The following is a 72,089-nucleotide window of genomic DNA, read 5'->3' as shown; positions in this document are numbered from 1 at the left end:
AATACAAGTTACTGGTATGTATGCTTAGAATTACTTCTCAGGGCCAGTGCTGGTCTAAAAGATGCAGCACTGGGTTCTCTCCTGATAACTGGTGAGTAAATCGGAATTTGTAGTTCGGCTGATTTTAGAGGAATATTTGTATGTTTCAAAAATCGACACTTGGAAACTTTTCTGGTGAAAACCACACAATGGATTTTTATGGAAGGAAATACATGTTACTGGTAAGTACGCTTAGAATTGCTTTTCAGGGTCAGTGCTGGGCTAAAAGATGCATCACTTGGTTCTCTCCTGATAACAGCTGAGTAAATCGGAATTCGTAGTTCGGCTGATTTTAGAGGAAAATTTGTACGTTTCAAAAATCGACACTTAGAAACTTTTCTGCTGAAAACCACACAATGGATTCCTATGGAAGGAAATACAAGTTACTGGTAAGTACGCTTAGAATTACTTTTCAGGGTCAGTGCTGGTTTAAAAGATGCAGCACTGGTTTCTCTCCTGATAACAGGTGAGTAAATCGGAATTCGTAGTTCGGCTGATTTTAGAGCAATATTTTAAAGTTCCAAAACTCCACACTTAGAAGAATTTCCAAGTGAAACCAGTCAATGTTAGCCTATCGAAGGGAATTCAAGGTACTGGTAGGTACGTTTAGAATTACTTTTCAGGATCAGTACTGGGCTCAAAGATGCAGCCCTGAGGTCTCTCGTGATAACAGGTGAGTAAATCGGAATTCGTAGTTCGGCTGATTTTAGAGGAATATTTGTATGTTTCAAAAATCGACACTTGGAAACTTTTCTGGTGAAAACCACACAATGGATTTTTATGGAAGGAAATACATGTTACTGGTAAGTACGCTTAGAATTGCTTTTCAGGGTCAGTGCTGGGCTAAAAGATGCATCACTTGGTTCTCTCCTGATAACAGCTGAGTAAATCGGAATTCGTAGTTCGGCTGATTTTAGAGGAAAATTTGTACGTTTCAAAAATCGACACTTAGAAACTTTTCTGCTGAAAACCACACAATGGATTCCTATGGAAGGAAATACAAGTTACTGGTAAGTACGCTTAGAATTACTTTTCAGGGTCAGTGCTGGTTTAAAAGATGCAGCACTGGTTTCTCTCCTGATAACAGGTGAGTAAATCGGAATTCGTAGTTCGGCTGATTTTAGAGCAATATTTTAAAGTTCCAAAACTCCACACTTAGAAGAATTTCCAAGTGAAACCAGTCAATGTTAGCCTATCGAAGGGAATTCAAGGTACTGGTAGGTACGTTTAGAATTACTTTTCAGGATCAGTACTGGGCTCAAAGATGCAGCCCTGAGGTCTCTCGTGATAACAGGTGAGTAAATCGGAATTCGTAGTTCGGCTGATTTTAGAGGAATATTTGCACAATGGTGAAGGAAGGGGGCGGGGCCTGAGGTGACACGTGTGCAAAAACGCCCTGTGGCGCGTTTTAAGTTGGGGAATTATTTCCTCTTCAATCCTGAGGTCCCCTGGGTGCCAACTAGTCCACCAGGTACCTCCAGTATGCACCAGGGAGCTGGGTTGCAGAGAGGTGTTCAGAGGCCACGCCCCTTTTTACAACACTCTGCAACGCAGCTCGGTGGTACTTACTGGAGGTACCTGGTGGGCTAGTTGGCCCCCAGGGGACCTCAGGATTGAAGAGGAATTAATTCCCCAACTTAAAACGCGCCACAGGGCGTGTTTGCACACATATCACCTCAGGCCCCGCCCCCTACCTTCACCACTGTGCATACGTGCCCCGTGGCACGTTTTAAGTTGGGGGATTAAGTCCCTTTGAATCCTGAGGGTCCCTGGGGTCCAACTAGCCCACCAAGTACCTCCAATAAATGCCACAAGGCTGCGTTGCAGAGAAGTGTAAAAAGGGGCGTGGCCTGGAGCACCTCTCTACAACACAGCCCTGTGGCGCTTACTGGAGGTGCCTGGTGGGATGTTTGGCCCCCAGGGACCCCCAGTATTGTAGGGGAATTAATTCCCCAATTTAAAGCGCGCCATAGGGCGCGTTTGCAGAGTGTGTGAGGGGGCGGGGCCTAGAGACGATCGCGTGCCTTTTATTTTTTGAAAGGGGGGCTGTGAGGCCCCCCCTTTTTTAACTTTTTTTGGGCCCTGGGGTCCCCATCCTCCTGGGCCTGACCCCCAAATGTTACTGAAATCCTTTTTTTTAACGGGAAGGGAGTCACGTGGCTCCCTTCCCGTGGCCAATTCTGGGCCCCGGAGACCCCATGCCCCGGGGCATGGCCAATTTTTTTACCTACTTTTATGGAGGTGGCTGCGTAGCCCCCTCCTCAGGCCACTTCAAGGCCCCGGGGACCCCATCCCCCGGGGCCGGCCATTTAAAAAAAAAAAATGTTATGTTAATGGGGGAGGAGGGCCGCGTGGCCCTCCTCCCGGGCCACTGGTAACCACAGGGACCCCATCCCCCGGGGCTGGCCCTCACCGTTGGGGACCGTGGGGGGGTCCGAAATTCCCCCATGGTCCCACCGGCTCCCCGCCTCCTGCGGGACCCAGCATTGCTTTTCCACATGGGGAGCAGCTAATGTAGTGGAGGCAGCGTTTTAGATGCACACATTGCTATGTTAGCATAAGCGTCTTAGATGTTAGAAACACCATCTTGCCACTTTTGCTGCTTTTCCACACAACACTGCAGATAGATGTTATTATTTGAAAAATTGCTTGTTTGCCTTTTCTTCACATGAGAACTGTCTGTTGTTCACATCCCTAGACGTGCACTGCGACCTTGGTCTGAACATTGTGTGCAGAAACAGTCTGAGCCAACAAACAATGTATGCTTTTGAGTTCAGGTTGATCGGCCCACACTCTAGCCATAACACGCACACAGCTGCAAATATCTGAAAGTCAAGCGCCTTTAATATTGCAGTTTGCATGCATTAGACACACATTCTGGAGAAGAACTTTTACAGGCGCAGAGCAAAGCTGATCCTGTGATGTGATTCACCTAGGCTGATCTTTACGGTATGGGGTTCCCCATTCAAACTTAGACCTTCTATTAGTCTAATAATACTAGCTTACTAGTGAAGGGAGGGTGGTTGTATTCCACTATTATTTGTGATATGATTTCTCCCTTCATTTTCTATGGTATTGTAACAATGCTGATGGTTTTAATTTTAATCATTTGTCTGCTTATGTTAGACAAAGTACTGCATCTTAGGACACCTAGTCTATAAAATAAACATTTTAAACTTTACTGTGTCTCTGATTACTCTTCTTGTGGACTGATATGAGAATAATAACGAACAGGTATTTCTGATTCCCACCATTCCTGAGAGTACTCTAAAGTTGCATGTTCTGGGTTGTCTAATCATTGGTAGCTTCTATATGGTATGAAGAGCGAATGAGACACTTATGCTGGTCGGATAGGGATTCTGGGTACTGTGGTGAGTTTTTGGTACACCGCAATTCACTGAGGTCCTGGTTTCCTGCGCATAGTTCTGTGCATGAGCAGAATCCATGCAACATGGCGCACCTAACGTTTGGTCTTCTGATTTGAGACGCCTTAGTAGTGCTTATATTAGTCCACGACGCCCTCACTCTTGTTTCCGGATAGCGGGAGTGATGGTTTTAACCTACCTATTGGTACAATAGGTTGTCAATTAGAAAGGTTTTTATGTTTTTGAACCCTTGTGCTACTATAAATACACATTGTTGTTCTTCTCTGCGTCCTTATGGCGGTCGATATTGCAGCGCATAGCCGAACACCTCAGCGGCATCATTTGACGCAGTTTGGGGTGCCTGACGATGGGATGGCCATTATTTTTGTGGTGAGTGCCGATGCCTCATACCCCTACGAGTTGTTTTACTCTTGGGTGACTATGCTGGCAGTGAATGCGGATGATAATACGTTTCACTCCTATACTCCCACGTGGATCTCAGCAAATTATACGCAATAGAGGACGCAGGAGATTCCTATTTCAGCCTGGCAGCATCGCATTTAGTTTAATGGCGCCCTTCCCCATACGGTTACACCGGTTCGAATGGGCCCTTTGTCAATTCCAGGTACTGGCCGGATTTACACCTCATCCTCGTTATTTAACGGCTACGGTGGATGAGTTACGTGTCCTCCATACAGCCCTGATTACGATATATAGGGCTTTAGTGCAATACGTTTCACGCAATGTACAGGTGGGGGCACCTGTTGTTACGGGACAGCCAGCTGGCCCGGCCGGGATTGTCATTAGTCCTGTCATGGTTAATTCGGTAATGGGCAAGCGCCCCCAGAATAAGGACAATTTACCTTATTGGCTTGCTGAGAAATTTGACCAGCTGGAAGCAGTATTTCTGCACTCTACTCCTGTGGAGAAACAACAGGATACTCACCATTAGTTTGCAGAAAGACTTAGTCCCAGAGATGGCCGAATGCGTGTATGGGTATATCAGTGACTATGTCAGTGGCTGTATTATTGACTGAGTGGGTGTATGAGTGAGTGTGTGGATGTATGTGGGTGGATGTGTGTGTATATCTATGAATTAGTGAGTGTGTAAGTACTGGTATGGGTCTGTGAATGACTGTGTAGGGGTGGGTGTATGAAATGTTCTATGAGGGTGTGAGTGGGTAGCTCATTGATTCTGTGGATTATGTCATCAGTGATGTCATTTGAGATGTCATAATTGATGTCACTGACCATGTCATGAGTGATGTAATATGGGAGGTCATAAGCAGCGCATTGCTGAATTTCACTGGTTTTATACGAGTAAAATCTGAACCTTACTATAACCTCCATGTAACCTTTGTTTTTTCAGTGAATTTCTACGTTTTTTGGAAAGCGTATTCCTAACTATAACACCCCTGTAACCTTTGTTTTTTTTTGTGAATTTCAATGTTTTTTTAAGTAGGTTTTTTAAGGACGTCCTTAGGGACCAACAATCCCTCCGGTTACCTCCAGTAAGTCCCACAGCAGGATTGCTGAGAGGTTTCTCCACCACTCTGTAAACATGCCTCCTGGCACACAACTAGTAGGGGAATGAAGTCCCCTTGGCTACTAAGGGTCCTTGTTGGCCAACTACCCCTCCAGTTGCCTCCAGTAAGTCCCACACAGTGGGTTTGCTGACAGGTTTTCTGTGGCCACGCCCCCTTAGTCCACCATTCTGCAAACTCAGCTGCTTGGCCCCCCTTCCCTGGGCCATTTCTGGCCCCAGGGACCTCATCCCCCGAGATCAGCCCTTTTTTCAATGGGGGATGGGTGGCCATGCAACCCCTCTCTCAGGCCATTTTCGGCCCCGGGGACCCCATCCCCTGGGGCCTGCTGCCTTTTTAATTATTTTTTTAAGGGAGGGGGCACGAGGCCCCCCTCCTAGACCTATTTCAGCCTCGGGATCCCTTCACCCATTGTCGGGCCTGTAGTGTGGGTGCCCTGGTCACACCCAGGGCACCCACTTTGTATAGGTTAGGAACCGTAGGGGAAGCTTCAAGGCCCCCCAGCTCTCTGCCTCCTGTGGGAGCGGGCATTGCTTTAACACATAGCGAGCTCCTAACATGTAGCTCCCTGTGTGTAAAAGCAATTCTACTCCGCTTTTTGAGAGCAAGAGTATTTTCTCCTTTGCATTCTCAAAGTGGAGCAGTGTTTGCTATAGCTTAAGCCATAGAAAACTGCAATATCCCAGGGTGGGCACTCCTGGACATGCCAGGAGCCAGCCCTGGGGGGTGGCTGTCCAAAGGACCATCTATGGCTCCATGAGGGGAGCTGCACTGCCACCCTCCAAAGTTAATTTAGCCCCAGAGAGGTGGTTGAGGGGAGCTGCATGGCCCCCCCTTTTAAATTTACAAAAGCCCCATGGAGGTGACAGTGCCCAGGGCTTCAGGGGGCGTCCTTGTGGCCCCCCGCATTATTTAAAGTTAATGTCACGAGAGGTGGTGGCCCTTGGGGCTGCGGGGGGTCTGCACTGCCCCCTGCATTTGCTAACCAAAGATCACCGGGGAGGTGGCAGTCCCCAGGGGAGAGGGAGAGGCCACAGGGGCTTACCCCGCATTTTGGTTTTTTTTAAAGAAGCCCCAGGAAGGTGGTGGTCCTGGGGCATTAGTAAGCCCCTGGAAAAGGGGTCGGTGCGCCCACCTTCCTATAACTACAAATGCCACCGGGACCTGGCCCATCAGGGGGCCTATAATTAAAGAAACAGGGGAGCCAGTGCGTAACTTTTAAAAATCTCTCGGCGGGATTTGCGGGCCCAGCACGACTCCTACAAATTCTTTTTTTTCTAATGCTTTTTTGGACGGGACACCCCACCCTCAGAGGCCTAGGTGGTCAGGTTGTTTCTACCCTGCCCCCTTTTTTCTGTGACTCCGTTCATCTGAGTCACAGGATGGCTACCAACACTTCCTAGTTTGAAGTGTTGGCAGCCAATCAGATCTCAGCACGAGATCGGAAGGGGTCGCTGATCCACCGCGTCCCAATATATACAACTGGAAATGTCTTTAAATAACTCCAAAACTACTGAACAGATTACACCATTTCACAAAAATGTCGCTTTCTCGACCAACAGCTACCTTTCTGTCAAATTTGGTGTAATTCCATTCAGCAGTTCGGGCTGTAGCCCTGTCTAAAGTTCCAAAGGAAATTAACATGGGAAAAAGGCATCTTGACACCCTCCCTTTTTCTTGGCCCCTGTTTGATAAATCAGCCCAAAATGTTCGAGACAGCAGCTGCCGTCAGTGTTGAACTAGTTTTGAAAATTCTGCGAGGATTCGCCAAAGTTATTCCCATATAAAAAACACTCTTCCTATGGAAGCTATCTCCTAAATATAACTACCTACTGGCGCCTGCCGGTCTGTTTTATATATATATATATATATATATATATATATATATTGTTTTATTATTACATTGTTTGAAACATTCTGAAATTATTATTTAATTTAAATTATTAGTTTAATAATAGCTTTTTAACTAGATATATATCTACATATATGTGTGTTTAAGTTTAAAAAAAATAAGTTTAGTTGTTATATTTGTTGAAATAAATGTATAATCTACTTTCTGTTTATTAAATTAATGTTACTATTTAATATTTTTAATATGTATTAGTAAAATGTATATATATTTTTAAAAGCAACATTTAATACAACGAAATTACTGACAACGATATTGACAACGATATTATTTTTTCAATATTTTTGTACTTGCTAATATTTTTGACAATGATATTTTGGTCACAATATTTTGGTAGACGATATTTTGTCAGTGAACCACTCAGTACCTGACCAATAACTGTCTCACGAGGTATGAGCAGACAACTTTAGCCACACTAAGGTGCCGATCACAATCCGGTAAAAAATTCCCCCGTGCGACTCGTATCGGGTCTTTTTACCGTACGAATCGTACAAGTGCCGTACGAACTGGCAATCACGATTCGCATGGTAAAAAGTCCATACGAACCGCACTGGGAATCATTCCCCACACGTCCTCGGGTCGGAAAATGTGTCCGACACGTCCTCGGACGATTTACCTTACAAACGTGAAAAGCCAAGTCCGACCGAGGAATCACGATCCATCCCGTGCGTCCGAGCGTACAACCGTATGGAAAAAACACCGTCCGCACCGAACACCCATAGCAACCATGGAGACATGTGCCCGCATACGCGCCCAACACTCCCCCCAGCCCCCGTACGTCCGACACGTACCCCCCGTGTATGTATACCCCCACCCGTCTAGGTACACCCCAGTACGTTCCAGTCGAACCCCCACCCCAGTATGTGTCATACCCCCGTCAATGTACACCCCCCCACCCCTGTACGTGTCGTACCCCCGTGTACCCCCACCCCAGTACGTTCCAGTCGTACCCCCACCCCTGGACGTGTCGTACCCCCCGTGTACCTACACCCAAGTACGTTCCAGTCGTACCCCCACCCCAGGACGTGTCGTACCACCGTCAATGTACACCCCCCCACCCCTGTACGTGTCGTACCACCGTCTATGTACACCCCAGTACATTCCAGTCGTACCCCCACCCCAGTACGTGTCATACCCCCCGTGTACCTACACCCCAGTACGTTCCAGTCGTACCCCCACCCCAGTACGTGTCGTACCACCGTCAATGTACACCCCCCACCCCTGTACGTGTCGTACCCCCCGTGTACCTACACCCCAGTACGTTCCAGTCGTACCCCCACCCCAGTACGTGTCGTACCACCGTCAATGTACACCCCCCCACCCCTGTACGTGTCGTACCCCCGTGTACCCCCACCCCAGTACGTTCCAGTCGTACCCCCACCCCTGGACGTGTCGTACCCCCCGTGTACCTACACCCAAGTACGTTCCAGTCGTACCCCCACCCCAGGACGTGTCGTACCACCGTCAATGTACACCCCCCACCCCAGTACGTGTCGTACCCCCCGTGTACCTACACCCAAGTACGTTCGAGTCGTACCCCCACCCCAGGACGTGTCGTACCCCCCCGTGTACCTACACCCAAGTACGTTCCAGTCGTACCCCCACCCCTGGACGTGTCGTACCCCCCATGTACCTACACCCAAGTACGTTCGAGTCGTACCCCCACCCCAGGACGTGTCGTACCCCCCGTGTACCTACACCCCAGTACGTTCCAGTCGTACCCCCACCCCAGTACGTGTCGTACCCCCCGTGTACCTACACCCCAGTACGTTCCAGTCGTACCCCCACCCCAGTACGTGTCGTACCACCGTCAATGTACACCCCCCCACCCCTGTACGTGTCGTACCCCCGTGTACCCCCACCCCAGTACGTTCCAGTCGTACCCCCACCCCTGGACGTGTCGTACCCCCCGTGTACCTACACCCAAGTACGTTCCAGTCGTACCCCCACCCCAGGACGTGTCGTACCACCGTCAATGTACACCCCCCACCCCAGTACGTGTCGTACCCCCGTGTACCCCCACCCCAGTACGTTCCAGTCGTACCCCCACCCCTGGACGTGTCGTACCCCCCGTGTACCTACACCCAAGTACGTTCCAGTCGTACCCCCACCCCAGGACGTGTCGTACCACCGTCAATGTACACCCCCCACCCCAGTACGTGTCGTACCCCCCGTGTACCTACACCCAAGTACGTTCGAGTCGTACCCCCACCCCAGGACGTGTCGTACCCCCCCGTGTACCTACACCCAAGTACGTTCCAGTCGTACCCCCACCCCTGGACGTGTCGTACCCCCCGTGTACCTACACCCAAGTACGTTCGAGTCGTACCCCCACCCCAGGACGTGTCGTACCCCCCGTGTACCTACACCCCAGTACGTTCCAGTCGTACCCCCACCCCAGTACGTGTCGTACCCCCCGTGTACCTACACCCCAGTACGTTCCAGTCGTACCCCCACCCCAGTACGTGTCATACCCCCCGTGTACCTACACCCCAGTACGTTCCAGTCGTACCCCCACCCCAGTACGTGTCGTACCCCCCGTGTACCTACACCCCAGTACGTTCCAGTCGTACCCCCACCCCAGTACGTGTCGTACCACCGTCAATGTACACCCCCCCACCCCAGTACGTGTCGTACCCCCCGTGTACCTACACCCAAGTACGTTCGAGTCGTACCCCCACCCCAGGACGTGTCGTACCCCCCCGTGTACCTACACCCAAGTACGTTCCAGTCGTACCCCCACCCCTGGACGTGTCGTACCCCCCGTGTACCTACACCCAAGTACGTTCGAGTCGTACCCCCACCCCAGGACGTGTCGTACCCCCCGTGTACCTACACCCCAGTACGTTCCAGTCGTACCCCCACCCCAGTACGTGTCGTACCACCGTCAATGTACACCCCCCACCCCTGCACGTGTCGTACCCCCCGTGTACCTATACCCCAGTACGTTCCAGTCGTACCCCCACCCCAGTACGTGTCGTACCACCGTCAATGTACACCCCCCACCCCTGTACGTGTCGTACCCCCCGTGTACCTACACCCAAGTACGTTCCAGTCGTACCCCCACCCCAGTACGTTCCTGGCGCACCCCCAACACAACCTCCTAAGTACGGAGCGCACCCCATGCCCCAACATCACAACCGCATGTACGAGTCTTACAAAGCCACACACAAGGACAAAATCGTACAACCAAATGGCCCATGTACACACCGTACACACGCTCAAAACGCACGTACACAACCAGGACAAAATAAAACAACACAAGAATACACCAGTCGAAAGGCACACAGCCACTAAACATGGCCAACAACCACTTAAATAACACAATCACTGACCTGCAACTGCCAAAAACAAACAGAGGCCCAATACACCACCACTCCTTATAACACACCCACCCAAAATTCAAAAACTGCCACACCCACCCATGGACCAATAAAAAGGGCCCACACACACAAACCATGAGCCTTTCCAACAGACTCACTGCTGCCAGACACCACAGAACCAGACTACAAGCTACACCACACCTTACACTTGCACACCTTCAAACGACCACCCTCACAAACACCCTCTCATCACATTCACACACACACACAACCATCCACACCCCCCCCCCAACATCCACACCCCCCCCACACCCACACCATCCCCACCCACACCCCTCACCATGCCCACTACCAAGAATCCAAAGTTCAGTCACCGAGAGTTGGAGGTCCTTGTTGATCAAATCCTCAGAGTCGAGCCACAGATCTTTGGAACATTGGTCAGAAGCACCAGCCAGGCAGCCAAAACAGCCATGTGGCAGACCATCGTCGATGCTGTGAATGCTGTTGCGGACACCAGGAGGACCAAGCAGGATTGCCAGAACAGGTGGTACGATCTGCGGAGGAGGGTCAGAGCCAAGAGGCAGGAGGAACACGACCAGGCCAACGCCACCGGAGGAGGGCCCTCCCGCAGAGCCGTACACTACCATCCCTGGGAGGAGAGGGTGATGGCCATACTGCCGGTGGAGGCAGTTGAAGGAGTAGAAGGACTCCGAGACCCGGGTGAGTACACAAACAACGCACCTCACATGGGGGGAACTGCAACCACAACCAAAATCAATAACAGGCACGCAACCACCACAAGCCATCGCATTACTCAACCACACTCCATGAGCAGGCACATGCCACTGCTGCCACAATGCCCCATGCACCCAGCTGGACAATGTCAAGTCACAGGCCACAGAAGACAACAACACATGACACGGTAACCCGGATGGCGGGAGGCTGGGCACCAAGAATCACATAGTGCGACTCCAAAGCAGACAACAATGCCCTCTGCCCATATGGCCTAGGTCACAGCCAGACAAACACTGTGTCCCAACACAGGAATGACTTGCCAGCAAATGGCGGACGCCTTGCATCAACACATGGGGGTGAAGGCACTGTTCTGCACATGCCAGCAGCTAATGAACAGCCAACAGTGTGAAAGAGTGGCAGCACACACCACCACAGCAGCAGCGCACAGACACACAGCAGACAAAATGGGTGCCTGGAGATCAGAAACAAACTCACATCAACAGGCCAAGGGCCACTCAAAGATCTGCTAACAGTGTGTGCCCAGGAAGCTGGGCCAAGGTGACAGAGGGTGACACACGGAGGGAGGGAGAGGGGGACACAGAGGGAGGGAGAGGGGGACAGAGAGGGAGGGAGAGGGGGACTGAGAGGGAGGGAGACGGACAGAGGGAGGAGGCTGACACACGGAGGGAGGGAGAGGGGGACACAGAGGGTGGGAGAGGGGGACAGAGAGGGAGGGAGAGGGGGACTGAGAGGGAGGGAGAGGGGGACAGAGGGAGGAGGCTGACACACGGAGGGAGGGAGAGGGGGACACAGAGGGAGGGAGAGGGGGACAGAGAGGGAGGGAGAGGGGGACTGAGAGGGAGGGAGACGGACAGAGGGAGGAGGCTGACACACGGAGGGAGGGAGAGGGGGACACAGAGGGAGGGAGAGGGGGACAGAGAGGGAGGGAGAGGGGGACAGAGAGGGAGGGATAGAGGGACAGAGAGGGAGGGAGACGGACAGAGGGAGGAGGCTGACACACGGAGGGAGGGAGAGGGGGACAGAGAGGGAGGGAGAGGGGGACAGAGAAGGAGGGAGACACAGGGAGAGCAAATCAGTCCTTTGGTGTGTGGGAATGTCTGCTCGTCAGCAGGTGGACTGCGTGCATGTAGACAAGGGTGCCCAGTGCCAGAACCCCCCCTCTTCATCATGGCAAAACGCAGGGCCATGTTACAACCTGTACACGAGCACAAGGACAGCCACCTGCATCATATGAGTGTGTGGATCCACTCCATGTGCACATGTACAGTGCTACAAGGAAGGCGCAAACGCATAGCTCGGCACACATGCACACTCCACTGCTGACTGCAGTCACACTTGACGCAGCAAGTAAGACTGTGCCACACATAGTTAAAGGGGCCAAATTGGTGCCCAAGGGACACACACATGCACAAGTGCACTGTGAGTGGAATGCAAGACAGATCCTAATTCCAAGAGGAAATGTGCCAACTTTGTAACGGATGAAACATGGATGTTGCATGGATCAAAATTAACATTGTCTCTCTCACACACAGGTCAACGTCGTGCTGCACCCCCCAACACTGGGGGGGAACACTCACAGGACCCGGATCTGCAGGAGACCGATCCCACCGGCAGCGACCACTCTCACCACTCTGCGGACGACCCCGACCGACCTGGCCCCTCTGGTGTCCAACCACCTGCAGCACCTGCGTCAGGTACAACCGTGCCAACCACCACCCCCACTCCTGCCACATCCCAGGAGACACCCAGGATCCCTGCCCCAACACCACAATGCAGCCAGGCTCGCCAGGAGGGACACGGTGTCCCGGGCACCCAGGAGGAGGCAGGCGACAACGCCAATGCCACCCCTCAGGGGTCCCGGAGACCCCATGTGCCCACAAGTGCAGGCCAGGGGTGGTGGGAGTGGAGAGCGGCGGAGGCGCGAGCCTGACCAGTTGGCTGGGGATCCGGTATTTTCCCATGTCCGTAACATCCTGGACTCATACCGGCAGGACACCACGGGCATGGCCCAGGTTGTGTCCGTCCTCGAGGGGATCAAGGTCCAGCAGGCCCAGCAACATGCGGAGCTAATAGCCTGTCTACAGCTACACCAACGGAGGATGGAGGACAGACAGGCTGAGCAAGTGACGGCGTCCCAGGGGATTCACGCTGAACTCCGTCGGATGGCCGACACCATGGCCGACCCTCCCTGTGCCAGAAGGCGGAGAACATCACCACCCACAGGGAGGGATCATGAGGAGGAGGAGGAAACATCCGACGGAGCATCCCAGACGTCGTCACGGCCTGCTGCTGAGGTTCCCCGCAGGAAGCCGGGTCGTCCACGGAAAGGACCGTGAGGGTGGCTGCTACATCACCATCTCCCAGGACACCTGGCCTGGCACCTGGCCCACTGGAGCAACAGCATCACAGCATCAAGAGACATTCTCTGCCACATGGCCCTGCTGGTCACTGGCTGACCAATGTTGACAAAGACTGTGGCATGGACTCTGAGGATTTCCAATGGCAAGGACACCAACTCCCCTACTGAACTTTGGATTCCCTAATCCCGGAAAGGCCCTCACTTGGCCCCCCCCCCCCCAATAATAAATCACACTATTAAGAGTAGATGCCTGCTGGTAGCATTATTACCTAACATGTGTCTTGTACAGTCTAAACATGCCTGAGTCATCTGTTCACTTCAACCATCCACACCCTGGGGCCTGAGTCTGGCACAGGACACATGGGTCACAGTTTTCTAGGCAAGACAGACATGGAGCACCATACACACCCGTGATGGTCAGAACCAGCTGAGGGGGTGGCCGAACAACCGTGCTGACAGACACATTGAGTACAGCAACAGTCATGCGCAGAGGTCAGGGATCCTGGCCCGTGTCCTGGGGGGCACCCAGGTACGTGTAGACAGGTGGCAGAACCATGTCCTGCAAGCTTGAGTCCGGTGGATGCAGAGAATGGGGTCATGGACAACGTTGGATGCATGGGGATGGCACATGTCACAATACCCACACAGTCATGGACATCATGCCCATTACACAGTCTCAGCACACACACACAGCTTGCATCTTGCCACTCGACACATTGACACATAGCCACAATAAGGGAATACCATGCCAGACATGCAGGATGCACCGTGCCAACACACCAGCATTGACTGAGAAGAGGCACCTTGGAGGCATAGGGACACCTTTAATAGTCATGTGTTTGGGATTGCAGAGGCAACTTGAAGTACACATGAACACATCATGTGGAGTAACATGTGGCTCCAACACTGGCACCCCCCTTCTGCAGCACAAATGCGTGATAGCCATGGAACTGGCACACAAGTGTCGGATAATAGCTAAATACCCACAGCTGCTCACGGAGAGCCTGCCATACACCATACATCCGCTGATGTGGAAGTCCCACGCCATGTCAAGACAATGTTAACCGTATGTGTCCGAGGGCAGTGTCACACACATTGATGCCTTCATCACAATCCACCATCCCATCACTGATGACTGACAACCAGGCAGCCCATCTATTCAGGTGTACCCGGCTGCATGTCGTGTCCCATGGGGATGCCACATGTCTGCAGAGGACCCAAACCCCGACCGGGGCAGTGTGCACACATCGTGAACAACTGCCACACCCAATACACCCCAGATGCATCCCTTACCCCTTGGAGACTTCCAAACGTGTCCGTGCCTGTAACGCTGAGTCAGCCCACGATGCCATGTCCATGAGGAATAGCAGTGCCACAACAATGCAACCAGCAAACGGCATGCGCAGGTACCTGGGGAAGAGAGACACACAAGAAGTCAGCCACAAGAAGCACAGCCACTTGCATGTGCATTTACTCGACACATGTATGTATGACAACATGCTAGGTCACAATTATGCCTGGGGAAATACTACCATCACTGCCACCATCACTCCAGTGACACACCCACACACACCTCTGACCCACGTGCCATACATGCAGGTGGAGACACACATCACAACGCATGCCACACGGGGACCAATGCGTGCACACTCAGACCCTGGTACTCACCACTAAGCAAAGAAGTCGCGTATGAGCCGAGTCCGGATGTCCTCTTGCGGCTCCACATCCTCCACATCACTAGCCCCATTGCCAAGCCCTTCGTCCTCCACGGGTGGATGGTCCTCGTCATCTTGATCCAGGATGAGGGGCACAGCTCTTTCAACTGCCATGTTGTGCAGCATGCAGCAGACCATGAAGATCTTGCAGACCTTCGCCGGGGCATATGGGAGTGCGCCGCCGGTCTTGTGGAGGCACCGGAATCGGCTCTTCAGCATGCCAAACGTCCTCTCTATCACTCGCCTTGTCCGGCCATGGGCGGTGTTGTAGCGGAGCTGGGCCGGCGTGATGGGGTTGCGGAGAGGTGTCAGCAGCCAAGGCATGTTGGGATAGCCAGCGTCCCCTAAATGGAAAGCACATGGATATCGTTAGAACTGGCGAAGCGGTAGTGCTGCTCGGCCAAACAGAATACAGGACAGACAGACTGTACCCACCAACAACACATGCACGTTCGTTGCGCAGCTGCATCATCATATCAGGCATCCCGCTACGCCTCATGATGTAGGCATCGTGTGCTGATCCTGGAAAACGAGCACAGACATGTGAAATCACCATGTTGGACAGACACACCACAAGGGCATTGATGGAGTGGTAGTGCTTCCGATTGCGGTACGCCACCTCCCGTGCGTGTGGTGGTACCAAACCTACATGTGTCCCATCTATGGACCCAATGACATGGGGCATCCCTCCCAGGGCATAGAAACCACGCTTGACCTCAGTCATCTGTTCAGGGGTTGGGAACTTGATGAAGTCATCCAGGTGAATCAACATGGCCTCCAAGAAATCATGCAGCACACCGCTGAACATGCTCTGGGACATGCCACCAACATGAGCTATGGTATATTGGAAGGTACCCGTGGCAAGGAAATGTAGGGCAGCCATTACCTTCAGCTGGGGTGTCAGTGCCGTAGGATACCTGTGCTGCGGTTGCAGGTGTGGTGCCAGTCTCGCCGTCAGCTCCAGAATCAACGGTTGGGTGAAGCGGTAGAGCCGGATCCTGTCATTCTCCTGCATGGTGGCCAAGTCTGGAATTCTTCGGGCAACAGGAGGCGCTCTGCAGTAATTTGGAAGTGACAAGGAAGAGTGAGTGCACTACGAGAACAACTCATGTCTACTGAGCACATGTAAATCTGCCAATACACACATGCCACATAGGGAGTCAGGCATGTGCTACATGCCCAGGACACGTATGGATGCAAGGTGACACTCCTTCCAAGACCCAGCTACACACGGTGATTGAGAACCTCCCCATGCCACGCCATGGGAATAGCTGTGTCCCAGTGCAAGTGCACTGCCCGACGCAAGACAGGAGTGACATACACCCACACATCAGCAGAAGTGTGATGCTGATTGCAGAGACTGGCAGCGGAACACTTGAGCCACAGGTCACATGACATTACACTAGTCCAGCCCACACACCTTGCCATGAAGGTGCACATGTCATGACTCCCCACACATTCCTTGTGAGTTTGCTGACATGGCCTTGTCACGCTACTCCGTGTCCCTTGCATACATGTGCACCTCACATCCGGTAACACATGTGGCATGGTGTTGGGAACAGTGTGCAATGACAATCTACACACAGCCACATGTTGGTTGCTGCAACGGCTGCAGCTTTTGAGGGTGCAACAACATCAACCCGATGTAAATCCCGGACACATATATGGCATAGTCACATTGTGCACTGTGGGTAGTGATGAGTCATGTGTCATGACCCCTGTACCGGGCATCATGGGACACTTCCGTGTGTTGGTGTCCGTGCCATGCCAGTGACGCTCACCCCAAGTGCGCAGTCCCACATGCACACATGTCAAAGGAGTCAAGGGCATGCCTGGCACACATTGCACCCTCACACAGTACACATGTACACATCTCATCATACATCTGGTGCCTTCTCCACTCAGGAGGCATGTTCCACATCACAGCCTGTGACACCTGTGCCCAACACATGTGGTAATGCACAGACGATGCCTTGGTGTCCATTCCTGGACAAGTATGTCCATCCATGGACAAGTATGTCCGCCCTATTCCGACATGTGTGTCGCCTATCACCACAGTGATGTGTAAAATCCGCCGTACTGCTGCTGAGAGGGCCTGTGCATGTTCCCAAATCACTGTGGGAGTGCTGCCGTATGTGTACCCATCGTGATGGCGAGCGTAGATGCGAGTGTACGGTCCGTACCACTACGGGTACGCATACGCGTGCAGACCCATAGTGATAGTGAGCGTAGATGCGAGTGTACGGTCCGTACCACTACGGGTACGCATACGCGTGCAGACCCATAGTGATAGTGAGCGTAGATGCGAGTGTACGGTCCGTACCACTACGGGTACGCATACGCGTGCAGACCCATAGTGATAGTGAGCGTAGATGCGAGTGTACGGTCCGTACCACTACGGGTACGCATACGCGTGCAGACCCATAGTGATAGTGAGCGTAGATGCGAGTGTACGGTCCGTACCACTACGGGTACGCATACGCGTGCAGACCCATAGTGATAGTGAGCGTAGATGCGAGTGTACGGTCCGTACCACTATGGGTCTGCACGCGTATGCGTACCCGTAGTGGTACGGACCGTACACTCGCATCTACGCTCACTATCACTATGGGTCTGCACGCGTATGCGTACCCGTAGTGGTACGGACCGTACACTCGCATCTACGCTCACTATCACTATGGGTCTGCACGCGTATGCGTACCCGTAGTGGTACGGACCGTACACTCGCATCTACGCTCACTATCACTATGGGTCTGCACGCGTATGCGTACCCGTAGTGGTACGGACCGTACACTCGCATCTACGCTCACTATCACTATGGGTCTGCACGCGTATGCGTACCCGTAGTGGTACGGACCGTACACTCGCATCTACGCTCACTATCACTATGGGTCTGCACGCGTATGCGTACCCGTAGTGATAGTGAGCGTAGATGCGAGTGTTCGGTCCGTACCACTACGAGTACGCATACGCGTGCAGACCAAAAGTGATGGAGAGCGTAGGCATGCATGTACGGGCCGTTGCCATGCATTTGGGGTGCCCTAGGGCCCCCACACGCACCGTACCTGTGTGTGATGCTCCAAATTACATGGGGGACAAGTATTAAGGCCTACATGCATGCTGGTTGTCATGGAGACCAAGTTCAAAATTGGAAATTGTTCTGGAAGGTGCACAGCAGAAGTCAGTTGGGATTTGTCTACTTTGTTGCAATGTGTTTGTGGGGCTGACATCATGCAGGAGAATGAAACCGATAGAGAACCCACAGACTGCTAGGTTTGAAGGGATTGGTGGAAACATAGGATGCAAATGTGAGTGACCAATCTCTCTGTACTCCTGTGCATGAGACTGGGCAGAAGGGCACATATAAGGCAGCCAGGTCCCATGAGGGAGCACTTGCCTGCACATCTTTGCATTCGTCGACCCAGCTGCTGCTACTGATTCCCTGGAACCATGTCAAGGGCTGTGGAGAGGACACAGCCATTCACCCTGGAGGAGAACATGGCTCTGCTGGATGTGATCCTCCCACAGTACTCCATGCTGTATGGGCGACCAGGTTATCAGGTGAGTGCATAGGCCACTGCCACAGACTGTCCCTATGTGGTGACTGTGACTTCTGCCATTGCGTCCAGGTGTAACACACATGCCATGTACTGTCAGGGGGGTCCCAGGGGGGGGGGTGCCTGATGTCTCCCAGCAGTGCCCTGAGACAGGAGGGGTGGGGGCCTATCACTCACAGCAGTGCCCTGAGACAGGAGGGGTGTGTGCAGAGTCCTCCCAGCAGTGCCCTGAGACAGGAGGGGTGGGTGCAGAGTCCTCCCAGCAGTGCCCTGAGACAGGAGGGGTGGGTGTGGAGTCCTCACAGCAGTGCCCTGAGACAGGAGGGGTGGGGGCCTATCACTCACAGCAGTGCCCTGAGACAGGAGGGGTGTGTGCAGAGTCCTCCCAGCAGTGCCCTGAGACAGGAGGGGTGGGTGCAGAGTCCTCCCAGCAGTGCCCTGAGACAGGAGGGGTGGGTGCAGAGTCCTCCCAGCAGTGCCCTGAGACAGGAGGGGTGTGTGCAGAGTCCTCCCAGCAGTGCCCAGAGACAGGAGGGGTGGGTGTGGAGTCCTCACAGCAGTGCCCTGAGACAGGAGGGGTGGGTGTGGAGTCCTCACAGCAGTGCCCTGAGCCAGGAGGGGTGGGTGTGATGCACAGTGTGAGCCTAGATCATTGATTGTGACATTGCCATCATTCCACCTGTGTACCCACTGTGGCACGTACTGCTTTTTCCCTCACCAGGGGATGATGTCCCTATGACAAAGGTGCAATGCGTTGGCTGCATGACATGCCTTGTTGTTACCAGCTAATTTGTACCCATATGTCTCTCTGTGACATGTGGCTGGTGTATTGATGTGGTGTCACTTGTTCCTCCTCACAGGTAGGCGCCACTGCCAAGGAGCAGATCTGGCTGACCGCCGTCAGTGCCGTGAGGGGTGTGGATGGTCGGAGGCGGCGCCTGGCCCAGGTGAGGAAACGCTGGCAGGATATCCGGTGCTGGACGCGGAGGATTGCACGGCTCCTGCTGGGGGACTCACCTGAGAGCCACAAGAACCGCGGCCGCCGCCGTCTGAGCCACCTCCACAGGCGTGTGCTGCCGGTGGTCTTTCCAGACCTGGAGAGGCGCTTACAGGCGATGCAGCAGCCGGAAGGGGGTAGGTACATGTGTGTTTGTTGTGTGTCACCGGCATTTGTAAGGGCACAGTAGCATGAATCCACTGGCAGGGTTTAAAGGTGCTGTGCAGATCCTGTTTGGCCCAGTATAGCGCTGTGCCCCTGCCACCCTTCCCCTCCTTGCAATGTGTTCCCTGGTCTGTGTGTAGTCACTCCTTCCCAGGGTAATGTAGGCTGGCGCTTTGTCCACGGGAACAATGTCTGTAGCATCATGTGTGGGGGTGGTGTGTAACAGGTTGTGGGACCTTGCCTGTGCACTGTCAAGTTCACTGCATGTGGGTTCCATGTCAGTTGGCACTGATGCTGACTCCAGACATGGGAGTTGGTCTCTCATGTGTCATGCCTTACAGCGCGCATGTCCTATGTAGTGGCCTGTGACATGATGTGCATGACTGTGCGATACACATAGTGCAGGGATGGTGACGTGTGTTGCTGTCATTACCATTCAGTAGCATGTAGTTGCGTGCCCACTACTGTCCCCTGGGGCACCTTTTCCTCAGTGGTGTATGTGTCATCATGAACGTGGCCACTGTCAGTGTCTACAGCGTAAGTTGTGCTCTGTGCCATTGTCCCCTGTCACCATGTATATAGACGTGCTAATTTGTACAGGTGTCCACTGTGCAGCCTGACCTGATTGTCCTTCTTCATACTCACAGTTGCCAGTGCCTGTGTGTCTTGTTATACTCATCTGAGGATGGGCACTGGTACCTCATTATTTGTACAGGCGCACCTTGGCTGTTTGGCGTCCAATCTTGCTTTTTGCCTGCCCCTGTGTGTATCACCCAGACCATGAGATGTTGGTGCCACCTGTGTCTCCACAATTTGCCTCGTGTAGGGTCTTGTTGGGGCGGGCAATGCCTATGTGTTAAATCCTGATTACCACTTGCTGGGTCTGGGCAGTGTGTGATGTGCCTGGACACACACGCAATGTGCAGTGACCGAGTCATGTTGTGCATGTTTTCAGCATTACCTATGCAGCATGTGTCTCAAGTTCATGGATATGGTCCCTGGTCATCTGTATTTTCGCAAACGCTGTGTGGTGCAGATGCAGTGCTGGATTGTCCCCAGGACCTGGGTGCTATGTCAGACTCCTTTTCCTGTGTTTAGCTATTGTCTCATGCTCTCCATGGTATTTCAGTGGCATGGTGGCTCAACCAACTGTGTGTTGCATGCCCTACATCGGTACCCTGTTCAGTAGATGTTAGGGATCTTCCTTTTCAGGCCATGCAATGTTACCTATGTAGATTGGACTCATGTGACAGATGTGTACAGGTGTCTGAATAATTTCTGTCTCTCCACCCTGCCCACAGCATCGTCGGGGGACACAGAGGGAGACATGGACACAGACCAGGCGGAGGGACCGAGCACCAGTGCCAGCCGTGACATCGGGGCTGGCACATCGAGTGGGACAGAGGCGGAGGAGAGTGTGGCCGAGGACCTGTCGACTGGCACATCAGACTACGAAGCTGACAGGTCCGGGGACGATGTCTCCGAGTGGGCGGAGGCTGCACCAGCAGCTGACAGCGGAACAACACCTCGCACCGCCCCCTCAGTTTCCACCAGCCGCCTCCCACTTGCTCGTGTCCCTTCCCAGCGTGCCCGGTCACAGCATGTCTCCTTCCTGCCAGGCACCGCGCCCCCTGCCCCTGTCTCCACTGCTGCCGCCAATGCAGAGTCTGTGGACATCCAGCGGCAACTGCAGGTTGGTCAGGCTGCGATCCTTAATGTCCTCCATGCCCACGGCAAAACCCTCACCAACATCGAGGCTTTCTTGGAGGGCATTCATTCATCGCAGGCTGACCAACGCAACTTGCTGAGGTCCATCGACTCCACACTGACTGCAGCAGTGGGTCTCCTGCAGCGCGACCTCCCCCCACCTACCCCTGCCCCATCCACACTTCCCACTCCCATGCCTGTCACACGTACACCCAGACGTCGGCATGCACCCACATCAACGGACACGGGCACCACACCAGCAGGGAAGGTCCACCGCACTCCTCCTGACACGCACACACAGGGTGAGGTAGGCACACCCACTGGGTCGGGGGGCAAACGTGTGACACGCAGCCATAGTGGGAGTCCGCATTCCACCCAGTCCACTCCCTCCAAATCCCCTCCCCTCAGCTCTCCTGGCCACATCTCCCCCAAGGACTCCTTCATGGCCGCTCTGTCCCTGAGCCCCACAGTTACACCACCACGCAAGCGGTCACGGAGGTCCCCGGTCAGGGTGGTTGAGTCTCCCCCCCTGTCTCCACCCTCCCCCGGTGGCGCTGCGACCCATCCCTCTGACCCCCCCCCTCCTTGGGGCCTGAGGTCCCTTCGGGTGCAGGGGACTCCCTGGATGACCTTGCAAAGGTGTGTAGTGCCATCCTGGCCTCCGCCTTTGGCACTGACCCACCCCCTGTGGTGGACTCCTCCATCCCTGCACCCACAACGCCGCCCCTTTGCCCTGATGTCCCTGCGGTGCCTGTTGCTCCCCCCCCCCCCCCTGATGCCCCCACCAGTGTGGAAGACGATGCCATTTGACTGTGCAGGCAAGGTAGGGGACACGCATCCCACTGTGTCCCCCATCCAGCTGAGAATCATTGACTGCCCTATGGGCTTTGTGAAGATTGAACTGCCTGCGATCCACGGACATTGTGCTCCTGCAGAATAAAGCTTAATTTTGTTTTCATTATCACACTACTGCTATGCTGGTATTGGTGTTGGTGGGGCTGCTACATGGTTTTGGGTGGTGTGTAAGGGTTTGGGTGTGTGGGATATGTAGTAGTGTACTGCTCATTGGTGGGACCCTGTGATCTGTGTGCCATCACAAGGTGTTGGCTAACTTTCTTTGTTCATGTAGGCAGTTACTGCATGGTGCACTTGTCCAAGGGTGTATTCCTTCCTCTGTGTACCCAGCTTTCTTCCCTGCAGGGTGTTCCCAATGTTTAGCGCAGAGCTGTGTCTACATGAGCTGTGTGTGTGACGGAGCCCTTCTACTTTGGCCATGCATGCAGGGCCATGTCTCCACCTGCGACAATCGTGGCATCCTTGGTGATCACTGTACTTGTGTGTGGAGTCTGTTGACATGAGTTCATGGGGACATGTTCCCTTGTAGCCAGTATGCATGTGGATAATTCTGGCCTCACACACATGTGTTACACCCCTCCAGTCTCAGGGCACTGCTGGGAGGACTCTGCACCCACCCCTCCTGTCTCTGGGCACTGCTGGGAGTGATGGGCACCCACCCCTCCTGTCTCAGGGCACTGCTGGGAGGACTCTGCACACACCCCTCCTGTCTCTGGGCACTGCTGGGAGTGATGGGCACCCACCCCTCCTGTCTCAGGGCACTGCTGGGAGGACTCCACACCCACCCCTCCTGTGTCAGGGCACTGCTGGGAGGACTCTGCACCCACCCCTCCTGTGTCAGGGCACTGCTGGGAGGACTCCACACCCACCCCTCCTGTCTCAGGGCACTGCTGGGAGGACTCCACACCCACCCCTCCTGTGTCAGGGCACTGCTGGGAGGACTCTGCACACACCCCTCCTGTCTCTGGGCACTGCTGGGAGGACTCTGCACACACCCCTCCTGTCTCTGGGCACTGCTGGGAGTGATGGGCACCCACCCCTCCTGTCTCAGGGCACTGCTGGGAGGACTCTGCACCCACCCCTCCTGTCTCAGGGCACTGCTGGGAGGACTCTGCACACACCCCTCCTGTCTCTGGGCACTGCTGGGAGTGATGGGCACCCACCCCTCCTGTCTCAGGGCACTGCTGGGAGGACTCTGCACACACCCCTCCTGTCTCTGGGCACTGCTGGGAGTGATGGGCACCCACCCCTCCTGTCTCAGGGCACTGCTGGGAGGACTCTGCACCCACCCCTCCTGTCTCAGGGCACTGCTGGGAGGACTCTGCACACACCCCTCCTGTCTCTGGGCACTGCTGGGAGTGATGGGCACCCACCCCTCCTGTCTCAGGGCACTGCTGGGAGGACTCCACACCCACCACTCCTGTCTCAGGGCACTGCTGGGTGGACTCTGCACACACACCTCCGATTTCTGGATATGTGCGCTTGGCACATACACGGTGGGGTTACGCACACTGCATTAGAGGTGAGGGTACGAGTCTACTGACACTGGTGTGGTGGGGGTACGCTCCGTACGTCCGCGGGTGTGGGTACGGGTCGTACTTACACTGTTGGGCAGGGGGGTACGCTCCTTGCATTCGCCGGTGACGGTACGGGTCGTACTTACACTGTTGGGCAGGGGGGTACGCTCCTTGCATTCGCGGGTGGGGGTACGGGTCGTACTTACACTGTTGGGCTGGGGGTACGCTCCGTACGTCCGCGGGTGGGGGTACGGGTCGTACTTACACTGTTGGGCTGGGGGTACGCTCCGTACGTCCGCGGGTGGGGGTACGGGTCGTACTTACACTGTTGGGCTGGGGGTACGCTCCGTACGTCCGCGGGTGTGGGTACGGGTCGTACTTACACTGTTGGGCAGGGGGGTACGCTCCTTGCATTCGCGGGTGGGGGTACGGGTCGTACTTACACTGTTGGGGTGGGGGGTACGCTCCTTGCATTCGTGGGTGGGGGTACGGGTCGTACTTACACTGTTGGGCTGGGGGGTACGCTCCTTGCATTCGTGGGTGGGGGTTCGAGTCGTACTTACACTGTTGGCATGGGGGGTACGCTCCATGCATTCGTGGGTGGGGGTACGGGTCGTACTTACACTGTTGGGCAGGGGGGTACGCTCCTTGCATACGCGGGTGGGGGTACGGGTCGTACTTTCACTGTTGGGGTGGGGGGTACGCTCCTTGCATACGGGGTGGGGGTAGGGTCCGTACATATCCGTCCCCACGCTATGTGATGTTTGTGCGGCCCGTACCCAGGCCTTTGCCACGTGGGTGCGATCCGTCCCGCCATTGTTGGGGTGACGTGTGTGGGCGTGGTCCGACTCGTACCCACGCTCTTCAGGCGTGGGTACGGGACGTACCTGTCTGGTTGTGTTGCCGGTTCGCGTGGTGACGGACTTCCGTTGTGGCGGTCGCTGGATTATCAGGACACGCCCCCACCCCCTCGTGGTGACCAGGGCATGGGAGTCAGGTATGTCCAGGCCATGTGTAGTGTGTCACTCATGTGGTTGTTTTGTGGCCTGCCCTGGTAGTGCCACCCCCACCCCACCCCACTTTCCCCCCTCCCTTAGTTATTCTGACCTTCTGCGGCGTCTGCGTCGTAACCTGTAGAGGAGGTGGACTGCTATGAGGGCAGGGATGACTCGTAGGTTCGGGTCCATGTCTGTCCGTCACGTACTGGTCCTCCTTGTTCGCGTCGTCGTCTGTCCGTCGCGTACTGGTGGTCCTTGTTCGCGTCGTCCTGATTTCCCGGCAGTTTTTGGCTGCCGCAAAATATTCACCGTGCGGGGTGACGTCGGTGCGAATCGTGATTCCTGGGTCGTGAATGGCTGGCTGCGTGCGTCCCGACGTCAGGTCGGCGCTTTCCCGGATCGCATTGGTAGGTGTTTTTTGTTCGGTCGGTCTTTTTTACGATTCGTACGGTAATGGTGTACCCGTGCGAATCGTAATTCCATGTTTGTATATTTTGACGACCGGGTACGCGTCGGACGGAGAATATGCTCCGTCCGACGGTTCGTACCCGGTTTTTACCGGATTGTGATCGGCACCAAAGTGTCACTCTGAAAAAGTGTTTGGTCCTGAACCCTGCTACTCTGTTACCTTAACCTAATTGGGATGCATATGAGATCGAAGTAGAGCATGACTGTATTAATGTCACTGAACTATGCATCAAGCTCCGTTACGATATTTCTGACAAGCCATCGTCTGAATCTGATTCCAACCTGTTTGTAGATGGCTCTATGCTGTCTGTACTGTTACGGGAGTGGTGGAAGCCGCCTGGCTCCAAGCAGTATTCTTGGTGCAGGTGGCAGAGTTGACTGTGTTTCAGACCAGCTAAAAGTGACAATATTCACCAATAGCCAGTATGGGTTCGGAGTAGTTCACAACTTTGGATAGTTATGGTCTCAGAAGGGATTTATGACCTCATCAGGGTCCACGACCCGCAATGGGGAAAATGTGATAAAACTGTTTAAAGCCCTGTAGATGCCAGCACAAGCTGCTCTTGTTAAGTCCTATTGCAAAGGAAATTATCTTGTGACAATAGCAAATCGTTATGCTTGTTACTGTGTGCTAAATGTTTTTACTTTCAATGGTGAATACACAAATGAGGGAACAGATGAAACCAACTTCAGCCTTTTGATGACAATTGCTAATACATGGGAGGAAGTGAAGAGGTTGCATGAGGAAGTTACTGAGGAGGATCAAGAAGGTTGGATTAGATCAGGATGTTCAAAACAAGATGATGACATTTGGGGTCAATGCATGTAAGAAGAGATACCATGGTGAGTTTGTTTAGGCAGACCTAATTCAACCCAAAGTTTTGAGCGATGGCTGATGCATTGTCTTATCGATGTGCGATTTGTCAGCAAATTAATGTGGGAAAGTGAACTGCTATTTAACGGAGTCACATAGGCAGATCTGGAGGTCCTTTCAACAAAATGCAACTGTATTTTGTTGCGATGTCAATGTGTAATAAATTGAAGTATATTCTAGTGGTGGTGTGCATCTTTTCACATTGGGTGGAAGCCTTCCCAACTGGAAGATGTGATAGCCTCACAGTAGTTAAGCTATTATTGAGGATAATCTTTCCAAGATTCGGATTTCCAACCTCTTTGGAGACAGACCGAGGAACTCATTTTAACAATGAGGCCCTGAGAATGTTATATGCAGCGTTACAAGTGGAACAGAGATTATATTGCAGGTATCGGCCAGAAGCTTCAGGTATCGTGGAACAAGTCAACAGCATTTTGAAATCTAGACTTGCTAAAGTGTGTGCTTCGACATCTCTGAAATGGCCTGATGCTTTGCCTCAGGTGCTGATGAGTCTCCACAGTGTCCCAGATAGAAGAGCAGGACTGTCGCCTCATGAGAAATTCATGGTGAGGGCTATGTGATTGCCTGCTGTGCCAGCAAATGTGCTTGTTGTAATCATCAAAGACAATTTGGTGCCCGATTACTGTAAGGGATTGGCTGACGTGGTTCATTCTGTGCTCACCAGGTAGAAGCGGCAACAGCACCGCCACATCAGGAGCAGTGCCACAACCTTAGTTCCGGTGTTTGGATCATAGGCAAGAAGCATGTGTGGAAGAACTGTTGTGAGCCTTGTTGGTGTGGTCCATACCAGGTAATCTTGGTCACAATCACAGCTATGAAGTGTGGTAGTCTTCCAAATTGGGTGCATGCATCCCACACTCGTAGAGTCCCGCGTCCCCTTAAACGAGAAACAGCACTTCTCCCGAAAGAGATGCCAGCAGTGGTCAAAAGGCCACGTGAAGTGGTCAGCCAAGCTGTAGGGGACCATACAGAACCAGAGAGAGTACTTGAATGATCTGAGGGGGGTCTCGACTAATCTGAAACAGAAGTCGAACTTGAAGCAGCTGATGCTATTTCGGTGAACAAAACAGATTCTGACCCAAAAGAAGTAACTAGGGCTGTAGGATCACGAGTGGTGGTGGAAGAAAGCAGGCCAAAGAATAAAGAGAGGAGAGGGTTGAAGTTACCCTCTGAAAGCTCTCTTGCAACCATATTCGAAGCATCTGGTGAATCAGTTGAGTGGAAACATAAGTGAAGGATCAAATCTGAGAAGATCCTTGTTGCAGGTGCCTTTCTCCTGACTGAGTGGAGTTATCTCGCTACTAAAGACAATGAGAGTGACTTCTGGACATTCTGGAATAATAGTGGAAATCCTTCTGAAATTTTCAGAACTTGATCTGAACTATCTTAACATTTGTATGTCCTTACCCAACAAAACTGAGTGCTTTGAGAAATTCAGTGCTGAATGAGACTGAATTTCCCTATCTGAATCCTGAAGAGTCTCCTCTGCTTGTTGATGGATTGCACATAATGCTATTGGAGCTGCTCATTAACGAACTAGGTCCTCAAATTATTAGAGATGATGAATTAACTTTGTTCAGTGCTTAAAGAAGAATACCTAGGTCCTATTGGAAAAAGAATAAAATTGGGGTTAACATTTAGAAGAACACAAAGGAATAGGTTAACCTCACGAAGATTGTATATATTGTGAATAAAATTGATCACAATTAAAGACTGTTTTGTACTTTGCATGGGTGGAGACCGACAGAGAAGATTCTGTTGCTGCTATTTCTTCACCCACTGGGTCTGAATACAAATAGTATGGAACTGAATAATAATAGCCTTAGACATAAGCATACAATAGGAAGAATAATAAACATATTAGTGATAGGCTTAATAGCGCTAATTGTAGGGTTATGTTTGAGTCCAACGGAGGTCGAAAGACAGAAATTTAGGTCTGTATAGAAACCATCACAAAAAGTAGGTAACAGGTTCTATTTATCAGAAGGGCACAATTTACATACTGATTTATCCTGAGGATATTTCACATTAAAAGCTTACACTAATTTGTTTTATGAGTAAGTCAATATGATGGAATCAGAGGACTGTTATGTTTGCATGCAGTTACTTTCTTCAGTGACTGAGGGAATTACATACACGCTGTTCAAACATTTGAAACAACATTCCTATGCTCAGAATGCAGAATATATTTTGTCTCGTTTAAAACACTAGCCACTGCTTATGCCCGTAGATATAATTGGAGCTGTAGCATTACTGACATTGAAAACAAAATTGTTAGAGCAGGTTGATGATTGATATAGAGCAGTGAGGACTAATGCAGCTAAAGGGGCTCTTTTTCCAAGTTGGTTGCAGGAACAGGTAGATCATGAAGCTGCAAGAAACACTGGAGAATTGATATCAGATTGGCAACACGAGGGAAAATTGGGCATACATAATGATTAGAATGAATATGATACCTTTCCTTTAGGGGAGAGTGAGTGTGATCCTACTTTTGAGGTTCAGGGATCTTAAAAGTTGTTTCTGGAAGGAACTGATCCTGTGATTCCTGGAGTTTATTTTATTTGTGGGAAAATGCTTATGTTATGTTGCAAAATAAATGGTATGGCACATGCTATGTAGGAGTAGTGTTCCAAAGATCTATCATTTGGAGAATTTTCATCATCCCTTGTGAGAGGAGAAACCGAGGTCCAAATGAGGTGCTACGGCTGGAGAAATACATTTTGAAGAATTCATTTTAGGAGTAGGGCTGATATTGAATGTCATCAAGACTAGATACTAATACAGCTCGATTTTTGCTGCTTGTGAACATTGAGATGGTTGCTATCAGGGCTATGGTTTTGCAGAAACGTCTTGCATTAGACTTTCTGTTCGCAAAGGAAGGCGAAGCCTGCCGAATGTTAAAAGACCAACAATGTTGCACTTACATCTCAGACAAAAGCAACGACTTGCAGAAGTTTGTAAATATTACTACTATCTTAAACAATGCAGTGTATGGAATGGCAGCAGAGGTGTTTGGGACCGGGTTGGACATGGATTTAGTTCTGTAGGTAGATGGTTTGCAGATTTGGAAAGTGGTATGGTGGGTTGTTTTTGAGACCATTCTTGATTATTGCACTTTGTGCTGTAATCCTGATTGTGGGTCTGGAGGTGTACTGGAGATACAAGAAGCAGAAAGGAAAATCATGAAAAAGAGAGGACTTGAAGTTAGAACAGAAACAGAATGAATATTATAATGAGATTAAGCATTTGGAGGAGTTTAAACGAACAGCAATTGGTACAACGGTTTAAGTTGGTTAATTTGATAAAATCAAGAGATAAAATAAGAGATTCTGTGATGGCTTGATTTAATATCAGAGGGGGGGATTGAAGAAGTGTAGGGGCATATTAGCAACAATCGGCGATAATTATCGCTAAGCGCACTTAGCGCTAGGATAATTATCGCCGGCTAGCGTGGATTTTTATCGCTGAGATAGCGTGCTATTAGCAACGCTTATCTCAAAAGCGATAAAAATCCTAGCGCTAACTGCCAAACGTGAGATTATCGCTGGAAACCCAGCGATAATCCCACGAAGTTTGGCAATAGCTTGCTGATAGGGCCTCACATACTTAGCCATGATATCCACCTTCCATAGGATATCATGGCTAAGTCAGTTTCAAAGCAGGCGTAAGGAAAGTAGCGATAACAGAGGTTATTGCTACTTTTCTTGTCGCTATGCCGCTTTGCGTGAGGCTTGATAATAGGAGAAATGTCGCTTAGCGACATTTCTCCCGTTATCCTGGGGAGGAACGTCCACTTTGCATCTCATTAGAGATGCAAAGATGGGGGTTAGGAATACAGGTGCTAAGGCAAGGTTTCACATGATAGCGTGACCTTGCTGATATAGCGATAAAATTATCGCCGCTTTTCGGCCAAAAACGGCGCAAAAGCGGCAATAATGTTTTAGCGCCGCCTTGTAGATACACCCCTCAATCTTGATCCAATCCAAGATATTGTAGGACTGTGTCATACTCAGTGTAGTCAGCCCTCAAATATATTCTGTTTAATTAACGTTACTAAGGGGAGTGGAGAATTGCATATTTAAAGTATTCCACATGACATTCTCATATAGAACGTGATTAATTTTGGTTTATGTGACACTTGCATTAATGTGATAGGATACTTTAACATAAATGTGTCCTATTGCGAGGTTATTTAATTTGAATATGTGTAAACTAATGTTTAAGCATTAATAAGTGTAAAGAGAATTTATTTCAAGCAATTGTATTTAGAATCATATCTTCATAATAACTTACAATTTTTACAGGTATTAAGGAGCTCCATTTATTGAGTGTGTAGAAATGTGCATATTCTATAAGCCTGTGCACTACTAAAGTTGGATAGAGTGGGCCTCGAGAAACAGTTTGGTCCATGCTCATGTTTAGAGTTTCAAATGTGATTTGTATTTAACCTTCAATGTGGAATGTATGAACTACTATTTTTTCCACTGTAGGTATGGAGAGAGAAAGCCTCATTAGTTAGCATAGGAGTTTTTTTTTCTTCACATACCAAGGTACGAAAATACTAATTTGGCAAGGAGAAGTGCAGTAACAAGCTAGGAGGCGAGTTCTCATGGGAGAGGAAAGGTATAACCAAGGACGAGCGAAGTTGCAAGTTATCGATGTGGGAAAGGTCGTGAAAGTATCCAGTTGTACTTGAGCTATGGAAATTCAACAGCAAAGATCATGTGAGATTGTCTACTCTGACTGCAACTGATATTTTATAATGAACGAAGTGAGTTGCAGGAGAGTTATCTTAGGTTTTCACAGGGAGCAGACGCATGCCTCTGCTTGTGTGGCTTTATGCTATTTGACCCATGGTTGGAGCATATTCTACTGAAGATTCCGACAGCTAACACCTTTCTGATTTCACCCTTATTAAATGCTTCTTAGCTTAGGGTTACCCTTTTAAAGTATTGTAGGGAGAGATAGCTTGTTCATGTTTACTTTGGAGAATCATCTGATGAAATTTAATACTCAATTATTTTTCCTGATCGTCTGTATCATCGTCATAGTTAGACGTCTGCTTAGCATTATATAAAGTAATTCTCTTCAGGATATTTGGTCTTATCTTGGTCTCTCTGTTTTGGATATGATTATATTGAAATTGGTCTCAATTGATTTGTTTCTAAATGTATGATTAAACCCTACCAAACTCAGATTAAGTTGTCATGTGGATTAATATGAGGCCACATGGAGGGCACTGAAATGAGATGTTAACAAGTAATAGTTTTCTCCATTTACCACTTGTGCTGCTCATGCATTCTTACGAAGATATTGTTGAGTTATATCAAATAAAAGCGTTTTTCATCCATCCCAAAATAGTAAGTTTCTGTGTCATCACGTGCCTCTATAAAAAAATACAAGTCTGTAGCAATCAAGCATTTGGAAGTAATTAGTCAGGAAGCACCTAAGGCAGTGGGAGATGTTGCACATCACCGTCTAAAATAGGAAAAACTGCACAATCAGATCGTGAGAAATCAATCGTTTTTCATAGTTTAAGTACCTCCTGTTGCCTCATCTTCATGTAAATCAGGACCACTTTCAAAGGTTTGTAAAAAAAAATGATTTAATAAATAGTAGAACAATGATGAAAAACAATTGAAATTACAGAAAATACGGCTTAGAAAAATAAGATGCAATAAATGTACAACAAGCATTTGTTTTAAAATGTATCGAACTGGAAACAAATTGCTTTGAAATACATAGACACACATACATTTTATCAAATAAATACGGACAGTATATACCCTGTACAGGTTTCAACTATTTAGCATTCGCTTCTCTTTCTCTCATCTGTCATTGCTTAATTATTTACAACAAAGAGGCTAACTTGATACCAAATGCAGAATTTACGTCATTATTAAATGGTTTTGAAATCCAGGATTACTAATGAGATTCCAAATTTCTACATCAAGGTGGAAACGCCAAGGTGCATTTGCACAGTTCATGTTTCCCTCTCTTACATTCACAAATATAATGTTCGGAAATCCCTGAGTTGAAGCTTAGCCTTGATGGATTTAACTGAAGTCACTAAAATCACAAGAGATCTTCAAAGCACCCACTGGCTTCAAATACATACCAACTTTTAACATATCCATAATGTACAGATAAATGTAAACAATAATTTCAAGCATACAAGAGACAGTAGTAAAGTGGCCAGCTCTACTGTGCCTCTGTGGATTCCCTGAGCTGGCCATACGTATGTCCATACTCTTTACATCCCAATCTAGGAGCAATTACTCCTGGGCCTTTATCTGGTTCTCAGTGAGTAAATTCTCAGAAGTGTGGGTGAATTCTGTTCACATAATGGTTCCTGAATCCCTCATCTCACATCTGTTTAATTCTGTTCTCCAGCTCGAGAAGCTCACGCTCTATTTCATATGGGAGGTCAGCGTTGACTTGTTCTTCAAAGTATTTCTTGATGTCTTCCACCTCATCTTCCCAGAAATCCCTGGACAAGTGGAAAAGCTCTGCCATATTGACATCTTTGAGACCTTTTAAGTTGAAGTCTGTGGTAGTAGGCACATAACCGATGGCTGTGCGCTCCGCGCCCCCCTCCCCGTTGATCCTTCGGAACATCCATTCCAGAACACGGGAGTTCTCACCATAGCCGGGCCAGAGGAAATTGCCTTCTGTGTCTTTGCGGAACCAGTTGACATGGAAGATTTTGGGCAGTTTGGCAGCAGGGAAGTGCTCCATGCTTAGCCAGTGGGCGAGGTAGCGGCCAAAGTTATAACCAAAGAAAGGTCTCATGGCAAATGGATCGTGCATGATGATTTTACCTGAAAATACAGGGTAAAAGGGACACGTCAATCTTATTTTATATTATTTTAGATATACATAATGGTCCCACATTTGTTTACATTCAGAGAGGTGGGTTTTACAAGGAAGTATATCAGAGGTAAGCTTGCATATGGGGAAACCAAGACATTGAGGTCATTGTCAGTGTGACTGTGAGTATAAGAGGCCAGAGGGAGAGTCTGTAACATGTCTGGCTATCAGTCTTAAAGAGGAGCTTTTATAGGGGGGATAAAATTATTATTTTCAGGCTGAGAAGAGGCAGGAAGACATTTTCACGTCAGTCGACCATTTGAATGTCGGGGTAGGTTCTGGTGCACAGGTGTCATAGTAGTGCATTTTATAGGGCACACAATGACGTTTGACTCACCTTTGTGCTCTGCGGCTGCTGTTGACTCAGATCTCATGGCCGCCCCCACAAACACTCCATGCTGCCAGTTCAGTGCTTCATAGACCAGAGGAACACCTGCAAATCAGAGGAAGGTGTGTTCAGACAGGAGTCCTGCAATATCTCTATCATGTGCATTTTGTACATAGAACGTAAAGACTTCAACAGCTCGATGCTATGTCTATATAAGTACTTGTCTTTTAATGAAAGATTGTTTCGTCGGGCCCTATCTGGAGCCAACAGGGCTTCAAAAAATCTTTGGTAATGGGATACAGTTTATGGATGTAAGAGATGCTTTAAGTGGAAATATAGAGGTGCGAGCAGTCTGTATTCAGAGAACATATTTGTTCCTGGGAATTGCCGGTGCTTTCTCATTAAATGTATTGCAGCAGTGCTGAGGAGTGCAGGTACTCTCCCATTCAAATTAAAGAAGAGCAGGTACGCTGTCCATTTAAAGCACTAGATGTAAGAGAGATAGAGAGAGATGTGGTCTTCACATCATGCAAACCACAGTGGTCTTCAGGTCTCTTGATAATGGGAGATGATTTGATTAGGATTTTAGGCAGAGGTGTTGTTATTCATAATAAGAATACCAGTGCTAATTTAGGGATCTCTACCATTTGTCTCTTTTCAGGTTGCTGATAACAGGCGGTAATTAGTTGCAAACTTAAAGTAACTCATTTAAGTGACCACAGAAGAATGAAAGATTGAGTGAACCCGGGAAGGTTTGAACCTGGGACCTTCAGGATAAACACAGATTTCTACAATGGAAGCATTGGTCCACTGAGCGAGTTTTGCTACCGTTCAAATGGATCAATTATCTCTGATCCTTGAACAAGGGTTTCATAAATTATGTGAAAAATCACTGTTTGAGTTTGAAAGAATGAGACCCAGGTAGGGGAAAAAGTTACCCTAAAAAATCTAATGTAATAATTTGAGGATCTAACTGTGTGTAGGTTAGATGGGAAAATAAGAGGGGAAATAAAACACAGACACTTAAATACCATAGGGTATGAACACTGTAGAAGAGATTAGCATATCTCAGTGGAGATGCAGTATTACAACGCACAGGCATTAGATGCGAGTTGTCACAAGAGTAATGTCACAAGAGTAATGTGAAGAAGGTACTGACAGAAAGAGTAGTAAATGCACAAATCTCCCTTTACAGAAAACATGATTAGAGCAATGTCAGAAAACAGAAAAACATGCGTAGAACAATTACCAAAAAGAGTGACCATGGTGGAAGATCAAACACACAAAATAGGACTGAACCCCATTAATCACAATTCACCAATAACCAATGGATTATATTATTTGCACTTGTACTAAAATTATTGCTTCCAGATACTTCTCCCTAAATTGAGATTATTTTAGGGAAGCAAATAATTTTTCTCCATTTTTGCTGAGTACAAACATTAAACCCTTCTGTGCCACGCCCTTTCCCCCTCCTGTGCCGGGCGTTTCATTAGTGGGCGGGTTTCATGACGAGATAGTCTCGTCATGGGCACAGCGCGACCGTGCTCCATGACGAGACCATCTCGTCATGGGCACAGAAGAGGTTAACAGAATCTTTTACTAGTATTATTATTGGTTATTTAGTATCCATGCAAATTAAGTGCAATCTACCAAAAGTTATTTTATACAACATGCCCCAAAACAGTTTCTTTTTTAATTATATGATTAAACAGTGATTAAATAAACAGCTATTGAACTGAAGGTATGCAGTATTTCTTCTATTCAAAGTTTTTTAGAATTGTCACCTTTGGGTCTCCGTCCTCCAAAAATGATGCCCTCTATGGGCACGCCCTCAGGGGATTCCCATGCCGGATCAAGAATGGGGCACTGGCTGGCGGGAGTGCAGAAACGAGAATTGGGATGGGCACATGGCTCATCTAGATTGAAAGAAAATATGAGAAGACGCCTGAGCATCAGACACCAAGTCCACACAATAGAGTGGGAACGTGTTACGTTTTATATATATATATATAGAGAGAGCATTCTCCTCCTTACCACAGTCATAACTCCATTCCTTGTTCTTCCATGAGGTCAGTGTCACTCCAGATTCCACAGTCTTCTCCATGCCCTCCCAGTAGATGCCTCCATCACTGGTCTCCCCAACATTGGTGAAGATTGTGTTCCTCTCGATGGTCTTCATGGCATTCGGGTTGGTTTTTTCTGACGTTCCAGGAGCAACACCAAAAAATCCATTCTCAGGATTAATAGCCCTGAGGTTACCTGCAACACAGCAAAGCTGTTGATTAGAAAGGAACAGAAGACTTGGGCAGAGTGTAGCACGCCCTAATTCAAACGTCAGAAGGGTCATTTGCAGCCCTACAATAAGCTGGTTACCTTGTTCATCAAACTTCATCCAGGCGATATCATCTCCCACACACTCAATTTTCCAGCCGGGCAAAGTTGGGTTCATCATGGCCAAGTTGGTTTTCCCACATGCACTAGGGAAGGCGGCTGCAAAATACTTCTTCTCGCCATCTGGGTTTGTGATGCCCAATATCTGAGGGAAAAAAGAGTTGGTTGCTTACTACTCAGCTCTGATGTAGTATCACTCAATGTGCACAATGGGGCAGACTGCTTTGATCTTAAATTCTGTTCATTGAACAAACCAATGTTTTCCGTATGTCTACGATACAGCTACATTCGTGGTGCAATATATTTGCTTTATTTCTTACTTCTTATCCAAGAGATAGTTTTAGATGAGTCTGACCACTGAGGTATGTGGTCTAGATTAATTTGCATAATATTATACAAGAAACACCGCTATGGCCCCTGCTTACCTGGTGCCTCATCCACCTGTCTTGAATCTGTTTAATTCTACTTCAATTGTGTTGAATTTCCATCCCTAAGAACCCCTACTTCAATGTTACCAACACTGACTTGCTTTCCAGATTTGATGCCCTCCACTCCCTTGTTAGTCTCTTTAGCCTTCTCTATCCAGACTACTTCTGCCTGTGTGGGTAGTGGCATACTGTGTCTTTAGCATTACAAGAGACGCCACCATCAGTTACACGCAAGACCATAGGAAGAGAATATGCTACTAAATTTGCACTTCACATTACACAGCTTAAATGAGTTAAATACTTTCCTAGAACCCTTAAGGTGTAGACCTGGTCCCAGGTCCAATGTTTAGTAAGACTTACTGTGGGCAAATCCACCCATGTCTAGAACAACCATGCATGCATTAAGGTGATCTCCACAATGCAACAAGGGACACTGAACATGCACCGGAGCATCTCTGCAATACATCAGGCACTTCTGAACTAACCACAGAACAAAGCCTCATAAACACATCTGAGGCGGTGGAGCATGTCTAGCAGAGACTCTGTGCACCACCAAACAAAGGTCAGCTGGGGTAATCGGTCATTGTGCAATTTTAATGTACGTTCATCTCACCCAGAACACAAAGTTGGATGTTCAACTGCAACGAGTAAGCAAACTACTCTGCACATGGTCTCCACTGTTACCCCTACATAGGCAGCATTGTTGTATTTCATTGTATCGAGGGTCATTTTAGATAAATTTACAGTGTTTCATGCATCTTCTTTTTAAGACGGTATGATCCAAGCAGCTACTACTGTTTCCTTCCCAAAGTATGCTCAGATTTTAAATCCACCCATCCTTCAGTCCCCTCCTGGTCCAATATCAATGTTTATTAGTACTTTATCATGGAGAAATGTTTACCACTTTTACTGATTTTACACCCTATAAGTATTTCATCAGCTTCATCTAATGGTTCTGATGTCCTCTTTCCTCCAGTGTGAACATATTTACCTTCTCCCGCTTTTCCTTGTAAAGCTTTAAGTATGAAGAGATCGCAACATCATTTGTAGCACTCTTGCCCGTCTCAAATTAGTCTTTCCTTCGGTATTATTAGATATTAGTTTAGTTACCTGCTTGCTTACACTCGTATTTGTGTTTTACATTTTATGTGGTGGCATTTGACATTATATCCACTTTTGTTCGATAACTTCTTATGGAGATGAAAGAGAGTAGCCGATGATTTAGGGTCTTGCTTAGATGTTGGTGAATGCACTTGTAATAAGATTGATGGGTGTTCCCATCTGCCTTATTACATGTGCATTAGGATGTAGTGCACTTGTAATAAGGTGAATAGTATATGCGTCATCTTTGTAATGGAGTACCGTCCACCAAACTCTAAATCAGACCCTTAGATGTTGTTGGTGTTTTGAGTCTACAGAATATCCCTTTAGCCGTCTCTTACCAGCATGTGTTCAGCCAGCCATCCCTCCTCCTTGGCAATCCTGCTGGCGATCCTCAGTGCAAAGCACTTTTTCCCCAACAAGGAGTTCCCTCCGTAGCCGCTGCCGAAGGACACGATCTCTCTGCGTTCAGGAACGTGTGCGATGAGCGTCATATCCGGGTTACAGGGCCAGTTGTTCACCATGGGTTCTGTGGACACACAAGAAGATGCCTTACTGACGCGCCTGGGCTCGCTGGCCGCATGTCAGTCTAGGGATGGGTGTAAGGTAATGACCACAAGACCACGTCACTAACATACTTTTCAGTGGTAGGGGGCAGCCGACCGAATGGAGGCATTTCACAAACTCGCCATCGCCCAGGGCTCTCAAGACGTCGGTGCCCATCCGGGTCATGATCCGCATGCTGGCCACGACGTACGGCGAATCCGTCAACTCAATCCCAATCTTGGACAGGGGCGACCCAATGGGACCCATGCTGAAAGGGATGACGTACATGGTGCGACCTGTGGAACAAAACGGGTTTAGAATGAAGGAAAAATATGTAAAACATGTCATAAACAATTTACTCGCAAAGAACTTCTCAAATGAAAAATTTCCTAAGCAATTTTGAGATGTAAAAAAGTGATTCTGTTGACCGTCACTGTTAGCATATCTCCCTGAATGATGCAGTCTTTTAACCCTCACCTTTCATGCATCCGGGAAACCGGGCCTTAAACGCCTTATCGAAGTCCTCCTCGGACATCCAGCGCCCGAGTTGGCTGGTTCCGGTCTTGGAGAGGGGCACGGTGTCCCTCTGCTCTTGAGTAACGATGACCGTCCGGCTCTCGATCCGGGCCACATCCCTGGGGTCGGTGAGAGCCAGCCAGCTGTGGAAAGAGAGGACGGACTCTTAGACAAACACCACGAGAGAAGCTACGATGGAGAGAGCCATGGAGAATTAAAAATTTGCAAACATTCGTGACAAGAATTTTCAATTCTATTAAGGACAAGGAGGCGAGGATTATGCTTTCTCATTTCTTTATTAGAAATGCCCAGCAGCCAATCAGAACCGTTTGTGAAACGAAAAAACTACAGTACCCATGAGCACCAGGGTACCACGTGACCAACCATAGAGTCTCTCATATAAAAGATACAATAGGAGAAAGTACGTCCTCTTTCTTTGGTGAGGAACAGTTCACAGGAAAACATGAAGTCCAATGGAAAACGAAGAATGCCAGGTAACAGAGTCCATCAGCCACAGCCGGTGATCATCCTGACGCTAGAAACACAGCAAACGCCGAACAGAGGAGGCAGCAGACCATCCAAGCGGAGTAAGCAGGATAAACAGCAGAGTCACTATTTCGGGTCAGAACCTGAAAAGAAAGTACAGCCGTAATACTCATCCGATAAAGAGAGTGAAGGCAATAAAAGGGAAGGGTAAACAGAGAGAAAATCAATGCATTGTCATAAATCAAATGCAACTGTGACAATGAGAAACATGAGAATCAAACATGACTTTGGGTGGGATAATCCTCGCCTCCTTGTCCTTAATAGAATTGAAAATTCTTGTCACGAATGTTTGCAAATTTTTAATTCTATGTCAGGACAGGAGGCTCCGATTATGCTTGTTCAAAGCTGATCCACCACTACAGAAGCAATATGTTCGATAGGTTTGTAATAAAAGGTCTTGAACATAGAATCAGAAGACCAATCTGCGGTTTTCATGATGTCCAGTAATGAAACACCCATCGAGAACGCTTTAGAGGCCATGGCCCCGCAAGCCGAATGAGCACCAAAAATGGAAACATCAATTCCAGCCTCAGACAAGAGCCATCTAACCCAGCGAGCTAAAGTAGCAGGAGTAACAGGACGAAAAGGTTTCTGCAAGGCAATAAGTAGTTGACCCTGTGTATCAGAACGTAAAGGTGCAGTACATACCTCGTAATCCTTGACACATTGAACAACGCAAAGGTTGGGGTGATGAGGAAAAGAAGGATAGGTAACCGAAGAGGTAGCAGTCTTGGTGCGTTTAGAAATTAGAAAAGTGACACCCTCAGGTGTAAATCTGCGACCTGCTAAGTCTAACGCACGCACATCAGAAACTCGTTTGCAAGAAACGAGACATAACAGCATAGTCAATTTAGCAGAGAGCTGCTTGCGAGAAAGTAATGAATTAGAAGGCCAAGCCTCCAAAAATCTCAAAACAATGGAGACATCCCAAAGCGAGACATATTTAGGGCACGGAGGATTCGCCAAACGAATGCCCTTAAGCAATTTGGAAATTAAGGGATGTTCACCCGCCGGTTTGCCATTGATGGGAACGTGGGCGGCAGAGATGGCGGAACGGAAGTTGTTGACCGTACGATAAGCCAAACCAGAGGAAGCGAGAGAAGCTAGAAAATTAATAATCAGAGCCACATCTGCTGAAGCGGGATCAACTTCCCGCTGAACACACCAGTCACACCAACGTTTCCATGAGGCTCTATATCGTTTGTGAGTACTGGGAGACCAGGCGTCACTGATGAATTTGGAAGCGTCGCATGAAAGGCCTGGGAGCGACCAGCGATCCCCGAAACTCGGCACGCCAACAGAAGGAGATTGCCGGATAGAACCAGGGGATGCGGATCGCCTAGGGGATCCAACAACAGATTCCACTTCTGGGGAAGAAGGAACGGGACCGCACAACACATCTCCAGAAGATCTGGGAACCATGCTTGAGCTCTCCACAGCGGAGCAATGAGAATTAGCTCTGTTTTAAAACGTTTCGAGTAGGCCAGAACCCTGGGAATCATCATGAACGGGGGAAAGGCGTAACACAGAGTGGACGGCCAAGTCTGAAGAAATGCATCTGTGGCCAGGGCTTTCGGATCCGGCCTCCAGCTGAAGAATAGAGGGAGTTGAGTATTTAGGCGAGACGCAAACAGATCCAGGTGACATTGACCCCAAGTCCGACGGAGAATGCGAAAAATGCGCGGGTGAAGGCGCCAATCGCTGAAGTCGCGAAGGTGGCGAGAGTTCCAGTCCGCAATCTGATTGCGGCAACCGGGAAGATATTCGGCAATAACTGTGATCTTCTGTTGAAGACAGAAGTGCCAAAAATCCTTGGCGATCTCCGCCAAAATCTTGGATCGTGTTCCCCCCAACTTGTTGACATACCGGACCGCTGAAACGTTGTCCATGCGGAGAAGGATACAACAATTGGTCTGATGAGGGGAGAAGCACCGAATCGCAAAGGAACCCGCTAGAAGTTCTAGGCAATTGATGTGAAGAGACAGTTCCTGGGGGGACCAGCGACCCCCGGTGGAGATGGGACCGCACCGGGCTCCCCAACCCCAAAGACTGGCATCGGATTCTATCACCAGATCCGGAGCGGAGCCGAACAGGGCTCGTCCATTCCAGGCCTCCATGTGGTCTAACCACCATTGCATCTCGCTCTTCGCATCCTCTGAAAGAGGAATCAGATCTGAATAACGAAGACCTTTTTGGAGATGACGAATCTTCAATCTCTGAAGTGCTCTGTAGTGCAGAGGACCTGGGAATATCGCCTGAATGGAGGACGCCAATAGACCGACAACACGTGCTAACGATCTCAACGACACAGTCTGTCTGGAAAGAACAGACCTCAATTCCCTCTTGATGTACCGAATCTTTTGGTGTGGTAATAAAAGTTGACAGGATAGGGAATTCACTTGGAAACCCAGAAACTCGATTACTTGAGTAGGGTTCAAGATAGACTTCTGCGGATTGACTAGAAAACCCAGGGATTGTAAAAGGTTGATAGACCATTCCAGGTGTGCTAATACTGTGAGGGGGTTGTCCGCCATGAGAAGAATTTCGTCGAGATATATTATCAGGCGGACACCCCGAGCACGCAGACATTCCACTACGGGCCTCAGAAGTTTCGTGAAGCACCAGGGTGCTGACGAGAGGCCGAAAGGGAGAACCGTGTATTCGTACCAAATCCCCTGCCAACTGAATTGAAGAAAACGACGATGAGGCTCGTAAATGGGAATCGAAAGATACGCATCCTTGAGGTCGAGCCGAACCATCCAGTCCCCTTCGCGAAGAAGATCGCGCAAAAGATGGATCCCTTCCATTTTGAAGTGTCTGTAAACGACACTTCCGTTGAAATCCTTCAAGTTGAGGACCAGACGATTGCCACCCCCTTTTTTCTGAACCAAGAAAACATTGCTGATGAACCCTTGTGGGTGGGGAACAGTTGAAATGATTGCCCCTTTGGCGAGAAGGGATTCTATCTCTGCCGAGATAAACTTTTGGTCCTGAAGAGAAAAATGTAGAGGAGTTGGGGGGAGGGTTTGATGTTGGGTCTGATAGAATTCTATTTTGAAACCTTGAACAGTTTGCAGAACCCAAGCATCGTTGGAGATTTGACGCCAGTTCTGGAGAAAAAAACGTATTCTGCCCCCCAGAACCACCTCGGAAAAAGGAATCAAACTCACCTGAGGTGTTAGAGTCTTGATAAGCACCTTGGTTGCCACCGGAACGGCCTTTCCGGAATTGACCTCTCCCTTTGCGGGAAGGATAGAAGTTTGAGCGGGAGTTGTAGCTGGAGTCCTGACCACCGCCTCTCTGGGACTGATAACCCCTCTGGGAGGGGTTATTGGAGCCACGGCCGAACGAGCGTCCCCTATGTCGTCCGGCCCTGGCAAAAACCGGACGAAGTGCACGCTTGATGGAAGCTTGAGCCTTATCCAAACCGCTGAAGGTTGCAACAAACTTAGTGAGTTCCTTAAGAAACGGTTGGCCGAATAAAAGACCTTGTGCCACCGGACCAGATTCGGAAGTAGAGAGTTCCGCCAATTTGGGATCAATTTTTAGAAGAATAGAGCGGCGGCGCTCACTTGAAATTGCACAATTTGCATTGCCTAACTGGCAAATAGCCCTCTGAGCCCATTCTATGAGTTCATCCGGATCCACAAGGGAGGCAGCTTCCTTGGCCTGAAAGCCAAGATCAAGAATCTTGGTGAGGGGTCCCATTAAATCCAGCATTTTATCCTGACAGGAACGCCAGGATCTGTCTAGACCCTTTTTTGGATCCTTTGCAAATTTTTTCAAATAGGAAAGCATTGTGGGGTCAATTTCAGGAGTGTCTGCCAGGTGATCTGCAAGATCCGGGCGAGGGCACTCGGAGCGGAGGCGAGCCCTAACATCCTTTTCAAAGGGTTGACGGATGTGCGCCTGGACATATTCCGCTACCGCAGGAGAAGGAAGCCATGAAGACGAATGGGGGTGATAAAGCTCCGATGGTTCAAAGGTTAGGACCTGAGGGTGAGTAGGAGCGTCCACGTAATGCTCCTTGCGAGCCTTCTTGCGTGGTGGAGGAACATCCTGGTCAGAAGAGGAAGAAGGAGGACCTTCAGTGTCAGTCTGGCAGCCTGCAGAGGTAGAAGCGCCTACCAATGGAATGGAGGAAGCCTTTTCTGAGGCTAGAGATTTAGCCAAACGTTTAAAATCCGACCTATGCGGATTTACTGGGGACTTAGAAGAACGAGAAGATGGCAACCAACCCTGTTGCTTGGCATATTGCGTCAAATGACGCTTCAGAGGATTAATAGCGTGGACCAGGGCTTTATTAACGGAGTGCTGAACTCCTTGGTCCAAAGCTTCTACTAAATCCTGCTCGAGGAAACTAGAGCCCTCATCCTCAAAGGAGTAATCATCTTCATCAAAATACTCCTCCATTTTACCTTTCTTCACAGTAAAGTGAAATTAATGCCCACAAAATGACACTCCAATGTCAATATATATCACAATGCCAAAGGCACAATTCAGAGGGAGTGAAAAACCCCACAGCAAGCCACTTATAAGGACAGAAAAAACCTGACCAAAAAATAAATAAATAAATTAATTGTGGAGGGAGGGCTTGCTGACAGTCACTCTAGGCAGAGCCTATGCGTTATTGTACAGCCCCAAGCCTTAAAACAGCAAAGGGCGTCGATGGGGCTGAAGATAAACTGAGGCAGTGGGCAGCGGTGTGAAGAACAACCGATTCTGTCAAGGTCCGTGTGAAAACACGATTTGTAAACAAACAAAATGGCCGCCGCGCATGCGCGGTAACGGCCGCCTCAGATTCAGTTGAAAACAGAGAAGCACGCGCGCTAGCGCGAGCTTCTCAGCCCCTTAACTCCCACTCCACCAAAACACGGACACCGACGCTCGAACGAGCGTCACGCCCTGGGGAGGTGAGACCACGCTCCCTGAATGTGCACCGCGCGACAAGCGGAGATAAATAAACCGCGTGAGACAGCGCGCAACAATGTATCCAAGCAATAAACAATGATTAGCAAGCGAGCGCGTCAAAGCGGTATCGCACAGAGAATAATGCAACAATGTATCAAGAGTAATATAAAAAAGGCACTTAACTGGCTGCGGAGCAGCAAAGAAAGAGGACGTACTTTCTCCTATTGTATCTTTTATATGAGAGACTCTATGGTTGGTCACGTGGTACCCTGGTGCTCATGGGTACTGTAGTTTTTTCGTTTCACAAACGGTTCTGATTGGCTGCTGGGCATTTCTTATACAGAAATGAGAAAGCATAATCGGAGCCTCCTGTCCTGACATAGAATTGTGACCGTGTGTGTATCATAGCGCCAGCACACGTGCAGGGAATGTGATCACTGTATGTTGACTGATTTGCATAAAGTAATGTGATATATTTGTAAAAGCTTCATATGCCCCACCAGTGCTTAACATGAGCTCGAGGCTGCAGTTGGGGCCCACCGGCACTCACTTTTGAAGACCAGCAGGTATCTTTCATTAACAAACATTGAGTAGGGTCGGGTGGTCGATAAAAGGGTCATGAAGTGGAATCAGGACTGTGTATATTTGGTTCTCGGCGCCCCCACCTCCGAGGGCACCGGCGCAGGGGTCTGGACAAAACCATGGGCCACAGCAGCTATTCTGTTACAAATTAAGCACTGCCCCTAACCACCGCTTTCACTCCTGCTCCACACTGGTTTCCCCCTATATTTCAGAGTGGTTACGTGAAAATGATGTACATGCCCGCGAAATATGGGTCTTTAAAAATGCTAGGGCTAAAGGCATCGGGCATGATCATTTCAGGGTGATGAGTAACATTCGCGTAAGTCCCCAGGGCACTTTGTACAGGGATTTCCATAGTATTCACTTCTGCGTAATAAATCGGTATGTGTGAATGAGTGGGTTTATCAGTGAGGGAAGGAGATAGTCGGTCTGTATGTAAATACATGTTACACCTATGCTGCTGCATATGTGGCACTAGGCGGTAAAACTACTAAAACAGAAGACTTAAGAGCGGGAAGTGATCTAAACAAGTGTTCACAGAGCCCACCCTCCCCCGGCAGAGGGCGCCCTTCACTCACCAGTTCTCATACTTGGTCAGCCTCTTGACCATGCCGCTCTCCTCCATAAGCGCCAGGAGCCTCTCGTTCTCCCCCTCGGACCCGTCACAGATGTGGATGCTCTCGGGCTGGCACACCTTGGCGTTGCCCACCACAAAGGCCCTCACGTCTGGGCTCAGGCTGTTCAGGTCCCCCTGCACCATCCTGCTGGTGATCTTCAGCTCGGTCTGCAGCAGGGGCGCCATCTTAGGAGAGACCGAAGTGCGTCAGCATTGTACCAAATATTTACTTAGGTTAGGAAATAAGGGGAAATAGGAAAGACGGGAGATAACCCTTCCCCTCGGCTCCCAACAAGAGTTTTCTCGACTAGATTCCGCTAAGGACCAACCAACACCTGCCCTGTTTCATAAATGCCGACAACACCCTGGCAGGAGGATGGTGACCAAAGATGCTGAGCTCAGTATGTTTCGGCACCACCACTAGCAACACTTGCGTGGCACACACTACCCGCAGTGTCCTTGGGCCCGTTGTTGAATTTAAAGCATGGCGAAGTATCTTTTCCATTTCAACAGCACCAAACCCGCGCATCTACAATCTCAAAGACTCACAAACTGGCCCTTCAGGGCCAGCGACACTTCTTGGTAAAAGTTTATGTAATGACTGAGTCCAGATGATTGCAGGATTTTAGGATGTTTATTGGTAGTTAGTTCCAGGTAATCCAGATCAATCCATAACCAGTAGACAGGACTAGTACAGAAACAATGGTAAGTCCATGGTAAACCCCACCAGGAGCAGCTTGTCTCTTGCTCAGCCCTTCCCAACTGACTCGCTGGCTCCCAACATTCTGTGATACCTCATAAACTGAACATTCCACTGGCTGAGTGGGAGATCACATGCATAAATACAAAGCCAGGATATAACATATCCCCTTTTCTTCCATATAAAACAAATATATTGCTTCATGAGAAAAGAAAAAGAAAAGAAGAAAGACAAAGAGTAAGTCGGAAACACTGTACACCAATGAAAAAACAGAAAAACCACAAGAAGATGCAAAACATAACTGAAAATGACAAAAGTGAGAAGACCATCCTCCCTTCTAGGACAATCACAGAAACAAAAAGAGAAAACATCAATGACTACCCCAAGATATACTGGCTGGCCAGGCATGTATAAAAAGAGACAATCGAAATCAGACGCTAACAGATAGAAGGAGAAGAAAACCTCCAGTGAACGAAAGAAGAACACAAACATAGAAAAGCAGAGAAAAACACAGAACAAAAGAATCCAGAATCCACAAATGACATCAGTAAAAGATAACACAAGGAAAACTGGAGTATAACAGGAAATAGTGAGAAGATAAACAAATGAATCACTCACACTTCCCATTAAATAACAATTTCAAAAACAAGAATGATGATGTTGAATACCAATTGAAAATTTGTAAACAAACCACATTAAATTTGAGAAAAACAACAAATGGTATTCAGACCAGATACCCTGTGAAGGTAACATAACAAAATAAACAGGTGGTGAACAGGTGCAGACTGTGCCCTAAACAGATGAGCATAAAACCCAATAAACACACCACATAAAAATATTGTGCACTGTTGAAGAGAAACAAAATTCTAATACAACCCCCAATATCGGGTAAAACGATTAATGTAGTGCACTGTTGAGAAAAACGACATACCTCACGTAGGGGTTAAATGTCGTACACAGCAGTGATAGGACTGTAACCCACACTGCTCACCTCGAGTGTTGTGCACTAAACGGGAATGTAACCCATTTAAAAACACCTCGTGAAGAGGCAAAAACGTTGTGCACCGTACAGATGGGACTGAGACCCATATAAGACACCTCATGTAGAGGTCAGTGTTGTGCACTAGTGAAAATGGGACTGAGAACCCATGTGCACTGTAATGACGGGACTTAAAATCCTTGCGAGATACCTCGTGATGAGGAACAGATTGCGCACTGCGTGAATAATAAAAAAAACGTAGACACCCTGTGTAGGGTAACATGTGCACTGTAAAAGATGGGGCAAATAATCTGCACGGTAGAGATGGGACAGTAACCCATGACACACCTCGCGTAGAGGCAACAAGTTGAGTAGCATAGAGGTTGGACTGAAACCCCCCCAAAAAACATAAATGCAAAAGACACTGACACCCTAGCATAGCACCCCCCCCCGAAGGAAAAACAGAATAGAGTTGTGCATAAAATGGGGACCACCCCATGGACACACTGTGTAGGGACAATGTAAAATGCATCTAAGCCCTGTATGTAAATACAAACATCCCCAAATTAAGGCAAACAAATTGTGTTAAGCTGAAACACTATAACTGTAAAATGTTCATCGTGGAAAATATTCATTAGATAACCGCATAGCACAGAGCAGGGAAGAAATGCATCAAAACAACACTACACCATTTTAAAAAAAATACCTGCTGCACACAAGATAGAAATGCCACCACAACAAAAAAAAAATACAAAATGTCTTCATCTTGGAGCTTCTTAAAATCCTGATGTGGACGAGGAACGTGAAGATAATATAGCAACTTTCACTCACCACCGGTGAACAAACACCATCTTGCTCATTTTGCTTAAGTACAACGATCTCATTAGTCTTCACGCTGCAAGTAGATCTACAAAATACGATGATATGTTTTTTTTAAAACGTGGATGGCAAAAAGAGACTGACTCCGGTGGTGTTTGCGCACACTTCCGCTTCAAATGTGCCGTAAACTTGTGTGGTGAAACTCTGCCAAACAAAAGATGGCGGCACGCACGTGCGACGCTGCGCCGGATGGCACACGGTACGCTAGTGCTCCTCAAGATATCTCCAACAGAGAAAGAGCATGCGTCACAGGAGAACCATGACGGACATCGCAGGACAACAGAATGAAACAGGTAATAGAGAGCGCGCTGATAGAGGCTCGTGCTTCAGTTTTAAAAATGTACCTGGCGGTTGAAAATTGCTGCGTTGCTGAACAACCAGTGAAAGAACATGTCTCACACTTTAGTAATTAGCGCCGAACTTAAAGTGCACCTAGAAGAAATGTGAACATTTTCATTCATGAATGTGCCGTTGATGTGATGCTTGCGTGATGAAAGGCTTGATGTGCGCAGTGTACAGAGTGCGCAGCAATGTAGAAATGTAGAGGGTTGAAAACTAAAAATCGTTTTAAGCACTGTAGATTAAAGCCAGTAACCTGACAAGGTTTGCTGAAAACACCTCACGCTGCGCAGGAAACACAAACTCAGGCAGTCAGAAATTACCTTGCTTGTTGATGCTCTGTAGAAACAAACATAGGCAAGGAAACTTGATTTTGTGGCAGTAGTTGATTACCTTGCTTGTAGATACACAGCAGACAAAGAAAGAACACGCTTGGGCTGCAGTTGAAACAGATTAGCTTTTTGAGGTGCTGCATGCGTTAGAAGAACAGAGCTGGAGCTGTTTACAATCTTGAACTGGCACGTTGTGTTGAGGGCGACCGATGGAGGGTCACTGGTGGGGTCACGAGTGAGTTGAGACAGGTGCAAGATTGAGATGCTGTTGAAAACTGTTGAAGTGGTTGATGAAGCTTGACAAGGTTGAAAATGCAGGTTCTTTAGGAAATCGTCGCCAAAAATTGTAATGACTGAGTCCAGATGATTGGAGGATTTTAGGATGTTTATTGGTAGTTAGTTCCAGGTAATCCAGATCAATCCATAACCAGTAGACAGGACTAGTACAGAAACAATGGTAAGTCCATGGTAAACCCCACCAGGAGCAGCTTGTCTCTTGCTCAGCCCTTCCCAACTGACTCGCTGGCTCCCAACATTCTGTGATACCTCATAAACTGAACATTCCACTGGCTGAGTGGGAGATCACATGCATAAATACAAAGCCAGGATATAACAGTTTAATGCTGGCTTCAAGAGGAGAGAGAACGCAATAGTGCTTAATTTGAGACGGTGGTTGCAGGAGAGGGGCCCAATGGCACTCATTCTAGGGGACTAGCAATTATTTTTCCTAATTAGACTTTAGTCCAGAGCAAATAGCGGGAAAAGCACAAGGGGAAGGGGGGGGGGGGGGGGGGAGGAGAAGAGAAAGACAGAAAAACAGTGTCAGTTTTCTGCATAATTATGGATTTGCTGCATTTGCCACATAACCCATCTGCTCCATAATCTGCATATCTTGACAACAACAAAAAATTGTGTTTCTAGCTCATACGGATCAAAAGTTGACAGCATCGTGGCGACCCATGTTGCTACGCAGTGGAAGGCCCTATGCAAAGATTCACTGGTCGTCCTTAAATGGCCTATTACTCATTTTGGATGTTAAACTGGCGCTTTTACCTTATATATTATATATATGTGTATGTGTGCAGTAATACCATCACAAAATGTACTGCACAGGGTCGCAAAATGTGTCTTTCCGCATAATTTGATCCTCTCCTGTTGTATTATTCCTGGTTATAGCCTAATTTAACAGAAGGGCAGAGTGAGAAACAAAGCGAAAGGCCGCATAGTTTAAAGGGGGACGATGGGAAAGAGTTATAACATGAAGGGGGAAAGGAAGGGGCCTGCATGAGCTCTGTGTAGTCCCAGCCTGAGCTCTATGTAATTACAGCCTGAGCTCTGTGTAGTCCCAGCCTGAGCTCTGTGTAATCCCAGCCTGAGCTCTGTGTAGTACATGGAGGAGTTCTGTGTCTTCCCCGAATGATCGCCGAGCACTTCATTCACGAGCTCTGTGCAGACCTGTCTGCATGAGCTCTGTGCTGACCTGCATGAGCTCTGTGTAGTCCCTGTCAGACCCCGTGTAGTGCCTCCATTAGCTCGTTCGGTCCCTGCATGAACGAAGTGTCGTTCCTGCAGACGCCCCGGGTGGTCCCTGCAGGAGCTCCGTGTGGTGCGTGCACGAGCGCCGCACATCTCTGCGCGAGCTCTTTACATCCATGTGTGATAGTTGTGGTGTCCATGTATGAGCGCCGTGTAGTCCTTGCATGAGACCCATGAGGTGCCTGCATGAGAACCAGAGGCGCAACTAAAGCCAAATATCGGAGGAAGGGCTAAGAAAAAATATCGGTGGGGCTGAATCTTTAAGCAATAGGCAGAGTGGAGCTGCCGGGGCTCTTAGAAGGGGTGAAACACCAGCGAGGCCTCATTAACATGCAAATGGTCTTTTAAAGACCTGTGAAGTGCTCGGGTGCGGCTGTGTGCCTGCCCGGGAAACTCTCTCATCCCGGGCTGCCACACACGACGGTGTTATTTAGGCTCCAGCACGGCTCGGTTACACTTAAGGCCATCTGGAATAGGGGAGTGGCTATCAATGGTGCAGCAGGTGCAGTGGCACAGTTACTCAGTGACCTCAGAGCCCATGAACCCTGGTAAGTGTTGTAATTTACTAGTAACCGAGTTGGGGACGGTGTGGGGGGGGGGGGGGGCATTTCATTACTTGCATAAGGCCCCTGCACCCTTACTACGCCATTGATCGGGAAATGGTGTGTGCTCAAGATCACACCAGGAATGTGTTGTCCCTTAGCGCACTCTTAATTGCTGATCACAAATATTGCCTGTAGTCTCAACGCCCCTCACCGGACGTGTGCACTCATGACCAGTTTTGAGTTATGTACATATGTGCCCGATTGTCAAAACATTCCATTCAGGCCTCTGAATGCAGCTTCTGAAAATGTTTGGTGCTAAAGTGCACACGGGTAGAAAGACGGCCGCGAGCTCTTGCTTTAAGGTGCATCTAACTAGGCCGATTTGTCCTGTAAATGGTCCCCGTGGCGTCTCTTTGGACTGACGCTTCGGTGATGCTGGGAAAGAATGCACGACTACAGTTTCCCGTTGTGGAGCTTTTTTTCTGCTGATGGTGAGACAGCTCAGCTGGCTGAGAGCCAATGCTGTGATATGGCCTGTTCCTAACAGGGCCGACTCTTTCTTTCATCTGTCTGAGGTCGATAACTATCGTACATAAGATGTGATGTAAGAGGGGCTCTTGTATAAGACACGGAAGCCCTCCCCCTGAACAGCTCCCCCTTTCACCCCCTCGTTGACGACTCTATAAAAAATAAGCTATTGTTAAAAATGTCACCAGGGGGGTAGACTTGTGATAAAAGTATAAAATAAGCCCTAAAATGATAAACAATCCTACGTGCATCAAAATGCGAGAAAGAAAGGAAAAGAAAGAAAATAAGAAGGACGAAAGTGCTCTGCAGGTAACATAAAATATAAATGAATTATTATATGTCAAAGTGACCATTGCATGCTGCTCAGGGCCATACACATATTCGTGTGGAAAATACTCAGAACAAATACAAAGACCAAGGTGACTAATAGATTGACAATTAAAGGAAACATGCACGCATTATAAATTTCAAAGCATGGTCTAAATTAAGTAACCGTTCTTCATCATGGTTTTACTTACTTTATTCGAGTTCTTGTAAAAATCAGCTCCGTTCTCTTTCTAAGTTCGTCGAATCCTCTCAGAGATCTTCGGGGTCTTCCTCGATTGTTGGTGTCTTCTCTTCCTTTGCTCTTCAAGTCTTGTTGGCTAAAGATGCTCCTGCCCCCTATTAAATAGTCGCTGAGGGTACGCCAACCCCCCTCCCTCAAGCCAGTAAGTGGGTAGCCCCGCCTCTGACGTCAGAGATCGACGTCCAGCACTTGGAACACGGCCCATAATAAACTACTGTAGACTTAAGTACAAAAGGCTCCAAAGCTGTAAACAGAAACTAGCTACGAAAAATAAGGCCCCGGCGCGTAATCACTGATCAGATTATTGGTCGTTGAGTTCCAGTTGTGTTTTTGTCTTGCTGACGGACTCCAAGAGTGACTTATGCTGTGTACTCGACCTTTAACCTACTCGGATTGTGATGCAGGGAGATCTGCCTGTTTCTGGATTGCATTTGAGGTGACAACAACAGCCCTGGGTCAGCACGCTGCCAACAGCACGTAATGGCACGTACCAGTGCAGCGTGAGAGCGCATGCGCAACGAGGAGGCAGGTCAGGGGTGTGTTTGCTCACAGTGGACCCGTTTTCTGGACGCTGAAGTACAGTGTGCGGCTGAAAGAAACAGAAAGGCGCAATGTTAGCAAAATTAGACTGTAAATAAAATTAAGGCAGGAGGAGTAACTCGAGGGCTGAGTAGCAGCTGTGCACAGGCTCCATTAGGCATGGTGCCCTTATAGGCAGCATTCCACACCCAAACCAAAGCATGCATGATTAAATAAATAAATACACAACTTTTATTTGGGAAAATATTGCTGCAAATTTATTCCATACAAAAGTATGCAATAGACGGCGTGTCCGGCGCAAAGAGGGCGCCAGGAAGGGGGGAGGGGGGGGGGGGGGTTGTGACCCGTCCTGCGTGCCGTGCTGAGGGAGTCCTCCCCGAGTCCCCCGACTAAAGGGGGATGATGGGTTGTGCCTAATTGGCACTGAGGGGCCGCCCTTTTAGGGTGTCCCACTGCAATAGTGCTGTTCCCTCATTGGCGGGCCTCATCAGTTGAACAGGGGCAGCACCACTGTTGGGACTGCATTGCCACGGTGTCCGCTCATTCAAAGGCTTTATGAAGTGGTTGCCACCTGTGTGCCCCTGGAGTATAGTTACTTCGGCTGTTGTTGGGTTGCTCCTCATAACAATGACCTACAGCATATTCGCTACTTTTCAATTGTGGAAAACCAAAGAACACAAACTTCACTCATTTGTAAATGGCCCTTTAAAATGTTCGCTAATTTTCCAACTAAATATACACGTTTCATCTTGAAATCTTGACAGCGTTGATTTAAGTCATCAATCCTGCATCGGATTTTCTCTTCGACTTATCCTCAGGGCCTCTAAGTCAAACTGCCAAACTGTGGAGCACAGCTGTGTTTTTCCGTCATCATTTTTTAAATTGATCAACATTCGAAATGGTGATATGGCCCCTGAAAACCTCAGCTGTTGTTGAGTTGTTGCGTCTGTGTAAGTCATGGAGGGAAACAGTGAAAGTGAGCAGAGGAGGCTCATTGTAAGGGAAGCTAAGTGTATAACAAGGGCAAGTAAGCGGGGTTTGGGAGTGAAAGGGGGATGTGAAAGAGGGGATGGAATGTATATGTCTGTGAGAGGAGAATTTATTTCAACAGTGAGGCTGTGAGTGAATGTGAGTCGTAATGAGATAGAAGGAGGAGTGTGTGCGACAGAAAAGAGGGTCTTTGAGAGAAGGGTGTTTGGAGAAGGCAAAACTAGAAGATACATGAATGGAAAATGTAAGAAAGGAATGTATGAGATACAACGAGTTTTCTGTCAGGAAGAGTGGTGTGTGGTGAGCCCGAGGGAAGTGAGAAGGAAATAGAGAGCAGGGTGTCAAATGAAGGACAGATATTGGACTGAGAGTGAAAAGAGTGAGAGGGGAGAGTATGTAAAATGGAGGAAGGAAGGTACTTGTATAACAACGGCTCCGTCTATGACAAATGTGCATGTGAATGTAAGCTGTTGAATCTAAAGGAAGTGACGGCAGGAAGACTGCAGGATGCGACACCACAAGTTACAGCAGGTTTTTGAGTGACAGCAGCAGGACTTTCAGGCACTGACGTAGAATATCACCCGAGTGAAATGGTGTCTGAACTTGCATATTCACTCACTCGTCTACCTATTTTATTAATTAATTAATTAATTTAGAAATTTAGAGAGTGCACAGCTACCTCCCACTGAGGTGTCCCAGGGCTAAGGCAGTCCACTCACACAAGGTGCACACAGTTTTAGGAACGGTTGAAGAAGCAGGTTTTTAGAGCTTGCCGGAAGGCTGTTTCTGGTTCAGTCAAACGAAGAGGGAGTTCCAAAGTTTAGTGGTCCTTACCGCGATTGCTCTGCCGCCTATCCTCGCCTTACAAAAGCAGGGAGTGATGAGGAACTTCAGGTGGTTGGATCTCAAGGCACGGTCATGTTGGTAGTGTTGGAGTCTGACTCTCAGGTATGCCGGGCCTTGGCCCCTGGTGGCTCTGTGCACCAGGATGAGTGCCTTAAATTCATCTCGCCTGATGACGGGCAGCCAGTGAAGGTTTCTCAGATGGGGAGCGATGGAGTGACAGTAGGGTACCTTGCAAATCAATCTGACTGCAGTATTCTGAATCATTTGCAGTCTGCGGATCAGATATGTGGAGAGTCCCAGGTAGAGATTAGCGTAGTCCAGGTGAGATGTAATTAGGGCGTGAACTACCGTCCTCCTGCAGTCCAACTGGAGGAAGTGGAGGAATTTCCTCAGAGTTTGCAGTTTCCCGAAGCAGGAGGAGGAGACTTGCCGAATCTGGGATTTACGAGAAAGGTCATTATCGAATCTGAATACCTACAACTTTTGCTCTCAGTAAATTGAGCACCCGCTCTAGAGAAACGTCTGTAACCTATGTGTCAGTCATGCCTGACAGGTACATGGTCTGTAACTTACATGTCACTCATGCCTTAATGTGCATGTTAAGTGAGTGATGAAAGTTTGTACTAATCTCTGTTGCTGAATCAGTTCTGCGGGAATGGAAGCCTGCACCATTTACTTTCTGCATGAGGGGAAAGCATGCTTTGTTACTGCCATACTGTTCCTGCTCTGTGAGGAAGCACAGCTTGCACTGCTCACACCTGATTTTTACCTATCCTGTGATGGGGAAAGCTTGCCCTGCTGCTGCTCCAGTTGTGTCTGTCCTCTGGCGGATGGAAGCTTAGACTGTTTCTGCCCAATATGTGCCTGTTATATGAAGAAGTGTTGCTTCCAGTGCTGTTGACACATCTTATGGAGAAACAAAGGATATATTGAATGCACTTGCATAACATCCCCAAAGCATCAGGGACTAATTCACAGTATTTGATGCGAGATACCTAGACCTGTAGTGCTGAGGTCTACATTCAACGGCGTTCAATGGCGGTGTAAAAATCTTTGAGCCCGGCACCGCAAGGGGATCAATGTGCTGTTATTACTCACTGCATGAACCTTGTTACCACTGGTAGGCCTTCACCTGTTGGTAAATTGATACCGTACACTTTTGGGTGACAGTATGATCCTCTGGCCCGGGTGAAATTGCTGCAGTCTTCTCTTTCGCAAGAAACATGTTGGCCATTTGACATTTTATGGTCTGAGCATGTCTGAGTGTTTTTAATTACATGCCAAATACCTTACTAATTATATGTTTTTTGGGGGGGGCGTTTTGGACACATTTCTATGATCAAGGGGGTAACCTGTGAATCAGAGAGGGATGTTACAGCTCTCATTGACTTGATAACCTCCTTTCCTTCTGTTACTTTTTTTTTGTGCAGGCACTAGTGTATTAGATTTTTTGCACATATGCCTTTGGTGCCCCCATGAGATAAGTTGAAAGGGGTTCCTTTTTCCTGTATAATTGAGAAAATGCCCAGGATGAGATAGTAGCCAGTCAGTAGCTCCTTCTGACAGGCTGATGAAAATGGTCTGAGTGAGGCACTTCCTGTTCTTATTTTCAGTTATTCACTCTTTATTGTTACATCAGTGACTGTCCCCCTTTTTATGCCAGTTTCTTGTGGGATTTACGCTTTTTTAGAACTCCCACAATTGTAGATCGGCCCTTTAGGTTAAAATTAACAAAGTGAACTGTTGCGTATTGTATTTATCAAATAATGCTCTGGAATGATTGGAGAGTGGAGTTTAGTTGATTTATATTGTTTTCTCGCTTTTTTCCTTTTGTAGCTTCCAATTTTTGATAGAATCTCAGATGCTTCCCAGGGCTGGAAGTGCAACCCACTGATGAGGCATGTCATACTAAGTAGATGAGGGGCATCATACTATATGAGTACATGAATGTATGGCAATTCCATAAGAGGTTTGGATGTTTCTTTCAGGACTGTTGCACCTTTGGTATATTTATGTCTTTTCACAGACAGTGTACAACAGTCCTTGACCTCCTCGCACTCCTCCTTTAGTGACTTAGCTATCTCTACTGTATGTGTGAGAGACCCGTGTGATGCCTCTCCTGCTTCTGTCTTTTACTGTGTCTCTGTGCTAAAGAAGGTTGTGCTGCAGCTGCTGTCGTGGCACCTTTGTTGTGACGTGAAGCTTGCTATTAAACTCACCACTACACAAAAGACAACATTTCCAATGCTTCTTTTAATGCATGACATGAATGAAGGAGTGAACCATCTCAAATTTTGTGAGCAGAGTTTACTTTTAATGTTATGCATAAAACAAGCAGTTTTTGTAAAATAACTAAATGGCTTTGTAAAATAGTAAAACATAGCTGACAAGTGGCTTAGGAGCTCATTATGATGGCGGACGGACTTCAGTTCGTCCACCATCTTATCGGGGAGAGGGACTGGCTGCCTACAAGGCGGCAGTCCCACAGGGGAAATCACGATGCAACCGCCACCACGGCAGTCGCACCACATATTTTTAAATTGCGGTGGGTGCTGCTGGCTTCGATACCTGCCGCAATGTAAAAACGGCACATGTAACATTTCCCTGCACTACGTGGCGGGCACCATGTGGTGCCTGCCACATGGTGCAGAGAAAAGTGCCCAAACCTTGGGTACAGGCACAAAGGGGGGCCTGCTACAGACCCCTAATGTCCCTCTCTGCCTGCTTTTCCAAGGCGGGTGAACCGCCATGGAAAGGTTGGCTGGGAGAGACATCGTAATCCCTACGGCGGTGCCTAATAGGCACCTCCACAATTGTAGGGATTTCAGGCCCTCCACCACACCGGGTTTGTAGTGGTCAAAAGCTGGTGGGCGGGAAAGCTGCTCAGAATGGAGGGGACACCGCTACCGACAGCCTGTCGGTGGCGGTCTCCCCGCCATCCTAATCAGCCCTTTAATGTCAGCAGAACACCTTACACCGATTCTGGCATTGTAACCAACAACACTCTGCATGCCTGGTTTTTGTCTCCAAAATACCAGTATTGAAAACAAAACTATAAGTCCCACAATGCAGGTGACTGCTTCCTTTTTGGTGAAATCTTCAATTTATTCAACAGATGGCACATTATTTGCCAAGTGAAGAAAATGCATGATTACACAGAAAACCTAGCAGCCAGAGATGACCATGATTCCAGCGGCCCTGATTATATGTCAGTGCCAGTTGTCAGACTTCTGGAATGCAATATAAAATGTTTTACATGACTTTCTGGCTAATTTTTGCTTGTGAGGAATCAAAGGTTAAACAGCCCAGTGGGTGAGAGGGCAGAGACAGCCTTTCAAAAGCAGATGCCAGCATGTCACTGCTAATTGTCCAACATTATCACTTCTGGGATGAACAAATCGGTATATTCAATTAAAATAGACTTTTTTTCAGCTATGTTGTAACCATAAAAGTAAAAAAAAAAAGTTTTCCCTTTTGGATAAATCGATATTCAACCCTTATCATTCACATATATCATTCATATAAACCACGCATTTCACACCAATGTTGATGATTGGGGCACTTATAAATCAACTACAGCCTCGTGAAGATATAAATCAGTTTTTAATCAATATTATCAATACATGAATGTACACTACACATATAAATTTAATCACATTAAAATTCATTAAAATTCATTAAGGTTCATATACAATCCACAAACATTTGGCAAAGTTAAAAGCATTTCAATTCCAAACTCATTAAAAAACGTATAAAAAAGGAGAATACACCTTCAGGACAATACTTTTTTCTCCTCAAGTTAAAGAGCCAAATCCTATATTCACCAGTGCGCGGATTGAAGACGCTGTGTATACGCTGGGTGAAACTGTGTCGTTGAATGAACATCCACGAACAAGTGAGCCCACCATAGAGGATACAGGGATTGATTGACACCCGTACTTATGGTTGCTACACGATTAGAAAATAAACCCGATTTAAATCATGCCTAACTGTTGCTTCAGGTACTAATAAACTACAGTTCTATCTAGATATCAAGATTCTGGGGAAGTGCCTCAAGTTGACGTTGATCTGCAGATACCCATATAATAAGGATTCAATCTATGAGATATGACCAACATTACCATGGTCTTGATGGCATGATATTGAGATTCATAAGAACATATTCCTACTGAGTGCGGTTGCACTGGTGAATATAGGATTTGGCTCTTTAACTTGAGGAGAAAAAAGTATTGTCCTGAGGAAGATGGTTCCTATTGTCAAAATACCATCAAAACACGTTGACGCTCATATATGGTGTTATATTTGGAGAAGTCAGCATACTGTTACAGACAGGGAACTCAAATCTATGCTCGATGCTGCCTAAACAAATGTCCACATTAACGATTTAAAAGACATAGTTCATTGTCTTTTTTTGTATTCTCCTTATTTATACGTTTTTTAATGAGTTTGGAATTGAAATGCTTTTAACTTTGCCAAATTTTTGTGGATTGTATATGAACCTTAATGAATTTTAATGTGATTAAATTTATATGTGTAGTGTACATTCATGTATTGATGCTATTGATTAAAAAACGATTTATATTTTCACGAGGCTGTAGTTGATTTATAAGTGCCCCAATCATCAACATTGGTGATAAGGGTTGAATATCGGATTTATCCAAAAGGGAAAACTTTTTTTTAACTTGATAGTTATTGGGTGATCCATCCCTTTTGGTTGTGAGAGCCCCCTCTCCTTGGTTTCAAGGTAACCATAAAAGCACATACAAAGCAGTAGAAAAACCTTTCTCTAATATGATACTCAAAAGCAGGTGAATAACGGTATTAGTCAAAATATCGAGTCAGTACTATCGACTGACACAATTATCGAGTTGCAAATATGGTGACACAGAAATATCGTGAGCAAGAATATTATGGACAAGAATATCGATTTTAAGGTAAGTAATATAGATTTTTAAAATATAGAACTTATTCATATCATTTGCAAAAATATAGTTGTTAAAAAATCGTTTTTTAATTAGTGCTATGTATTTTAGTATATATTAAATGTATGTGATGTAATTGTTTTGTATAAGTATTTATGTTTTTTAAAATATGTGTTACATTTTTAGTAGTTATTAAATGTGATTAAATAAAATTTTGTGTTTTTTAGTTCTGTAGCAGGTTGTGGGTTTATAGAGGAATTGGTTGGGAAGTAATTAAATTATAATAACTTAATGATTTTATTTATTTAATTGATATTTAATAGTGTTAATTGTGCTTTACATTTTTGGGGGGGCCAATTTTATGTGTGGGTTGTTGGGTGTACGGGGTAAAAGGTAGGGAGTAATTTGTTTTGAATTCATTATTAATTAGTTGTTAATTAACACTAATTAATTAATTGCTGATGAATTATGGTAATTGAGTAATTTGTATTGGGTGCAGGATATGGGGCTTATAGGGGTAAAGAGTGGGAAGTAATATATTTTTAATTAAGTAATAATTTGGTGATAATCAGTATGAATTATTTAATTGATAATTAATTATGTTAATTGTTTAATTATATTTTTTGGGTGTGGGTTTTGGGCTTATAGAAGTAAAAGGTGAGGGCGTAAATTATTTTATATAATTTATTATTAGTTGTTAAATATTATTATTTATTTAATTGTAAATTAATTATTTTAAGTGTGTTATTAATTTATTTTAGTTTAATTTTAGGTGGGGTTTGTGGGGTTTACCGGGGTAAAAGATGGGAAATAGTATATTTTTAATTAATTAATAATTACTTGTTAAATACTATTAATTATTTATTTGTAAATTTAATATTTTAACTGTTAATTAGTATTTAGTTTAATTTTAGGACGGGTTGTGAGGTTTATAGGGGAAAGGGTGGGAAGTTAATTAATTGTAATTAATTCATATCTAGTTTTCAATAAATGTTTGTTTAAATGATAATTAATTATGTTAATTGTGGAATGATTATTTTTTACTTGAGCTGTGGGTTGTGGGTTTTGTAGGCATATGTGGTGGGAAGTAAATGTTTAGTAAATAACAATGATTTTTTAAGTAATATTAATTATCAAATTGATATTTATCTAAGTTAATTGTGTAAATGATTTTCTGGTACATTTTCTTAGTGTTTTGTTGGGGTATACTGGGGAAATAACATGTATTAAATTAATTAATAATTTGAGATGTCATCAGTGATGTCAATGACCATGTCATGAACGATGTAATATGTGACATCATCAGCAGTGGCGTGCGGGCGCGCGAGATGTAGTTAGTACAACTAACTATATCAGAGGAATTTCAATGGTTTTGTACGAGTGAAATGTCCAGCTAACTATAACACCCCTAAAACCTATGTTTTTTTCAGTGAATTTCTAAGGTTTTTTAAATGCTAATTCCTAACTATATCAGGCATGAAACCTATGGTTTTTTCGGTGAATTTAAAAGGTTTTTAAAATGCTAATTCCTAACTATATCAAGCCTGAAACCTATGTTTTTTTCAGTGAATTTCAAAGGTTTTGTAAATGACAATTTTTAATGTATTAATTGTGATACTGATTTTTTTGATACTGATTTACTACATTTTTTAAACTATTTATTTTTAGATATTTTATTTTTTTAATTACATTATACATTACAATACAAAATATACTTTCTCAGAATTAATTACTTTAGTTTTAGTACTTTGCAAATAGGCAATAAAATTTTAAGCATAGTAGTTACAGTTGTTGCAATGGGCAACACAATTTCAAACACAATGCAACATTGAGTTCAATGTGAATTTCTAGTCAAATGCAATTAGTTACTTTATGGATTACTTTTCTAACCACAGGAATGGATCCTAGATTCAGTCCTTGGACATCTCCTGTAAACAGTTGAGTAAAAGCGTTTTGGTTACAGTAGTGATTTTTAAGGAATATGATTGTATTTTAAAAGTTGACACTAAGACATTTTTTCACATAGAATTACCAATGTTATCCTATGGTAGAAAATTCACTTAGCAGGTTAGTAGTGTTATCCTTACTTTTTCTTACTCAGTGGTGGATCCTGGATCCAGCACTGGTGCATCTTCTGTAAACAGTTGAAAGAATGTGTTTAAGTCATACAGACGATATTTAGGAATATTTTTAGTTTGTGAAAATAGACACTTAGAAACTTTTCTGCCGAAAACCACACAATGGATTCCTATGGAAGGAAATACAAGTTACTGGTATGTACGCTTAGAATTACTTCTCAGGGTCAGTACTGATCTAAAAGATGCAGCACTGGGTTCTCTCCTGATAACAGGTGAGTAAACCGTAATTCGTAGTTCGGCTGATTTTAGAGGCATATTTGTACGTTTCAAAAATCGACACTTGGAAACTTTTCTGGTGAAAACCGCACAATGGATTTTTATGGAAGGAAATACAAGTTACTGGTAAGTACGCTTAGAAGTACTTTTCAGGGTCAGTGCTGGGCTAAAAGATGCATCACTGGGTTCTCTCCTGATAACAGCTGAGTAAATCGGAATTCGTAGTTCGGCTAATATTAGAGGAAAATTTGTACGTTTCAAAAATCGACACTTAGAAACTTTTCTGCTGAAAACCACACAATGGATTCCTATGGAAGGAAATACAAGTTACTGGTAAGTACGCTTAGAATTACTTTTCAGGGTCAGTGCTGGTTTAAAAGATGCAGCACTGGGTTCTCTCCTGATAACAGGTGAGTAAATCGGAATTCGTAGTACGGCTGATTTTGGAGGAATAATTTAAAGTTCCAAAACTCCACACTTAGAAGAATTTCCAAGTGAAACCAGTCAATGTTAGCCTATCGAAGGGAATTCAAGTTACTGGTAGGTATGGTTAGAATTACTTTTCAGGATCAGTACTGGGCTCAAAGATGCAGCCCTGAGGTCTCTCGTGATAACAGGTGAGTAAATCGGAATTCGTAGTTCGGCTGATTTTAGAGGATGATTTGCACAATGGTGAAGGAAGGGGGCGGGGCCTGAGGCGACATGTGTGCAACCACGCCCTGTGGCGCGTTTTAAGTTGGGGAATTATTTCCTCTTCAATCCTGAGGTCCCCTGGGGGCCAACTAGTCCACCAGGTACCTCCAGTATGCACCAGGGAGCTGCGTTGCAGAGAGGTGTTCAGAGGCCATGCCCCTTTTTACAACACTCTGCAACGCAGCTCCATGGTGCTTACTGGAGGTACCTGGTGGGCTAGGTGGCCCTCAGGATTGAAGAGGAATTAATTCCCCAACTTAAAACGCGCCACAGGGCGTGTTTGCACACATATCACCTCAGGCCCCGTCCCCTACCTTCACCACTGTGCATACGCGCCCCGTGGCACGTTTTAAGTTGGGGGATTAAGTCCCTTTGAATCCTGAGGGTCCCTGGGGTCCAACTAGCCCACCAAGTGCCTCCAATAAGCGCCACAAGGCTGCGTTGCAGTGAGGTGTAAAAAGGGGTGTGGCCTGAAGCGCCTCTCTGCAACGCAGCCCTGTGACGCTTACTGGTGGGATGTTTGGCCCCCAGGGACCCCCAGTATTGAAGGGGAATTAATTCCCCAATTTAAAGCGCGCCACAGGGCGTGTTTGCAGAGTGTGTGAGGGGGCGGGGCCTAGGGACGATCGCGTGCCTTTTTTTTATGAAAGGGGGGCTGTGTGGCCCCCCCCTTCCTTTTACTTTTTTTGGGCCATGGGGATCCCATCCCCCAGCGCCTGACCCCCAAATGTTACTGAAATCCTTTTTTTTTTAACGGTAAGGGAGTCACGTGGCCCCCCTCCCGTGGCCAATTCTGGGCCCGTGGAACCCATCCCCCGGGGCATGGCCAATTTGTTTACCTATTTCTATGGAGGGGGCTGCGTAGCCCCCCTCCTTAGGCCACTTCAAGGCCCCGGGGACCCCATCCCCCGGGGCCGGCCATTTAAAAGAAATAAAAAATGTTATGGTAATGGGGGAGGGGGGCCGCGTGGCCCCCCTCCCGGGCCACTGGTAGCCCCAGGGACCCCATCCCCCAGGGCTGGCCCTCACCGTTGGGGACCGTGGGGGGGTCCCCAATCCCCCCACGGTCCCACCGGCTCCCCGACTCCTGCGGGACCCGTAATTGCTTTTCCACATGGGGAGCAGCTAATGTAGTGGAGGCAGCATTTTAGATGCACACATTTCTATGTTAGCATAAGCGTTTTAGATGTTAGAAACACCATCTTGCCACTTTTGCTGCTTTTGCACACGACACTGCAGATAGATGTTATTATTTGAAAAATTGCTTGCTTGCCTTTTCTTCACATGAGAACTGTCTGTTGTTCACATCCCTAGACGTGCACTGCGACCTTGGTCTGAACATTGTGTGCAGAAACAGTCTGAGCCAACAAACAATGTATGCTTTTGAGTTCAGGTTGATCGGCCCACGCTCTAGCCATAACACGCACACAGCTGCAAATATCTGAAAGTCAAGCGCCTTTAATATTGCAGTTTGCATGCATTAGACACACATTCTGGAGAAGAACTTTTCCAGGCGCAGAGCAAAGCTGATCCGGTGATGTGATTCACTTAGGCTGATCTTTACGGAATGGGGTTCCCCATTCAAACCTAGACCTTCTATTAGTCTAATAATACTAGCTTACTAGTGAAGGGAGGGTGGTTGTATTCCACTATCATTTGTGATATGATTTCTCCCTTCATTTTCTATGGTATTGTAAGAATGCTGATGGTTTTAATTTTGATCATTTGTCTGCTTATGTTAGACAAAGTACTGCATCTTAGGACACGTAGTTTATAAAATAAACATTTTAAACTTTATCGTGTCTCTGATTACTCTTGTTGTGGACTGATATGAGAATAATAACGAACAGGTATTTCTGATTCCCACCATTCCTGAGAGTACTCTAAAGTCGCATGTTCTGGGTTGTCTAATCATTGGTAGCTTCTATATGGTATGAAGAGCGAATGAGACACTGATGCTGGTCGGATAGGGGTTCTGGGTACTGAGGTGAGTTTTTGGTACACCGCAATTCACTGAGGTCCTGGTTTCCTGCGCATAGTTCTATGCATGAGCAGAATCCCTGCAACATGGCGCACCTAACGTTTGGTCTTCTGATTTGAGACGCCTTAGTAGTGCTTATATTAGTCCACGGCACCCTCACTCTTGTTTCCGGATAGCGGGAGTGATGGTTTTAACCTACCTATTGGTACAATAGGTTCAATCAAGCTTGTCAATTGGAAAGGTTTTTATGTTTTTGAACCCTTGTGCGACTATAAATACAGATTGTTGTTCTTCTCTGCGTCCTTATGGCGGTCGATATTGCAGCGCATAGCCGAACACCTCTGCGGCGTCATTTGACGCAGTTTGGGGTGCCAGACGATAGGATGGCCGTTATTTTTGTGGTGAGTGCCGATGCCTCATACCCCTACGAGTTGTTTTACTCTTGGGTGACTATGCTGGCAGTGAATGCGGATGATAATACGTTTCACTCCTATACTCCCACCTGGATCCCAGCAAATTATACGCCATAGAGGACGCAGGAGATTCCTATTTCAGCCTGGCAGCATCGCATTTAGTTTAATGGCGCCCTTCCCCATATGGTTACACCGGTTCAAATGGGCCCTTTGTCAATTCCAGGGGCCACTTGGCCGGTACTGGCCGGATTTACAGCTCATCCTCGTTATTTAACGGCTACGGTGGATCAGTTACGTGTCCACCATACAGCCCTGATTACGATATATAGGGCTTTAGTGCAATACGTTTCACGCAACGTACAGGTGGGGGCACCTGTTGTTGCGGGACAGCCAGCTGGCCCAGCCGGGATTGTCATTAGTCCCGTCATGGTTAATTCGGTAATGGGCAAGCGCCCCCAGAATAAGGACGATTTACCTTATTGGCTTGCTGAGAAATTTGACCAGCTGGAAGCAGTATTTCCGCACGCTACTCCTGTGGAGAAACACAGGATACTCACCATTAGTTTGCAGAAAGACTTAGTCCCAGAGGTGGCCGAATGCCTGTATGGGTGTATCAGTGAATATGTCAGTGGCTGTATTATTGACTGAGTGGGTGTATGAGTGACTGCGTGGATGTGTGTGAGTGGATGTGTGTGTATATCTATGAATCAGTGAGTGTGTAAGTACTGGTATGGGTCTGTGAATGACTGTGTGGGGGTGGGTATATGAAAGGTTCTATGAGGGTGTGAGTGGGTAGCTCATTGATTCTGTGGATTATGTCATCAGTGATGTCATTTGAGATGTCATCATTGATGTCACTGACCATGTCATGAGTGATGTAATATGGGAGGTCATAAGCAGCGCATTGCTTAATTTCACTGGTTTTATACGAGTAAAATCTGAACCTTACTATAACCTCCATGTAACCTTTGTTTTTTCAGTGAATTTCTACGTTTTTTGAAAAGCGTATTCCTAACTATAACACCCCTGTAACCTTTGGTTTTTTTAGTGAATTTCTATGTTTTTTTAAGTAGGTTTTTTAAGGACGTCCTTAGGGACCAACAATCCCTCCGGTTACCTCCAGTAAGTCCCACAGCAGGATTGCTGAGAGGTTGTCTGAGGCCACGCCCCCTTTCTCCACCACTCTGTAAACATGCCTCCTGGCACAGTACTAGTAGGGGAATGAAGTCCCCTAGGCTATTAAGGGTCCTTGTTGGCCAACTACCCCTCCTGTTGCCTCCTGTAAGTCCCACACAGTGGGTTTGCTGACAGGTTTTCTGTGGCCACGCCCCCTTAGTCCACCATTCTGCAAACTCAGCTTCTTGGCCCCCCTTCCCTGGGCCATTTCTGGCCCCAGGGACCTCATCCCCCGAGACCAGCCCTTTTTTCAGTGGGGGATGGGGGGCCATGCAACCCCTCTCTCAGGCCATTTTCGGCCCCGGGGACCCCATCCCCTGGGGCCTGTTGCCTTTTTAATTATTTTTTTAAGGGAGGGGGCACGCGGCCCCCCTCCTAGACCTATTTCAGCCTCGGGATCTCTTCACCCATTGTCGGGCCTGTAGTGTGGGTGCCTTGGTCACACCCAGGGCACCCACTTTGTATAGGTTAGGAACCGCAGGGGAAGCTTCAAGGCCCCCACAGTCCCTGCCAGCTCTCTGCCTCCTGTGGGAGCGGGTATTGCTTTAACACATAGCGAGCTCCTAACATGTAGCTCCCTGTGTGTAAAAGCAATTCTACTCCACTTTTTGAGAGCAAGAGTATTTTCTCCTTTGCATACTCAAAGTGGAGCAGTGTTTGCTATAGCTTAAGCCATAGAAAACTGCAATATCCCAGGGTGGACACTCCTGGACATTCCAGGAGCCATCCCTGGGGGATGGCTGTCCAAAGGGCCATCTATGGCTCCATGAGGGGAGCCGCACGGCCACCCTCCAAAGTTAATTTAGCCCCAGAGAGGTGGTTGAGGGGAGCTGCATGCCCCCCCCTTTTAAATTTACAAAAGCCCCATGGAGGTGACGGTGCCCAGGGCTTCAGGGGGCGTCCTCCTGGCCCCCCGCATTATTTAAAGTTAATGTCACGAGAGGTGGTGGCCCTTGGGGCTGCGGGGGGTCTGCACTGCCCCCTGCATTTGCTAAACAAAGATCACCGGGGAGGTGGCAGTCCCCAGGGGAGAGGGAGAGGCCACAGGGGCTTACCCCACATTTTCTTTTTTTTTTAAAGAAGCCCCAGGGAGGTGGTGGTCCTGGGGCATTAGTAAGCCCCTGGAAAAGGGGTCGGTGCGCCCACCTTCCTATAATTACAAATGCCACGGGACCTGGCCCCTCAGGGGGCCTATAATTAAAGAAACAGGGGAGCCAGTGCGTAACTTTTAAAAATCTCTCGGCGGGATTTGCGGGCCCAGCACGACTCTTACAAATTCTTTTTTTTCTAGTGCTTTTTTTGGCCGGGACACCCCACCCCCAGAGGCCTAGGTGGTCAGGTTGTTTCTACCATGCCCCCTTTTTTCTGTGACTCCGTTCATCTGAGTCACAGGATGGCTACCAACACTTCCTAGTTTGAAGTGTTGGCAGCCAATCAGATCTCAGCACGAGATCGGAAGGGGTCGCTGATCCACCGCGTCCCAATATATACAACTGGAAATTTCTTTAAATAACTCCAAAACTACTGAACAGATTACACCATTTCACATAAATGTCGCTTTCTCGACCAACAGCTACCTTTCTGTCACATTTGGTGTAATTCCGTCCAGTAGTTCGGGCTGTAGCCCTGTCTAAAGTTCCAAAGAAAATTAACATTGGAAAAAGGCATCTTGACACCCTCCCTTTTTCTTGGCCCCTGCTTGATGAATCAGCCCAAAATGTTCAAGACAGCAGCTGACGTCAGTGTTGAACTAGTTTTGAAAATTCTGCGAGGATTCGTCAAACAACGCCAAAGTTATTGCCAAATAAAAAACACTCTTCCTATGGAAGCTATCTCCTAAATATAACTACCTACTGGCGCCTGCCGGTCGGTTTTATATATATATATCTATATATATATTTTTTTATTGTATTATTATTACATTGTTTGAAAAATTCTGAAATTATTATTTAATTTAAATCATTAGTTTAATAATAGCTTTTTAACTAGATATATGTATATATATGTGTGTTTAACTTTAAAAAAAATAAGTTTAGTTGTTATATTTGTTGAAATAAATGTATAATCTACTTTCTTTTTATTAAATTAATGTTACTATTTAATATTTTTAATATGTATTAGTAAAATGTATATATATTTTTTAAAACAACATTTAATACAACAAAATTATTGACAATGATATTGACAACGATATTATTTTTTCAATATTTTTGTACTTGGTAATATTTTTTACAATGATATTTTTGTCACAATATTTTGGTAGGCGATATTTTGTCAGTGAACCACTCAGTACCTGACCAATAGTTGGCTCACGAGGTATGAGCAGACAATTTTAGCCACACAAAGTGTCTCTCTGAAAAAGTGTTTGGTCCTGAACCCTGCTACTCTGTTACCGTAACCTAATTGGGATGCATATGAGATCGAAGTAGAGCATGACTGTATTAATGTCACTGAACTATGCACCAAGCTCCGTTTCGATATTTCTGACAAGCCATCGTCTGAATCTGATTCCAACCTGTTTGTAGATGGCTCTATGCTGTCTGTACTGTTACGGGAGTGGTGGAAGCCGCCTGGCTCCAAGCAGTACTCTTGGTGCAGGTGGCAGAGTTGACTGTGTTTAAGACCAGCTAAAAGTGACAATATTCACCAATAGCCAGTATGGGTTCGGAGTAGTTCACGACTTTGGATAGTTATGGTCTCAGAAGGGATTTATGACCTCATCAGGGTCCACGACCTGCAATGGGGAAAATGTGATAAAACTGTTTAAAGCCCTGTAGATGCCAGCACAAGCTGCTCTTGTTAAGTCCTATTGCAAAGGAAATTATCTTGTGACAATAGCAAATCGGTATGCTTGTTACTGTGTGCTAAATGTTTTTACTTTCAATGGTGAATGCACAAATGAGGGAACAGATGAAACCAACTTCAGCCTTTTGATGACAATTGCTAATACATAGGAGGAAGTGAAGAGGTTGCATGAGGAAGTTACTGAGGAGGACCAGGAAGGTTGGATTAGAGCAGGATGTTCAAAACAAGATGATGACATTGGGGCGTGGCTACGCACACCACGATGGCGGACATGCATTGCTGAGGCTCCGCGCTCGGGCGCCTCTCACAGCTAATATCGAGCGTCACCACGGGTGATCAACAGACCCTGGAACGTTGGAATCTGTCCGCATGGAGGTGCGGTGCATGTGGAAGCCCGAGGACACCTACATCTTCTGAACGGGGCTTCCTCGGACGGAGCCGCCCGCGCCGCGCCCCGGGGCTCAAGATGGTGCCGGAGGTCTTCTGAGTGACACCAGCAGCGGTGCGGGCAGACAACCCAGGGACGTTTGCACACCACACTCATCCCATTTAGGCATCCGGACGATGAGGATCAGCAGCGAACTGGAGAAAGTCAGCACAGAACACCACGGTGCAGGCGATTGTCGGCGCCCCTTAATCTTCCGCCATCTTGGGTGCTGTGCACCCGACGCAAGCCAGAACCGAGCCTCGGCCCTATTACCGGACGCTCCAGGTGCCTATCACAGCCTACTGTGGGGAAGTACCACATATTGGCGGGGCGGTGTGGTTCGGGGGCCCGCCGACTCTCGCTACCGGATCCTGCCTGACCTTCGCATGGCCGCCCGGGTGGCGCCTGACCTCTCTGTACGCCTCTGGCGAGGGCCCTGACTTCGTAGCCACCACAGCGATACCCCCCCTGGAGGCACCCAGTAGAGCCGACACGCCCGGTCCATTCACCACCTGGGGTGTCAAGAACGGCAAAACGTGTTCCTGCACGGTTTCCCCTGGTTCTGATCGCAAAAGAAAACTTTTCAATTACCCTTGGAGTCGGCTGTTTCACTTCCCTTCCTTCAGACGTTCCCAAAAGAAGACTAGTCTGTTAAAAACTATTACCAACAGGGCGCCCGTTCTCAGGGCGGTCTGTGGGTTAGCGGTCTAGTGTTTGACAGGCAGTTGTTTGAACGTGCGCGCGTTCCCTGACCGCGGCGCACTTCAACTGTAGAAATTTGTGAGGAGGCTGTGTCGTTCGAGTCTCTCACAGAACTTCCAGAAAGTATTCGTTGGGGGTTGAGAAAGTTATTCTTCGCTGCCCAACAGATTCCGGAGGTGGAGTTAGTAGTCTTCTATCTCATCTCGTGTCACAAGAACTTTCCTGTTATTTCCAGTGAGTGGAAATTCTCCAGAGTCTCTACCAGCGGTGTCTTGTGGAAGGTTTTTCAAGGCAGGAACTATTTCAGAGAAAAGGTCAACAGTCATTCCTCGGTGAGTGGCCTAATGCATAAATGCGCTGGTATAAAAGCAGTGTAGCGTATTGAAGCATAAAACAACTTGAGACTGTCAGGCTGCTAATATTCCCTTACAACGTTCCTGGTTGTAGAACAAGAAGCAGTCCCCATAGACTTCCTTAATCATTGTTTGGGGTTCCTGACTGACATTTCAAGAGAGTACAATTCAGGCTACAGGCTTCTAGTTTCCATGAGGAACTTTCTTCTGCAGTTCTGATAACAAGAAAAGAATCTACTTCATCTCGTTGTATGTTAAATATATATATATATATATATTGCTTACCACCAATTGCCGCAGCAGTAATCATCAAGTGTAGCAGCAACCATCAAGCGCAGCAGTAACCAACAAGCGCAGCAGCACCATCAAGCGCAGCAGCAATCATCAAGCATAGTAGCGCTTGCTAGCACGGAGCACAGAAAAAGCAACTAAAAGAGAGAGGCAAATCCACAGTAGAAATCAGGTAAAGGTCAGGGCGTAGGGAGTGGGTAGGGAGTAGTGAGGGCCTTTAAGGGGACTTCCACTAATTCTCTGTTAACTTCATTCACAGATGCCAGAGTAACCACACTAGTCCAGGAGAAGCAGGCATACTAGTCCAGGAGAAGCAGGCATCACAGTGGAGTCTCTCTATTATCCCATTCCCCTTTCCCCCTTCTTGCTGGAAGTGAATTTTATTCGCTGTAGCGAGGCAGGGGAGCTGGGAAATTATCATCAATTGAGTCCAGGTCTTCAGTCCAGCTGTTCCCGTGGTGGAAGGGAATTTCAGGTGCGTGGTACCTTCTTTCGCTTGTCTTGACAGATTGAAGTGCCATTCAACTAAATCCCACCTGAGCAGTATGGCTGAGGGTCTGGATGTTAAGACATTGGCAGCAGTGCTAGAAAGAATTCAGGAACAGTTAAATGTCACCATGGAGGCAAATAAGACTCTCAGTGAGGAGGTCAGGAAGTCTAGTCAGGAAGCGAATTTCCTTAGGCAGAGGGTGGAAGAATTGGTTTCCGGAGATAGTGCTGAGTTTAAGGCCCCAAAATCTTTCCATTTCTCGCCCACGTCATCTACGTCTGAACTGACCACTCAGGTTATCCATGCCATGTCTCCCACTATACCTTTGGCAGCCCCAGAAAGATTTACAGGTGACCCCCATAAGGCGCAAATTTTCCTCACACAATGCTCTTTGCATTTCCTTTGCAAGCCTATCGTTTTTAAAGAGGACCAATCCAAGGTGGCCTTTGTACTGTCTTACCTGAGCGGAGATGCGGCAGCCTGGTCTATGCCGCTTGTGAGTTGCAATGACTCAATTCTGTATAACTTTGAGGAATTCAAGGAAGAATTTCTTCGCATCTTTGATCGGCGCACAGTGTCACAAACGACAGACAATGAACTTTTGGATCTCAGACAAGGGAGTCGGGAGTTAGTAGCCTATATTGCCCAGTTCAATAAACTAATAGTGGAAACCAAGTGGCCAAAGGAAAAGAGGGCGGCCATTTTTTATCGAGGACTGAAAGATGAAATAAAAGATGGGTTGGCACAAATCCCTAGGAGACCCACAGATGTGTCAGAATTAATGGACCTTGTACTTCAGATTGATTCGAGGCAAAATGAGAGGCGGAGTGAGCGTCGCAAGGAGGTACGGCCTTTCCTTCCGCGTTTCGACAGAGCCAGGTCTGATCCGGTTAAGTCATCTGAGACAACTTCGGGGGAAGAACCAATGCAAATTGGGTCAATTAGAGGCCCATTAACTAAGGAGGAAAGGGAGAGGCGACGTAATGGAAAATTGTGTATGTATTGTGGAACGGCCGGGCATTTTGTCAAGGAATGTCCACGAAAGCCTAAGATTAGCACAGTGCCAAAAGACAAGCCCCACCAGTAGGAGGAGTTGCTCTGGTGGGCGCAGAAGAGAAGTCAACTCCAGATCCACAAATGCTTGCTAATACCCTTCAGTCCGCGGCCCCTCATTTGATTATCCCCTGTGGGATTAAATTTGGAATAAAAGCTATGGAGAACATTTCTGTTATGATTGATTCTGGGGCAACAGGGAATTTCTGCGACATAAAATTTGCCAAATCCCTAGGAATCCAGTTTGTCCGCAAAATCAAGCCGGAACCGGTGCGGGCTGTTGACGGAACAAATCTCTCTTCTGGCCCCATCACTTGGGATACTGAAGAAATCATCTTGGAAGGTCCAGGGAGCCATAGGAGCATTTTAAAGTTTGCTTTGATTGATGCCCCTCAGTTTCAGCTGATTTTGGGTTTGCCCTGGCTCACGGAACACAACCCAAGGATTGACTGGGCAAGAAGATCGGTGGAAATGAGCTCGGATTATTGCAAGGAACATTGCTTTCAAGGAGAGGAAACCCATCTCCAGCCCTCCCAAGCAACGTTATTGGCGGAGCCGTCTTTGGTGGTCTGTGCTTTGGAGGTTCCAGCGATTCCAAGCGAATATCTGGATTTGAGAGATGTTTTTGATGAACAGGAGG

General features: G+C 47.5%; 2 protein-coding genes across 2 annotated transcripts; both read right to left on the bottom strand.

Moving 5' to 3' along the window:
* Positions 1-31,752: 31,752 nt before the first annotated feature.
* Positions 31,753-51,512, bottom strand: LOC146812293 (phosphoenolpyruvate carboxykinase, cytosolic [GTP]-like). Its single transcript, XM_085619286.1, has 10 exons — positions 51,364-51,512; positions 44,970-45,193; positions 38,314-38,495; positions 37,929-38,132; positions 37,632-37,819; positions 35,744-35,906; positions 35,405-35,629; positions 35,155-35,286; positions 33,377-33,472; positions 31,753-32,990 (listed from the first exon to the last, which is right to left on the bottom strand). The coding sequence occupies exons 2-10, from the start codon at positions 45,191-45,193 to the stop codon at positions 32,536-32,538; spliced, it is 1,869 nt and encodes a 622-aa protein (XP_085475412.1). The 5' UTR covers positions 51,364-51,512; the 3' UTR covers positions 31,753-32,535.
* On the bottom strand, positions 39,329-44,012 carry LOC146812294 (uncharacterized). The gene has a single exon (XM_085619285.1). It carries the CDS (start codon positions 43,309-43,311, stop codon positions 40,363-40,365), a length of 2,949 nt encoding a protein of 982 aa, XP_085475411.1. The 5' UTR covers positions 43,312-44,012; the 3' UTR covers positions 39,329-40,362.
* Positions 51,513-72,089: the final 20,577 nt, after the last annotated feature.

The sequence above is a fragment of the Triturus cristatus genome, chromosome 7 (assembly GCF_964204655.1).
Source record: "Triturus cristatus chromosome 7, aTriCri1.1, whole genome shotgun sequence".
Lineage (NCBI taxonomy): Eukaryota > Metazoa > Chordata > Amphibia > Caudata > Salamandridae > Triturus > Triturus cristatus.
Note: the sequence above shows the minus strand (reverse complement) of the source record. Positions and strands in the feature narration are given on the sequence as shown.

Coding starts and splice junctions, on each gene's coding strand:
- LOC146812294 (XM_085619285.1), bottom strand. CDS start 43,311: ATGGAGGAGTATTTTGATGAAGATGATTACTCCTTTGAGGATGAGGGC.
- LOC146812293 (XM_085619286.1), bottom strand. CDS start 45,193: ATGGCGCCCCTGCTGCAGACCGAGCTGAAGATCACCAGCAGGATGGTG. Junction 38,133..38,313: donor GTTTCCCGGATGCATGAAAG/GTGAGGGTTAAA, acceptor TTTGTTCCACAG/GTCGCACCATGTACGTCATC. Junction 33,473..35,154: donor TGGAGGACGGAGACCCAAAG/GTGACAATTCTA, acceptor TCTGATTTGCAG/GTGTTCCTCTGGTCTATGAA.